The 72,089-nt window shown below is 38.1% G+C and overlaps 1 protein-coding gene and 1 long non-coding RNA gene across 2 annotated transcripts; one reads left to right on the top strand and one right to left on the bottom strand.

Moving 5' to 3' along the window:
- Positions 1 to 35,184: 35,184 nt before the first annotated feature.
- LOC121738057 lies at positions 35,185 to 38,644 on the top strand. Its single transcript, XM_042129874.1, has 5 exons — positions 35,185 to 35,327; positions 35,985 to 36,050; positions 36,761 to 36,889; positions 38,172 to 38,240; positions 38,549 to 38,644. The coding sequence occupies exons 1-5, from the start codon at positions 35,275 to 35,277 to the stop codon at positions 38,616 to 38,618; spliced, it is 387 nt and encodes a 128-aa protein (XP_041985808.1). The 5' UTR covers positions 35,185 to 35,274; the 3' UTR covers positions 38,619 to 38,644.
- Positions 38,645 to 45,350: 6,706 nt separating this feature from the next.
- LOC121738167 lies at positions 45,351 to 63,656 on the bottom strand. The gene is made up of 3 exons (XR_006037254.1): positions 63,594 to 63,656; positions 62,272 to 62,275; positions 45,351 to 45,361 (listed from the first exon to the last, which is right to left on the bottom strand). It is a non-coding gene; the product is annotated as an uncharacterized LOC121738167 (long non-coding RNA).
- Between the last annotated feature and the right edge of the window lie 8,433 nt (positions 63,657 to 72,089).

The following is a 72,089-nucleotide window of genomic DNA, read 5'->3' as shown; positions in this document are numbered from 1 at the left end:
CCCGAATTCAAATATCAGACCTTCACAATAAATCGTCCTTAACAAATATTGCCAAATCCGCCTGACAGGGACCTCTCTTAGATTTGTCGCCTAATTTATTGTCCTGTAAATGTCCTGGAAACGTCAGAGGAGTGGTCACCCTAATTAAGCGCCGGCAGATAGTTAAATGGCCGATCACGTACAATTTGACTAGAAAGACGTTTTGGTACTTTTAGATGAGCATTAAGTTTTGGGAGCGTTTTTAAAGTGAAAAGTGATGTGGCTCTTTAACCCCCGAAAAAGAGGGGTGATATAAGTTTGGCGTTTCTCTCTGTCTGTGTGTTAGTCCCATAAAGTTAATATACCTAGCGGAATAGAGCAACAATCTCGAGCTGTCAAACGAAACCAAAATTGATTTACGTCTGTGTGTAAAAATTTGTTTACGTTTACATTTACACAAGCATCTTTCTAAGAGATTAAATTGTCAACGTGCCGATAGGTGCCGACTGGATGTCAAAAAAAAAGTTCTGCTGTCATGTATCACACGTCTCTTTTTACCACGCAGGCTTTTTATTCCGCTAGGTATATTAACTTTATAGTCTGTCCGTGATATCGGAGCATCTAAACGGATGGATCGATTTTGGTCTAGTTTTTTTTAATTAGTTCATAGTACGCTTAGTCAAAATGCATTCGCTAGTTTCGTTTGCTATGTTAAATGTCAAAAATGTATGGTATTTTACCTCTCATTTCGTTAACGTAAAGATGTAAAGAAGTAATTGACAAACATATTACAATTATTATGGAGCATGACATAAAATGCTCTTTGACATACATTATAGCTTGACCGCTGTAAAGTCGACCCTCGTAGCTCGTAGCATACTCGTAGCATACATTTAGTATGCTACGAGTATGTCAAGCGGTAGCTTTGTCCACACTGTGCCTTTTTCTATTCGTCAAGGGCATGCGTTTAGCGCAATTAATAGCGAACGTGAGGCATACCCGCGACGCAGACCTCTGACCGTATCCAAAAACCGTATCCGCGTTGCGTTCGTTGACGCATTCAATTATTGAATGCGCCAAAACGAAAGTTGAATGAAAGAAGATAACGAATATTGAAGATGAAAGCGCATAGTGTGGACACTGGACATAGCTAATTATTATGTTACATTTTACGTATTCAACGAAAAGTTTTATCAAATTTTCCAACCGAAAACTCACGTTTTGTTGTTTAAACCTTTACAACGTAAAACACAGCTTGCGTTGTTTTAGAAAACAATTCATATTAACGTCTGTTACCTCTTGCCCAAACCGCTAAACCGATTTTACTGACATTTTGTATAATATAATAGCTCCCACATCGGTATTGGTGACGGTGGCCGATTTCATTGAAACCAGGAGGGTGTGCCAAAATCTTTTCATTTTCGCTTCGTTATTGAATCGCCGATGAAAATGTATGGAACTGACATAAGCGTTCGTTAATATGACGTTGACGTTCGACTCGTCTTATGTCAATTCCATACATTTTGATCGGCGATTCTATAACGAAGCGAAAACGAAAAAGTTTCGGCTAAATGGCCAGGCCAGCTATGCAGGAGTAATTTTATATTGCCCAAGTGTGTGTGCAGTACAGAAGAGCACTTCTCTATTCCTTTACTCTCATAACCCAGTGGACGGAAGACCGACACGACTGGCGAGAGATCAGGCGCAGGACCGACTTTTTACAAGCCCATCCGACGCATGGATCATCTTACTTGTCAGACAATCAGGTGATCAGCCTGCATTGTCCTAACCAAACTTGGAAATAACACGTTTCCAACGCGGGTATCGAAACCACGACCTCCGAGTCAAGAGCCGCGCTCTATACCACTAGATCACGGAGGCGTTAGTTTATTTTGTATGGAGATACTTTGAGTCCCGGTAAGCCGAAAGGACATAAGTTTATTCCTATCACGGAAAAATGTATAGGTCAGTGACGATAAAATTTTGACGTCCAGGGACTTGCGGACATTATCTTGTTCATAATAATGGACTTTAGGACTTTCCAGGTGGCTCACGTTTTCTTCCTGCAAAAAGAAGCTTACATTCCCCCCCACTGGTCTACTCAATAAATGCCAAAGGGGTATTTTTTTTTTATGAAAGAAGGGGGCAAACGAGCAAACGGGTCACCTGGTGGAAAGCAACTTCCGTCGCCCATGGACACTCGCAGTATCAGAAGAGCTGCAGGTGCGTTGCCGGCCTTTTAAGAGGGAATAGGGTAATAGGGGAGGGTAGGGATGGGAAGGGAAGGGAATAGAGGAGGGTAGGGAAGGGAAAAGGGTAGGGGATTGGGCCTCCGGTAAACTCACTCACTCAGCGAAACACAGCGCAAGCGCTGTTTCACGCCGGTTTTCTGTGAGAACGTGGTATTTATCCGGTCGAGCCGGCCCATTCGTGCCGAAGCATGGCTCTCCCACGTTTAAACTATTCTAGATCAAGCTTACTAATTTCCATTGTTAAATAACTAAAAATATTTCAATACAGCAAAAACAACACGGCCTAGTTCATATGAACTAACTCGCTAACTATCATAACTGGCCCGTATTGAAAATCAATGCACTATATGGCTTCGTATACTGTACGTAGTCGTTCAACAACTCCTAACGTTGCAATGGCAGACAATTCTAAAGTTACATTTGTCGCAGCCGACTGGTTTAAATAGCCGTTCAATCAAACAGCTAGCCCTTTGACTGAACAACGCCATTCATCAGCCGACTTGTTGACTACAACGTTCAACACTACAGCTAGACGACGCTTAGCCAACTGCTTTAATGGCAAATTAATATAAAAGCTAGACGTGTGATTGAATGGCGTTGTTCAGTCAAAGGGCTAGCTGTTTGATTGAACGGCTATTTAAACCAGGCGGCTGCGACATATACATTAGGTCACATTTAGCAATTCCTCTCAATCAATTCAGCAAATGAATTGTCAAAACTGTCAAACTGACAAATGTCAAATCAGTACAAAAATACAGAAATGAATTGCAAGTAGAATTGCATTTTGCGATTTTAGAAAAATGAATCATATTCATGTCGTAATTCTTCAAAGCGACCATTTAGCCCCGCAGTGATTCTTTAAGTCATGAGGGACCATTTACCAAATGTTTGTCTAGCCGGGTCCACCCGGTTGGTTTACCTAAACTAAGGGTTTTTTGAGAAAGACAATAAGGACAACTTTATAATTAGCACTCATTTTTTGAAGTGAAAACTTCTTTAGCGGCGTTGAGCACTTTTGTGGGATGGGTAAAAACTGTGAAACTCGCGTCAGATTCTCGTGCTGATCGAAAAACCGTGAGACGGTTGGAGAGTAGTGTTGTAACATCGAAATCGATTAATCGAACATTCGATTATTTAATTCGATTGTAGATATTTTTTGATCGATTGTAAGGGTTTCGATTAATTGAAAAAATCGATTTTTTAAAATCGATTTCCATAAAAAATGGGTTAAAAATTTAATCGATTGTAAGGGTTTCGATTAATTAAAAAAATCGATTTTTAAAAATCGATTTTCATAAAAAATGGGTTAAAAAAATAATGCACAACGTTAATAATCAAGTTTTCACTTCTGCCGGCACTCCCGGAGTGCAACCCGTCTTTTTTTTTATTTGGCAAAAATCTAAAAGTTACAGATTTTAATTAAATGTGATTTTTGTGACTGCATAGTCCATACTCTTTACTAACTTCTGAATTCTTACATATTATTACTAGAATGGCTTCGTGGACCAAATGGAATGCCTCCTCCAATGGATTAGGGACCACTAAAGGTCCGCGGACCACCGGTTAAGAACCACTGCATTAGATGTATAATATCGTGGCGTAGCGTCATCTATTTAATAAACTAGATGACGCCTGCAACACCGTTGCGTCTAAATTCGTTTATCGCGTGGGAACCGTACATTTTTCTAAGATAAAAACTAACCTATATCCTTTCCCGGGACACGCAAAATCGGTTCAGCGGTTTGGGCGTGAGGAGGTATTTACAGACAGATACATACGTATAGTCACACTTTTACATATTTATAAATCACTAAGTTGCAAAAAACTTGCATGACATGGATACCCGAATTTTTCAGCATTGAATAGGCTGATGGTGATGAGTTATTGCTATGGACACTCTCGATCATGTCAGCTTTAGCTATGCAGTTCTTGAGACAGACAGACAGATAGGTGGACAGACAGACGGACAGACAACGAAGTATTAGTAATAGGATCAAGGTTTTACCCTTTGGGTTCGGAACCCTAAAAACTAGATCAAAATCGGTCCACGTTCCGTTTGGATGCTACGATGCCACGGACAGATACACAGACAGACAGACACGATAATTTTATAACATCTATATATTTTTTTGACGGGGCAATAAAACACAACGCAGTTAAAGTTTATACTTCAAATATCGCCTGGGCAACTGATCGCATAGCATCAGGTAATACACATGCTCGTTTGTTGGTTCCATTAGCCTGACTAAGAAATAGTTTCAGGTATAAATCGTTGGGTGTTTGATCAGAATTACATAGTTAATGAGTAGGGTGACCATGAGATTGATTTTCATCGGAAATATTATAATAATAAACAGTGAGATAATACTTTAGGGTGTGTACGAGTTCCTTGTAGAGAGTTCACTGTGAAAGTAGCAGCGCTGAAAGACGATTTTTTTTTTCACTTTTGCATGGGCAAGGGCCCGAGCGTCACGACTTTCCCCATACGAAAGTGAAAAAATAAATTTGGTCTTTCAGCGCTGCTACTTTCACAGTGAACTCTCTACAAGGAACACGTACACACCCGTAAGTATTACCACTTATTTAACTTATTTTTGTTACGACCTGTATAAAAATTTAATTAATTTTAATCAACTTGGATCTACACGACAAGAAATCAAATTGGACGGTATTTGATTGACATATAAATTGGTAGCATTATAGCTGTTAATACTCTTTGCTTACATTTCGATGGACATGAATTGACACCATACCGTAAAACTTCTTAGTATTTCACGCAACACAACTTTAGTTGGTCTGTTTTTTTTTGAAATAAAAAGTAGCATTAAAATAATTATATGTATTTGTATTAAAATCCATTATTAAAAAAATCCTTTATAATAGAATATTATAACCGAAATAAAGAGACACAAAATTTTGACGAATTATATAAAATTTTGTGCATCAATTCGTACAAAATTTACCTTTGTAACATTACTACAAATGAAATAAAATATTTTCTAATAATATGACTAAGAAAGAAACTAACCTTTGTAGTCAAAGTCAAAGGATTTCATCTAAAGTTCTGAGTCATCACGTCAGCGTTTCAAGAACTTTGCATTAAAGCGATTGGGTTGGGTTTTTTAATCTTCAAAATGCTTTCAGATGCATTCTGTGTATGATAAGGTAAGTCTCTAAGAATATTCAAAGGATTTTAGCACTTTTCAGATTAAGTTTTACGTGCGTTCCGTCTAGAAATGAATTTTAAATACATTACACAATTAACTTTATAGTAATAGGAGTGTAATAATCCATCCTATATATATATAAAATTCTCGTGTCACAATGTTAGTAACCATACTCCTCCGAAACGGCTTCACTGATTTTAACCAAATTCTAGATGCATATTCAGCAGGTCTGAGAATCAGCTACTGGGTACTTTTTATATTGATAAGTGTATTTGTTGAATAATTAATAATAGTAAATTATTACAACTCGAGACTGACGGCGACCATTGTTTGTGCGACGGGATAGCGATGGACGTTGCCATGGTGACATAATAACATATTTAGACACTTCAATAAAATAATATGGGCGAAAATCGAAATACTTTATACGGCAAAACAACGTTTGCTGGGACAGCTAGTATTAATAATATATTATTATAAAATATGCGATAGTTTCTGTTAACTAGTACGGTTCCCGCGCGATACGAGTTTTTGGGTAACGGAGATGCAGCGAGACGATAGATAGACGACTAGTCTAGTAAAAAATAATGTACTAAAATACTTTGATGTATATTTATCTATAATATAAAAATGAGTCGCTGAAAGTGTTGCTAAGCGCAAAACTCGAGAACGGTTGGACCGATTTCGCTAATTCTTTTTTAAAAATATTCCTTGAAGTACGAGGATGGTTCTTACGAAGAGAAAAAATCTAAAAAAAAAAACATTTAAATTTCCTGAAAAAGTCTAAAAACAACACTTTTTTATACTCCCATACAAAAGATTTGTGATAAAACTTAAAAGTCAAATATATAAAAATGGATTTTCAATTATGTTAGTAACGCTAAAACTCGAAAACGGCTGAACGGGTTGCGCTAATTTTAGTCTTAAAATATTCGTAGAAGTCCAGGGAAGGTTTTAAAGTGACACGAAGTTCACCGGGATAGCTAGTTTTTAATAAAGATTGCACTATCTTGCTTTCTACCTTTGTGTGATTGAAGAAGACATCAAGACATTTTTGTTATATATTATTATTTATTTATATTTTTAAAATAAATTTAAAACACGTCTTTTTAATAAAACGAAAAAAACAAATTCCACAAAAAATCGAAATCATGGTCACTCTTGTTATTCATTGAACTTTGATTAAGTATAGCCAATACGGAATGATCTAGCTATTTACAACTTTAATCGTATTGAAATAGAGTTCAAATTTGTATACTTAGCTAATACGTAATCTGAACTAATGCATGCAGCAATAACTCCAGGTTTAAACTAAACCAACCATGGATATATATTTTAAGAGATCAGCAAATCCGCGGTAGGACGGTCAAATTGATATTGTGAAAGAGGTTTTGAGGAACCAATGTTACTATTTACATGCAAATTTCCATTTAAATTGGCTTAGAGCCTTAAGAGGGCGACTAACCACAAAAATCAAACATCGTCCTTTTCTCTTCACACTCACGCCCGTCTTTCATATGCCAGGTGAAAAAGGACGGCGCGGATTCATCGCCAAATTAGTTTTTTCTCAATAACTCAATAAATATGCAACATTTTAAAAATCCGCTAGGTCGATCTATCAATGATAGAATTTTATACAATGTGTTAAAATATTAACTTATTTCAATGCATGGTTATGGCAATAAATGAAAAATTCGTGAATATTAGATGCATCTCTGTGATTTTTTTCTATCGAGAAAATTTTAAGATATCGTGTTTTCGCTCAGATCGAATTCTCGGAAATATAATGTAGTATCTAATTTTAGAAAATGAAACAATTCGGGGCTTATTTTCAAGTATAAAAATGAATTATAAAATCGTCATTTTAGGGTTAGTGGCCCCCTAAGCACAAAATATGGTAACACAAAAACTTTCACGCCCAAACCACTAAACTGATTTGGCTGAAATGTATGTAGGTACTTGGAGTCCTGAGGAAGGACATAAGATACTTTTTAACCCGGAGAAATGTACGGTTCCCAGCCCTAGTTATTATTTAATCTGGACGTACCTTAATGAAGCCAAAACAGAAGATTCGGACGCACGGATTATGTAACTTAAGGGTAAGTTTGTACACTAAATTGATAACTCCAAAGGGTCTCGGCCCTTTGTAAACAATAATTAGCCCAGGATTAATATAATCCGAGCATTAATCATATAATTAAATGGGATATTTGTTGTTTAGGAAGTTGATGATACGTTCACACTTTACGTGACTTTTTTCGCATTTAAAAATTTAGTATCAGGGAAGTTGATTCTTGGCAGATTGCGGATCTGCGTCGTTTGGTCGGCTTATATCATTTTGACATAGTAGAGGAGACCGTGGGAGATCGACCTTCACCGATCTGATAACCAGATGAGACGTATTTTTTATCAAATATAATTTATAAACAAATATGCCTATAATTACTTACTTATCTAAAAGTGCTCATGGCTATTTTTAATTAAATTAACATTAATCGATTTTTTTTTCATCACTTTCATTCTTTTGATAACCACATGAATTTTATTTCACTGTCAGTTTTTAACACACAGAATATGTCTCAGTAGGCTTGCCTACTCGTTTATGTGTATAGCTACCTGGCAAACCGATGTGAATAGGTAAGTCAATATAGGTGACTCCATCGTTCTGCTAACTTATCAAAAGTTATATAAAATTTTATATTATTTTATTACAAAATCAGTCATATAGACTTGCCTGCAAAAAATCACACTTAAAGTACTGTTGCCTAGCTAAAAAATAGCCATGAGCAGATAGGCAAGTAATTATAGGCATATTTGTTTTAAGTAAATAAATTATATTTGATAAAAAAAAAATTCTCATCTGGTTATCAGATCGGTCAAGGTCGATCTCCCACCGGATCTTAGACCAACATAACTCGACCAAAATACGTAAGTCCCTCATCTGCAGAGGCAGATGGCGGACTTACGTAAGTTGGTGGCATTACGTCGAACCCAGCCGATAGATCCATAAAGTTAATAATATACCTAGCGGAATAGAGCAACAATCTCGAGCTGTCAAACGGAACCGAAATTGAAGACGTGAGTGGAAGAATCGAACAAGTAACATTTCGTAACATACGGACAATAACTTATTTTTTCCCTAATTATTTTAATAAAATTTGTGACTTATCTACTTCATAACCAAGCTAATATATCTGGCTACACATATAATCCATACTTTTTCTATTTCAAATATTTTTCCGGCCCTAAAGCCTCCATTAAAACAAAAAAACGGGAAGTTTTTTCATGTTACTTACCCTATTCATCCACTCACGTCTGGAATTGGTTTCATCTGTGTGTAAAAATATGTGTACGTATACACTTACACAAGCATGATTGAACAATATGATTTCTATGAGATTAAATTGTCAACGTGCGGCACGTGCCGACTGGATGTCAAAGAAGAGTGCTGCTGTCATGTATCACACGTCTCTTTTTACCACGCAGTGTTATTGATAGTGACATTTCTCTTGCTCAGGCCTTTGTTTCTCTATTCCGCTAGGTACATTAACTTTATGAGTTAGACATAACTCGATTTTCTTGCTCCAACCAAAAACAAACCAAGTTGATAAGTGCGGCCTATATACTTTATCTAAGTAAGAGGAATCTTAGAAGCAATAAATAACGTTTATCTTGGTCTAAGCCAATTTAAATCAATTCTCCGATACAATAAAAAACGAAAAGTGGTGACCAAAAGATAGTACAGGGTGTAAAAAAAAGTAATATTACTTTAGGGTGTGTATGTTTTTAAGCTATTTTGCTTTTATAGTGGGCTTTGAGCGCGGCGACTGAATCCTTGATGTGGGAAATTTTGACGTGGGAGAGCCATACTTCGGCACGAATGGGCCGGCTCGACCGGAGAAATAACACGGGCTCACAGAAAACCAGCGTGAAACAGCGCTTGCGCTGTGTTTCGCCAAGTGAGTGAGTTTACCGGAGGCCCAATCCTCTACCCTTTTCCCTTCCCTACCCTCCCCTATTTCCTTCCCTACCCTCCCCTGTTCCCTTCCCTACCCTATCCCTCTTGAAAGGCCAGCGAAGCACCTGCAGCTCTTCTGATGCTGCGAGTGGTCATGGGCGACGGAAGTTGATTTCCATCAGTTGACCCGTTTGCTCGTTTGCCCCTTATTTCATAAAAATAAAAAAAAACCTGAAATTCTGTAAGGAAAATATACCTAATACCCCCCCACTCCGACCAACACAGCGGTGCGGCATTGAAAGCTGTGCGTCGTCTAACGTCGTTTCAGTTGAACAGACTTCGGCACGGTGTTTGTGTGCGTGCGACTAGACGTATACGTGTAGACTAGCTATTTTTATGTAATAGCTTTAGCCCGGCAGTCCCCGAGTGCCACACATATTTTTTAATTTTACGCAGTCTGACAATGCAAGAATGAAAAGTTGTATTTTACTCTTTCTTATAACTCTTATAAGAATCATATTATAATTCTTATAAGAATAATAATATAACATTTTGCCGCGGCAGTGACACACCAATACGCTGTTTATAAGCTCATTAAAAGCTGTAAGAAAACTTAAACAGCTTAAAGTTTGCTATGACAACATACGACACTTAACACAGTGTATACTTGCTTAAGCTGTATAATATTTTGACAGTGATTTCATGGCATAAGATTTAAGAATCGTGTACGATGTTTTAAAATCAACTTATTAAGCTATTGCATAGATTTTATCGCGGGCTTTGGGCACGGCGACCGAATCAAGAAATTCCGTAACGAAAAAAACCTAACAAACCCCACTACGACCGGCTAAGCGGTGCGGCGTTGACAGACTTCAGCACGGTGTATGTGTGCGTGTGTCTAGACGTATGTGAATAACTGTATAAGTTGATAAAAATGCTATGCAATAGATTTACCGCGGCAGTCTCCGAGTATCACGCGCATTTTTTAAAAATAAACTGTCAAAATTCGCTTGCCCCGGGCAATAAAGCGCTAAACGCCGGTTACGACCTTTTTAATGTTATTTGATTATTCGCTTCTCTGAGTATCGGTCTATCACTCCTAATTTTTTTTTTTCATTTTTTTTAAATAATATTTTGGGTAAGTATAATAAATGACAACAGCTTTATTGAATGGAAAATTCTCTTACGACTAAAGCTGTATTCTTGCATTATAGTATGAAACATAACTAAAAAAAAACGAGGACGATTAACTTATAGGACGATACAGCTAAGCTTTCACTGTAAGATTTCCCAAAAGAAGGGAGTAATCGCTTTAGCGAAAAATACGTCGTATTATGTTCTTACAGTCGTATATCTCAGGCGGTTTGGTGTTTTTAAGTCAATAAACAATGTTGCAATTGAAACAATATCGCTTATTATTTGTATTATACATTTTTTCAATTATTTCAATAAATATTTACACTATTATAATGATTTTGATATGGTTAAATTGGTAAAAAAATAGCTTTCATATGACACTTTAAAAGCTTATTTTGGACCACTGTACGCTGCACTATTTAAAAAATAATTATTAGCTTATTTTGTCTCTCCTGTAAAAAAACCGATTTTTGATATTACGCCTTTATTGCCCGGGGCCAGCGAAATGTCAAACATGTTTATGACGTAAAATAAAGTCGCTTTAGTAGGATTATGTTTGATGGTAATAAATAATACGCTCGCGCACACAAGTGATTTATACTTAAGTATTTGTGTTGGGGACTGTACTTGAGATTTATGATTTAATATGCAGAATACACCTATGATATATCCGCTTGAATATGCTTGAAATATGTTCGGAATTTTCCTATTAGTTCTATTAAATATTTCCATCGAATAACCAGTACTTTTAAAATTCTTGGAAATACTTTTCCTTAGTGATGCAGAACTGTCTGGTTTTTTTGTTTCACTTGCTGAATCTATTTTGATGATTATTATTTCGACATAAAATCCGATTCTATCAAAACTTTTTCACCAAAATATTTTTGGAACGTATTTCCAATTATCGCGCGTTGCGCCTTGCAGGGGCTAGACCGAAAAAGTTGTAACGACACTTTTTTATTAGTACATGCATTTACTAATAAAAAGTGTCGGCAGAGGGCGTTGATTGTTTAGTTTTTTTATATTGAATCTTAAATACTGTTAGACAAATAATACACAGCCAGTCTATGTCTAAAAAATAATGAAGTCAATATTTTGACAATAGAATATCAATAGAAAAGCGTTGAAATTTGAAACTTATAATTGTTTTTTTTATTTGAGGTCAAATTTCGACCATTGGGCGATCTCTATTATTGAGAAATATACTACTATTATATTTTACAACTTCGTTCCATCCGGGTGTCCCTTGACACCTCTCAAGCTTTTTTTAATAATATTTTGACCATCTTCTGAAAATATGCACTAAAATTAGGTGATTATTTCTTTACCATAGCTTAATTACATAAGACCGTATAAAGCTATACTTTTAATAACAACTTTTTATTACAAACCCCACATAACGTGATAGTTAAAATATGCAGTCTTATTAAAAATTAATGGTACCACTAAAATATTCATTTAAATAATAATGAAAGTTGCGAAAAACACATTTGAATCTACTTTCATGCTGTGAAATAAATTTTTAACAGCAGTGCTGAAGGTTCGTGCAGACGAGCTACAAAATAGAAGCGATTACACCTCTGCTTAGAAGTCGTTACTAGTATTTTTTTATTAGTATTACTAGCTGTTGCCCGCGATTTCGTCCGCGTCAGTAAATGTGATAACAAAGATAATAAAAAAAGAGAAAAATTTTCCCCTTTTTAATGTTCCTTACCTAAATAGCAAAAATGGGAACTTATTACAAAGACTTTGAAGCCTGTCTGTCTGTCCGTCTCCGGGCTGTATCTCAAGGATTGCGCTAGCTAGATAGTTGGAACAAATAACGTTTTTCTATCGTCGCTATAGCAATAAATACTAAAAACAAAATAAAGAAAGTATTTGAAGGAGGCTCCCATACAACAAATGCCTTAATTTGGCCTTTTGCCGTCAATGTAACCACAAAATACTGAATTGTATTTAAATGTTTACTTAGTTTAGTAAGTCATGGTAAACTCAAAAACCACTGCACGGATTTTTATGCGCTTTTCAATCAATCAATCAAACTGGAATTATAACAAAATACGTATGGCACTCAGGGACTGCCGCGGTAAAGCTATTGCATAGCAATAGCTAGTCTACACGCATACGTCTTGTCGCACGCACACAAACACCGTACCGAAGTCTGCCGAAGCGACGTTAGACTGTTGTGTTATGTTTATTTTTGTTACGGAATTTCTGGATTCAGTCACCGCGCCCAAAGTCCGTGATAAAATTTTTTAGTGGCAAGTCACAAGTCACAGTCGCTCGTCCACGCGAACCTTACAAGAATTATTGTGGTGATTATACAGAGGAATTGTTATAAGTTTTAATGTATAATTCTGAACTTATCATGAAAATATTTCGCGCGAGTAAAACTAATGAGTTAGATTATTTTTAGTGGTAATTTTAAAGCTTTATTTTTATTAGTATAACCACAGAATATATTATATAAGTAAGATGACACCCACAACTCCGTTGCGCCCACAGAGTGTTTTTTTTTTATGAAATAAGGGGGCAAACGAGCAAACGGGTCACCTGATGGAAAGCAACTTCCGTCGCCCATGGACACTCGCAGCATCAGAAGAGCTGCAGATGCGTTGCCGGCCTTCTAAGGGGTAATAGGGAAGGGTAGGGAAGGGAATAGGGGAGGGTACGGAAGGAAATAGGGGAGGGCAGGGAAAGGAAAAGGGTAGGGGATTGGGCCTCCGGTAAACTCACTTACTCGGCGAAACACAGCGGAAGCGCTGTTTCACGCCGGTTTTCTGTGAGGACGTGGTATCTCTCCGGTCGAGCCGGCCCATTCGTGCCGAAGCATGGCTCTTCCACGTCAAAAAATAAGAGTACTTTATTTATAAACTGTCGCGCCAAAATTAGTTTATCGCGCGGGAACCGTACATTTTTCTGGGATAAAAGTATCTATATTCTTTGCCGGGACTCAAAGTATTTCCATAACAAATTTTAGAAAAAAATCGGTTCAGTGATTTGGGCATGAGGTAACATACAGACAAACAAACTTTCGCATATTTTATAATATTAGTATAAATGTCTTGTAAGGACTGTATCTCAAATCTTAAGTTGTTTGTTTCAACTCAACGAACCCCACTTAAGAAACATTCACAACTCAAATATTTTTACAAGATCTTGGCTAAAAGTTTTCTAACAAAATATTAAGGCTGCGGTTGTTTACATTAAAGGAGTGTAAAGGCCCGTATACACGTTGGGCTACGATGGATTACCATTGCCAACATGATTGCGAAGATGAAGTATTATGAACGGACGAAGTATGTGAGGTTTTTTGACAGAAATTGCGTTGCGCAATAACTCGTCTATCGCGCGGGAACCGTACATTTTTCGGAATAAAAAGTATCCTTTGTCCTTACCCGGGACTCAAAATATCTCCTTACCTTTCAGCAAATTCAGTTCAGCGATTTGGGCCTGAAAAGGTAACAGACAGACACAGACTTTTACATTTATAATATTAGTATAGATACGTGTGGCACTCGTGACCGCCACGGTAAAGCTATTGCAGTTAACAGCTAATCTACGCGCATACGTCTAGTCACACACACAAACACTGTGCCAAAGTCTGCCAATCTTAAACGACTTTAGACGAATACTAGCTGTCCTGGCAAACGTTTCTTTGCCATATAAAGTATTTCACCCATATTATTTTATTGAAGTGCCTAAATAAGTATGTCACCATTGCAACGTCCATCGCTATCCCGTCGCACAAACAATGGCCGCCGCCAGTCTCGAGTTGTAATAATTTACTACTATTTACTCAAAAATCCACTTATTAATATAATAAGTACCCAGTAGCCGATTCTCAGACCCACTGAATATGCATATAAAATTTGGTTAAAATCAGTAAAGGCGTTTCGGAGGAGTACGCGGCCTAACATTGTGACACGAGAATTTTATATATAAGAGATTAGGTATTTTTTCGTTACGAAAATTCTCGATTCGATCGCCGCGCTCAAAACCCGCGATAAATGCATTTTCTATAGCGTTGTTGATTGGTCAACGTTTTGAAATTAAACAATTAAACGCGCTTAGTTAAATTAAACCACGAAACTACGTCAATCATGGACAATATTGACGTTAGTAGTCACTGGCCAACATATTGTAGATGGACCATTAGCTATGTCTACACTGTGCTTCAATTCTTCTTCTTGATGTCTTTAATTTTCGTCATCAACTTTAATATTGGCGCGTTCAATAATTGAATGCGTGCAATATTGTCATTTTTGAAGTTTTGGATACGGTCAGAAGGCATGCGTCGCGGGCATGCCTCACGTTCGCTGTAGACTGCGCTATAACGCATGCCCTTGACGAACAGAAAAAGGCACAGTGTGGACAAAGCTATAAACCGTTCCAAAGATACATTGCTCAAATACAAACTATTTCAGTTCTCATCTGGGCTTGTAAAATATTCAGCCGCGTGGTTTTTCTTGAATGGTGTCAGGTGCGTACAAATGAAGTACAAGGAATTTGAGACGAGCCGAGAACACTGTCGGTGTGCGTGTATGAGGACGTATGTGAAAACTTTGATTTGATTGAGTGGTAAAGTAAGCGGGCCCCTAGACGATCAATTTTATTGTGCAATATCACGTATTATGCATAATACGTGATATTGCACAATAAAATTGATTTCAATTCTTCTTCTTGATGTCTTTAATTTTCGTCATCAACTTTAATATTGGCGCGTTCAATAATTGAATGCGTGCAATATTGTCATTTTTGAAGTTTTGGATACGGTCAGAAGGCATGCGTCGCGGGCATGCCTCACGTTCGCTGTAGACTGCGCTATAACGCATGCCCTTGACGAACAGAAAAAGGCACAGTGTGGACAAAGCTATAAACCGTTCCAAAGATACATTGCTCAAATACAAACTATTTCAGTTCTCATCTGGGCTTGTAAAATATTCAGCCGCGTGGTTTTTCTTGAATGGTGTCAGGTGCGTACAAATGAAGTACAAGGAATTTGAGACGAGCCGAGAACACTGTCGGTGTGCGTGTATGAGGACGTATGTGAAAACTTTGATTTGATTGAGTGGTAAAGTAAGCGGGCCCCTAGACGATCAATTTTATTGTGCAATATCACGTATTATGCAATATTATTGACCATCTAGGGATGATATAATATGTTATTTTTCAATAATTTTTCATTTTTGCAATCATGTTTCGAATTTCAATGTGAAACCATCACTTTATATCATTTTACAACAAACATGTGTTACATAGCAAAGTATATCTTTGAAACGACCAATATTTTTCTAAGTCTAAGTACTTTCAAAGTCTTTTCTCAGTTGCGCCGCTCCACATGTTAACCCACAGTCGGACATACACAGGGCCGGGTCGGACAAAGACGGAGGAAATGGAATTTTCAAGTGTTTCTGCTCCAGTTGGTACAGGTATTAATGACTGCTTCCGGTATGTGACGCGTCACACACCGGAAAATAAACCTCCATAATATAATAATATGACATTGAACTAAAATAGAGTGACGAAAAGATTTCATATTTGTATTGCAAAGTGATGATGATAATTATATGTTTCATTATATTTTTAATTAAAAATTTATTTAAAAAAAAAATTAAAAATTTTATAGTAAAACGAAATTTGGTGTCTTTTTTTTATGAAATAAGGGGGCAAACGAGCAAACGGGTCACCTGATGAAAAACAACTTCCGTCGCCCATGGACACTCGCAGCATCAGAAGAGCTGCAGGTGCGTTGCCGGCCTTTTAAGAGGGAATAGGGGAGGGTAGCGAAGGGAAAGGAAGGGAATCCCCTACCCTATTCCCTTCCCTACCCTCCCCAGGGTAGGGAAGGGAATAGGGTAGGGGATTGGGCCTCCGGTAAACTCACTCACTCGGCGAAACACAGCGCAAGCGCTGTTTCACGCCGGTTTTCTGTGAGAACGTGGTATTTCTCCGGTCGAGCCGGCCCATTAGTGCCGAAGCATGTCTCTCCCACGTCTTATACGGATTATGTATGCTTGTGATATGACGTCACGTACACGGCGATACATCGGATCTCACTTTTTGGGATATGTCTCTATTTGAGAATTTTGGGATGGAATTTTCAAATGGTTCTGCTCCAGTTGGTACAGCTGATATTAAGGGCCGCTTCCGGTATGTGACGCGTCACTTACCGGAATATATGAATTTTGATGATTGGCAACTGTTTTGCTACTACTTACGGGTAAGAACGTAATGCCAGCGCAAAAGCAACCTATTTGTTTGAATGCTAGATACCCCGGATTAAATTGAGGGGTTGAGAAGAAATGTGCCCAAAAATGTATGTATGTTTTTATGTTTGTGTTCGCATTTATCTCCGAAACAACAAGTCGGACTTAGTGATAATTTTTTTGTTGTACTAGATATTGTTCAAATTAAGGAATGCAAGCTTCATCCGAATCGGTTCAGTAGTTTTTGAGATAGGAAATTTTATTTTTTTATTATGTTAAATTTTGAAACTTTTTATATATTATTAAAAATACCATTAGGTATTATTAAGCATTTATAATGTATGTACTGTATTCTTCAATTATTTCTATGTACAGCATACGAGTACATTTAATAGGTGGTGGGTGTATGACGACAGAGAAAATTAAACAACTGTTTGCTTTTATTGTGCCAACGATGTAGAAAATATAGAAATGGCATATTATTAACTAGATGACGCCTGCAACTCCGTCTCATCAAAATTTTTATCGCGCGGGAACCGTACAGTTTTTCGGAATATAAAGGATCAGGTCTTTTCCGGGACTCAACGTATATCCATATCAAATTTCAGCAAAATCGGTGCAGCGGTTACATACAGACACACCTTTGAATTTATAATATTAGTATGGATGTAATTTTAAGGATGGTCCATGGGCGAAATGGTAGAAATTCCCAGTCTTTCATATGCCAGGTGAAAAAGGACGACGCGGAATAATCGCCAAGTTAGTTTCACTTGAATAAAAGACGAACTATAATGATTATGAAACAACTATTTTGAGCAGGTTTTATCAATGCCTTTTTAGATATTCAAAAGTAATAAAGGAAAGACAGCAAACTTCGAAGATCCAAGCAAAAATGTGTCTAAAGCAAGGTTTTTTGTAAAAATGAAACTATCGAGCATTTTTTCAGTACTTAATCGTGTTTTCGTCTTGAGCATTTATAAATCTTCATGAACTGAAGTTACTTGTGTAAAAAAATCAGTTTTCTAGACCTTACAGATTTTGAGATCTAGGTTTAAGTATGTAGTCAAGTTAGGGTCAGGTGCATTCTTAATATCTTTCTCTTTTACTCTAATGGGTTTTTAAAAGCTTTTATTTAATTTGTAATGTAAGTATGTATGTTAGTACGGTTGGAATCTATAAACTCAATTTTTAAGTAGATATCTTCAACCGATTGAGCTGTTTTTAATTTTAATTGAAATTTTGTATATACGTTTAGTTTGGATGATACAGAATATTATGGTGTGTGACAACATTCTAAATCCATTATGGCGGACCATCCAAGATGAAGGATTATTGTCATTGATATTTTCGAAGCACATAGCTGTTCTTAGTTAGGCTTTTTGTAGAGGTTCTATGTTGTGTCCTTTCGTGATAGCCACAACTTGTTACATAAATTATATGCTCCTAATTTTTATCATAATCGTATTTTTAGAGCATAAAATATAGCCTATGGCCTATGCGATGGCATAGGCTATATTTTACAATAGGCTTTTGTACAATATATCCTTATGCCTTCTTAATCCCAACAGTACACTGGCAGCATTCCAAAGTGCTAGAGGGAAATTCAAATAAGTTAAAACACTGAAATTAGTTATGAATATAAAATTTTTAAGCTATTTCAGGCTTTGAGCGCGGCGACCGAGTCAAGAAATTCCGTAACGAAAAAACCTAACACGGGGTGTGTAAGTTTTTTTTCGTTGGTGCGGCATTACCAGACTTGATCACGGCGTTTTTTTTTTTTTTTTTTAATGAAATAAGGGGGCAAACGAGCAAACGGGTCACCTTATGGAAAGCAACTTCCGTCCCCCATGGACACTCGCAGCATCAGAAGAGCCGCAAGTGCGTTGCCGACCTTTTAAGAGGGAATAGGGTAATAGGGGAGGGTAGGGAAGGGAAGGGAATAGTTGAGGGTAGGGAAGGGAATAGGGTAGGGGTTAGGGGATTGGGCCTCCGGTAAACTCACTCACTCGGCGAAACACAGCGCAAGCGCTGTTTCACGCCGGTTTTCTGTGAGAACGTGGTATTTATCCGGTCGAGCCGGCCCATTCGTGCCGAAGCATGGCTCTCCCACGTATAAGTGTGTGTGCAACTGTACGCGAATTATAATTGCATAAGGTGATAAAAAATGCTATGTAATAGCTTTACCGCGGCAGTCCCCGAGTTCGGCACGTATTTTTTATTTTATTTTACCATATCTGAAGTATTTCAACAGTTTACCACTTCTGTCTTTCATACATCCACGATTTCGTCAACATTTGTCAAGAAATAGGCGTTGTACGTGATTATGTGGATTCTTCGTTTGTGTTTGCACAGTGTACGATTTGGGAAAATGTATGTTTAGCTGTATGATGTTTAGAATTCGTAGAGATATTATTTACTTTAGTACACTGTCGCTGTGAAACATCAGCGAATTGCAACATCAGTCTTGGAGTAAGGACTTATAAGAGAGAGAGATGTCCGATATTCCGAAAAAAAAGGAATAAGATACGTGGGAGAGCCATGCTTCGGCACGAATGGGCCGGCTCGACCGGAGAAATACCACGTTTTCACAGAAAACCGGCGTGAAACAGCGCTTGCGCTGTGTTTCGCCGAGTGAGTGAGTTTACCGGAGGCCCAATCCCCTACCCTATTCCCTTTCCTACCCTTCCCTATTCCCTTCCCTTCCCATACCTACCCTCTCCTATTACCCTATTCCCTCTAAAAGGCCGGCAACGCACCTGCAGCTCTTCTGATGCTGCGAGTGTCCATAGGCGACGGAAGTTGCTTACCATCAGGTGACCCGTTTGCTCGTTTGCCCCCTTATTTCATAAAAAAAAGAGAGATGTCCGCAATTCCATTGCGCCAAAATTCGTTTATCGTGCGGGAACCGTGCATTTTTCCGGGATCAAAAAGTACCCTATGCCCTTTGCCGGGACTCAAGGTATTCCCGTACCGAATTCCAGCAAAATCGGTTTAGCAGCTTAGGCGTGAAGAGGTAAAAGACAGACAGACAGACAGACACACTTTCGCATTTATAATATTAAGTATAGATGGCATTAAAGGGCGGTCCTCGCGTCCTCACTCCTCAGATATATTGTTATGGACTTGGAGACTCATATTAATTTACTAACTTGTAATTACAAATCTTGAATATCTTAGGAGTTCAGTGACATACAAACGTACAGTAAAATGTATGTATATACATACATGTTACTGTACGTTTGTATATTGTCACTGAACTCCTCCTAAAGTACGGCAGGACCGATTTAAATAAATATTTTTAGGTGGCGCCCTAGATAGTTCAGATTCACAAATCGGCCCGGCATGATACAATCTGTCGGGCCCGCCACTCAAATGAAAATTATACTTTATCTATCAACTTATTGTGAGTTTATTAGGTCGGTTAGAGATCAGAAACGAATGAAACTTTGTAAGTTTGTTAAAGAAACGCTTTCCTAATTACATTATGAATTTAATAATAATTGTAACAGTGTACTAATCTGATCTTGCTCAAAAAAGTCCAAAAAAGTAAACTTAAACAAAATATTTACGATAAAATCAATTGTTTATGAGAATATAATAAATATATTGGAATATAATTTTGGTGTTATTACTTTGGCCTATTGCGAAAAAATGCGTTCCGACTCCCAACAAATGTATGCGCATATATTTGGACGGAGCGCTAAGATGATGCTTGGCACACCGACAGAAATAAAATGACATTAATATTGGATAAAATACGAGTTAATCTGAAAAAAATCTCTGAAAAAAAAGGTGGGAGAGCCATGCTTCGGCATGAATGGGCCGGCTCAACCGGAGAAATACCACGTTTTCACAGAAAACCGGCGTGAAACAGCGCTTGCGCTGTGTTTCGCCGAGTGAGTGAATTTACCGGAGGCCCAATCCCCTACTCTATTCCCTTCCCTACCCTCCCCTATTCCCTTCTCTTCCCTCCCCTATTAGCCTATTCCCTCTTAAAAGGCCGGCAACGCACCTGCAACTCTTCTGATGCTGCGAGTGTCCATGGGCGACGGAAGTTGCTTTCCATCAGGTGACCCGTTTGCTAGTTTGCCCCGTGTGCCCTCGTATTTCATTAAAAATAAATACAACAGCCATAAGATGGACACGAAAAATTCCATAACAATACAAAATATTTTTTCAATAAGCGCCTGCTCTAAATTGCTATTATAATTTAAAATATAAACTAGCTAAAAGCCGAATTTTGTGAGGGCTCGCGCCGTCACACCTTGACTGACTGATGATGATGATAACATATATTATCTACATATACTCAAATAAAAATTACTATGTTAAAGCACAAATCAATAGGCGTGATAGTTTTTTCCAAGTGTTAGTATATCCCAACAATTTTTCCAAATTAATGTTCAGGTTGGGATATATTAGGGCTCGCTTCGCTCGCCCTGATAAAAAAGCAATAAATATCTCAAATAAATTAACTGCAAAATATTAGACCAACCAAATCATTGGGAGTTGTCATAACCTTTGTTAAAAAAAGACTATAAAAATAGGGCCAATTTTGTTCATCATGCTATTTTTTCGTCAGGGATTAAAAAGGCGCCATCTTACCACTCCGCCCTTATGAATACAAGTCACGACAGAACTTCAGCACTTTTATATGCGTAACGAAATTCCTTACAGGTGCAAATCTGTAACACGCACCACAGTATAAATATATACAGTAGTGAGTAGACCAACTTTATATATCAGCCTTTGAATCCTCCAGTAGTTTGTGAGATTGGCGCGTTCAAACGAACAAACTATACAGCTTTACAACATTAGTTTAGATCAATTATATTGTTTTACACAGTCAATTCGATTGTTAATAAAGTTTTAATGAAGACTGATCATGATAAATTCCAAATGTGGCCCTTAAAAACATTTCCATAAATTGTAATAAACAAAGCAAATCTGCATATGACGTTATTTGTAAAAAGGAAATAAGTGAACGGCCCGAGTATAGAGCCCTGCGGTACGCTGTAAATCATCCCATACGTGCGCGTACGGACAACGCGACGTGTGCTTCCGTACGAATGAGTTGATCGGAGAATAACTTATACGAGTATTTTGTTAAGAGTGCCTATGATTTGATTTCTTAAATTTCCAAGCACTTTCAACCTTTCTGGTGTTGTGGTCATCAAAGGTAAATTGCTTGTAAGCAAGCAATACTTTTTAACTTTCAAACGTGAAGGACTTTAAGTCCCGGAAAAGAAAACAGGATAGCTTCTATTAAAGATTACAAAAAAATACTAATAATTCACGAAAAAATCTGACGCTTTCTAAAGTGATTTGTTAAATCAAACGCATCTTACAGGTCTTTAGTTGTCTCCTAGTATGCAGTCGCATTAATACCGTTTTGTTGACCAAGCAAACAATTTAATTGTTTGGAACCATTTTCCAATACATTATTCAAAGAAACCCCCGCCCTCAATGATATTTACAACAGATCTGTCCTTTGAATAAAATTATAGGGGTGTTTTTAATGTGCTCATGTTTTGGGTACATTTTCTATTATCATTAGGCTTAAAGTGATATTTTATTTTTAACCCCCGACAAAAAAGAGAGGTGTTATAAGTTTGACGTGTCTGTCTGTCTGTCTGTCTGTCTGTCTGTGGCATCGTAGCATCCAAACGGGTGGACCGATTTTGATCTAGTTTTTTTTATTTGAAAGCTGACTTAATCGAGAGTGTTCTTAGCTATAGGTCATCATCATCAGCCTGCTCCGTGCTGAAAAATCGCGTTTGGTTCGTGAAGGGCCGATTAGCAACTTGTAGTCGTTTGGTGGGCCTTATATTTTGCATTCTAGTTCGTGACATTTATGAATATTTGCACATTAATGGAAAGTTGACCTGGTGCTGCAGCATCACCTGGTAATCATTAGGATACCCAACTCCTCACCAACTTAGAGCAATGGTTTCGTGTTTGGGCTCATTTTAATTACGACAACTAGTAAAACGTAGATAAACAGTAAATTTTTGCATGCTGCTGCTGCAGCATCACCTGGATTCTATAGGAGCCTTGCTCCATATGAACCCAAAATAGCGGTTTCATATTTGGACTCATATATTGACGGCCTCATCCAAAAGGACATTCCTAGATGGTATTTATTGGGATATAATATGATCCTGTTGAAAGGAATTATTCTGCACTATAATGAACACAAGTTAAATTAAAAAGCATGAAATAAAATTAAATTAAGAAATTAAAAAAAAACTCCGCCAAACAACTTTAAAAAGTAATGAAATAATATAATTTACTGACTTTAAGTTTAAATAATTCCTAAGTGTAAAGTGATATTTTAGTCCATAATTTTTGTCAAGGTGTGTCGGGGGACCGCTAATGTAGATGTTTGATTTGACATAACATTAGCACGGGGCCAGACTGACGTGGTGTGAAGCGTCCATAGATATATTTTTTTTAATATTTATTTATTTAGAAATCATAGTAGGTACTTTGTAATAAATGTATCATGAAAACTAAACAATTTCACGAATTGATAACCTTTACATGCCATGGATTATTTTTATTAGATAATAATAAATAATATTATTATTAAGAAATCGGGGCATATCTATCAATCGAAATTCTTCAATCTTTGTCCTCTTTTAAAATGGCCATGTTCTAACAATTATCGAATTTGTATCAAAAGGAAGTTAAAGAACTTTTCATTTTTCCCTAATTGCTCTTTTATCTTTTACTTGCTAATTTTAAAACCAATTTTATTTAACGACAAGAAGCTTAAATTGTCATGGGTTTTGCATATTAAACAGCTGTCACTCAAAATTACACCAGCAATGTGAATGACTGTCTGTCTGTCTGTTACCTCTTAACTCCTAATGCACTGAACCGATTTTCCTGAAATTTGGTATTGAGATACCTTATAAGAGCTGGAAAAGAACAGGATTTTTTATCCTGAAAAAATGTACGGTTCCCGCCCGATAAACTATGCCTAGGCATAGTTTATGTTGATGACATATATTATCTAGACGAGCTTTTGCCCGCGGCTTCGCTCGCGTTAAGAAGTATTATTATATACAAACTTTCATCCCCTATTTGAACCCCTTGGGGTTGGAATTTATCAAAATCCTTTCTTAGCGGATGCCTACGTCATAACATCTACCTGCATGCCAAATTTCAGCCCGATCCGTCCTGTGGTTTGGGCTGTGCGTTGATAGATCACATGTCAATCAGTCAGCCAGTCACCTTTGAGTTTTATATATAGATATATAGATATTATATTATGTCATCTAGATAAATCATAAAGTAAGGTGCAACTAAATTACCAAGGATCGAAAACTGCTATTATCACTGCCATAAAAAGCTCTTGAAGTATAGTCGATAGTTTTGGACTTGGCTCGAAGCCAAGTCTATAGATTACCGTGTTTTGGCATTGTCTTATGATAGCTGTTGAAATTCCATTCTAAAATAGTTGGCCGAATGTTTTGAAGTGAAAACTTCTTTATCACTTTAGTGGTATGGAAAAAATATTGAATTCGAGTCAGGGTCATGTGACACTGACGTACTCGTAAGACGGAGGGAGCTCTTAAATTAAACGTTGAGAAATTTTGCAAAAGTTGATATTGATGATGATGATGATGATGATGATGATGATGATGATGATTGTGATGTGATGATGATAATTATGATGATGATAATAGTAACGATAAACAGTCAGACAAACACACGAATCTTATGACACTCCTCTTTTTCGTCGGAGCTTAAAAATACTACTAGAATAACTTGTGTTAAGACACCTAAAGGGCGGCATTCACGAGCGATCCATCGATCTATTTGGCATACTGTCGGTCCAAATGGATCGGCTTGACGCGATGGAACTCCAACTGCGTCGAGCCAATTGGCGCGGCGCGCTTGTGAATGTTACTCGCGGGCTAAATACTCCATTTTGATTTTAGTTTGCGTTTAAAACACGTCTGGTGCTGTAAACGCTTACACTCAAAATGATCAAATGGAACGGCTCGCTGGCGCGTTCGTGAATGCCATGAATCTGTCTCGACGCGATATCGATTATCGAGCCAATGGCGCGAGAGCCATCTGGATCGCCTACCCTAACATATAACTCACAAGATGTGCAAAGTTCTAGAATCTAGATTATCGCAACACACATAGATAGACAAACAGACACCTCAAACTTGTATCACCTCTCTCGTTTCGTCCGAGTTAAAAATAGAACTTAAATAATTGTATTTTAATCGAATCGTGATTCGAATCAACCTTTGATTCGAATAGACTGTTGATTCGAATCAAATCTTTAATTCGAATAGATTGTTGATTCAAGTCAAATCCTTATTCGAATCACGATTTAAATCAATAATCATACAGAAATACATAACTACGAAATGAAGCTTTATCGCGATTTATTATTCTGTCTGTGTCTTTCGCTTTGCGCTTTCACGCATAAACCACTGAATCGTTTTCGATAGGAGTTAGTATAGACCTTTGGAAAGGACATAAGCTACTTCTTTTATTCCACTACTGGGAACTATATCACGTGTAGCCAACGAGTGCGGAAAGCTAGCACCTTACGGCCGTTTTCAATAACGTATCTACAGTTAAAGATAGATAGCTATCCTCGATCAACAGTAAGCTGCTATCTATCCGTAATTTGCGTTTCACAATCAACGATAGGCGCAATGAGAGCTCGCGTCTCTATAATCGCACTGAATTATAAATAAATGTAATTATCAATTTAATAAGTACCCAGTAGCCGATTCTCAGACCCACTGAATGTGCATATAAAATTTGGTTAAAATTGGTAGAGCCGTTTCGGAGGAGTACGCGGCCTAACATTGTGACATGAGAATTTAATATATAATATAAGATATAAGTAGTGTGCTAAGACACCTTACATTTAACTTACAAGATGTGCAAACTTCTAGATTATCGTACATATCAACGGACCGTGTCCAAAAGTTTTTGAATATTTCGGCATCATTAGGGTCGGGGGGTGAAATTTTGTGTAAAATTCACCCAAGTCCGTAAAAGGCACTAATTCAACTCGTGTAGTTTTGGAGTTGCGGTGCGGAGTTCGGGAGTTGTTTCGGCGAAGAGTGAAGTGGGTGTAGATACTACTGTAATTATACTAATCAACGATTATAATAATATCTCTAACCATACGGACATTTTAAATTTCGTTCCTGGCGATATTTTGAGGATAGGTTACTTTGCTCTGAAAAATGCATAAATCATCCACAAAGGCCTTGTTATATTATATCTCTAAAAATAATTGCTGTTTTTTTTTTAAATATAACCTCTGTAATTGGTGGCAATAAAGATTTATTAATTTATTATTGGATGACGTCCGCAACTCCGTTGCGCCAAAACTCGTATATTTTTTCGGGATAAAAAATATCCTATGTCCTTCCCCAGGACTCATAGTATCTCCATACCAAATTTCAGCAAAATCGCTTCAGCGGCTTAAGCGTAAAGAGGCAACATACAGACAGACACACTTTCGCATATTTTATAATATTCAGTATGGATTAAAATGAAACTAATTGAAATTTCAAGGTCGCGTCATGAAATAAAGGGTTGAATTATTAACATTGGGCCATTGCCTTACTGCAACTGCGATGCTCGATGCACAAACATGACAATTTATAATTACGCTCAAATGAAACAGCTGGTCAGGCATATAGTTTCACAGGCGGTAGAAATAATAATATTGTTATTATTGCCGCTCCTACGTCGCGCCAGCGATCCTGATTCGAGTTACCCATCCAAAAATAATGCACAATTCTACTAAAAAACACTTAAAAAAGAACAAAAATTATTACTTCAATGCCATCTCTATACGTGCTTAAATCTGTGGTGAACACTGAAATTACTACAGAGAGTTGTGTCGATTTGTGTATTGTAGTGATAAATGTTAAGGCATATGTGGTGTAAGTTTGTTCGCGTGTTTCAGCCATGTAGCTGAATTAGCCAGCTAACTAAACGACTACGCTTAGCATAATAATTTTGTGGGTTATGAGTGCACACAGATGCTAAATAGCGACAAGGGCTTCGTCCACATTTGTATCATTTGCGCGATCAAATCTCCGATCAGATCTCCGTCGCGTATCATCGAAGCGAATCAAAATGATACGCGTATCATGATACGCCCCGATCGCTATTAACCGCGTATCTGATACGTGTCGTATCAAATACGCGCATGACCGGCAGAATGATCTAATAGGCGTCCACACTATGATACGCATACTTGATACGGCGCGATGATTGCGACGGAGATCCTCCTGATCGGAGATCTGAACGCGCAAATGAAATGTGGACGCACCTTAATGAGACTTAGAATTTTACATTTTATATTATGTGGCGTAAGTTTGTGCAGTTTTGTTCGTGTTTTAGCCATATAGCTGGATTGGCCAGCTAGCTAGATACCTAAGCCACTTAACCATTATAATAGAACTGACTAGGTACTTTTTAAGTGGAGCTGTGTATTTTTTATGAATGGGTAAAAGGTGAAACTAGCGTCAGATGACCTGATTGAAAATTCGTAAGACGAAGAGGGAGAAGACTACCGGCGCGGCGTAAGATAGAAAGTAATTTCCTTTCTTTCTACCGCGTGGCGAAAGTATATGCTGGCTGTTTTTTACCTCAGCAGACACTCCCGGAGTGCTGATTTTTTTTTAGAGCAAACTAGGTTTTCCAGACTTTAAGCCCAGGAAAACCAATATTACCATAAGGTGCCTCGCCGCTCGTTTGCACGTGACCCGTCTCACAATGGCGGACTACAAAAAGTCACGCGCGGAAAACTACGCAAAATAAATTCCAAATAGTTTCTTGTTAGGTGACGTAGATGTACCATAGTATGGATCATAGAAATAAATCAAGATAGAACGGCGACGTGCGTTGCTAAGGAATCGCTCGTGTCAATTTTTGCTTTGCTTTTAGTTAGAACAAATAACTTACCCGTGGAAAGAAATACCTCCTTTTGACCGATTCACTTTCGTACTTCTGTTTTTACAATTAGACACTGCACAATGAGGCATTTTTGCACAACCGCTCCGGTGTAATCAAGTCGAGACGTACACGCTGACTGAATGAACGTTTAACGAATCTTGTTCACTTGTGCAAGATTGAAACACGCGTACTCCACCCGCTTAGCCGTTCTATCTTGATTTATTTCTGTGGTATGGATATTGTCATCGTGGTCCGATGATCTCGATCGAAAGCCATGGGTTTGATTTCCACGGAATTTTGGAAACATGTAATTCTAGTATGGAAAAAGATATCGTAGCCATGGTCCAGTGGCTTAGGGGTTGACTCTTGTTTCGATGGTCATGGATTTGATTCCCGCGTTGGAAACATGTTATTTCCAAGTTTGGTTAGGACAATGCAGGCTGATCACCTGATTGTCTGACAAGATGATTCATGAGTCGAATGGGCATGTAAAATTCTGTGTCTAAATCGGATGACATCATGATGTCATCCATCCCACCACGGCAAGTGAAGATGTGAAGATATTCAATATTCATCCGTGTTTTTGCTATATTTGTGCCAAATCACATAAAAATTGGTCTAGCAATTTATATGATTAGCGTATTCAAAAAAACCTTCCTTCTTATATTTAAAGTCATAAAAAAGTAGATTAAGTTAATTTACGAGTAGTATGCCAATAAAAAAATCGCAAATATTATAGTGTCCAAAAAAGTTTAGTTCATAATATCGCTTGAGAGATAAATGTCACATAATTAAATATGTGGGTGACTGTAACACGATAACTAACATAACTAACAACAATTTTCCCTTATAATTTAAACAAACCTTGTAACTTATTTACTTACGGCCGTTCCCAATATTCAATCTATCTCTGGTTTGACATACAACCGATCGCAGCTAACATTGAATTGACATAAAATATATTATGTCTCTAATGTCTAATGTGAGCTATTCTTATCTCTAGTAGGGCAAAACCAGAGATAGATCCATGATAGATCAAATATTGGGAACGGCCGTAAATCAGCTGACTACACATAAAATGCAGTTTCTTTAATTCAAATCATTTTTACAGCCCCATAGCCGCAATTTGTACAAAAAGCGGCAAGTTTTACTGTTAGTTGATGTGTTCTTCCACTCACGTCTTCAATAATAACTTCTGTCACTGTCATCAGCTCTTTTCAGCGAATCCAGTCGATTGGAAGTGCGGTATCCATGTACATCGTACATGGTACGTCGATGGTGCCGTAGTTATTTATTCAGTAAACATACGTTCTCTAGGGAGTATTGGCCCTAATGTTATAAATGTGCGTTTGTTACTATATCATGCAAAAGTTAAAGTTACTCTGGGTGTGCAGGGATGGTTCATGGCAATCTGTGAAAATTTCAGAAGTCTAGCTATATCGGTTCTTGAGATACAGCCCGATGACGACATACAAACGGACAGACGTCGAAGTCTCAGTAATATAAGGGTCCCGTTATACCCTTTCGGTACGGAACTCTATAAAACACATTTTCGCATTTATAATAAAAGTATATTGGTAGCAACTTGCTCTACAATGTAACACTAGTACCACAATGTACATAATATACAGTAGACCATATTCATACAATACACCTTATCGGGCGAACGCACATACACGCCTGACATAAAATAACTTGAAATAGTAAAATTATTACGTCGGGCGCCTAAAGCATAATTTTAGGCGCCCGACGTAATATTTCGTCCCCACGTCAGTCTGGCCCCGCGCTAAGATCTTGAAAACTTGTGTTACGGAAATGAATTTATTAGCTATTTTTATAGAATAACCTATTAAATTTTTTAGGTTTTGTATTCATATTATGCACATAATTTTGTGGATCAATCCACTTACATAAAATTGAAATCTCTTTATCCCTTGGCAGAATTTAAAAAACCAAAGACTCCGACCCGTCTAAAAGACTAAGCTGCAGCTGTAGTGGTCTGATTTGATAACAAAGACTTAAATTACTCTACTGTATGACATTATACTGTGTTATTACCACGAGCTTCAGGGAACAATATACCTGATATGTAGCTGTGTCGTCAAGTTTGAGGGAGACAATGATTCTTTGCTATGAAGGACAATCCCAATTTTTTTGGGATTTGGGAAAACATGTTAAAGTGGCATCAGTAGCTCTACCATGAGTTTAAAGCTATATTATTTATCTATATTTGACACCAACTACGTAAATATTTAGTATGGCGATTTTAGTTACGCAAGTGTCCGCTAGAGGCGCGGTAAAATTTGCCATACTAAAAATTTACGGTAGTCGGTATCGAGTATCGAAAAATACTATAGCTTTAAACTCATGGTAGAGCTACTGGAGATGTGAACTTATCGAAAATTCGTAAGATGGAAGATGGACTACAACCACGGTTTTAGGGAGATGCACTTCGCAGGGTCAGTTTTAAAAACAAAACAGCAGCAAAATTATCGTTGCCTTACAGTGCCGTAAATAGCTTTTTTTGCGCCCTGTGCGAGCTTCTATATAACTGCACCTTTGTTTTTAACCGACTTCCAAAAAGGAGGAGGTTATATGTTCGGCTGTGGATATTTTTTTACTACATTGGGAAACATCTCTGAGGCGCAGCGGGAACTTATCGGGAGCAATTCGATAACACTTCGCTCTGAAAAATACTGTATAAATCATCATCATCAATCATCACAACGGATGTAAAGGCCTAGTTTTTTTTTGCCTTACAACTGGGCCCATTTTTGAGCTGTCAAATAAATAATAATACCATTAATTTTTCCTCCACAACAATCATCTTATGTCTCTTCTAGTCTCTTACAGCTGAGTCTCTTACACCGTTAAGAGGTAGCAGACAGACAAGCCTTCAATACGTATAATATATGTTCTTAATTTAAACTTCGGATGTTTGCGTATCCTGTCGGCCCACCCTGCCCCGAGGCAGTTCAGATGCCGAAAACGATATATTATAGTCTGTCAAGAAAGTCATGACAAGCGGGATTTTTTTTTAATTAAATAAAAAATATGAGAACTTTATTAATTCGAGATAAAAATGTGCAAGGTGACAATATTTAAAATGTAATAAGCGTTCTCTGTGAAAATATAAAAAAAAAATACACCTTATAAGCGTGAAATACGTTTAGAAAATTTTCCCGCCTGTCATGACTTTCTTGACGGACTATAAGAATATTATAAATGCCACCTTCACATTTTAATATTAGTATGGACGATGTCCCACATTTCTCTCACAGTATGGTCACCTAACTCAAGTGTCTCGGCGCATGGAAGTGGCCTCTAGTACTACTTTGTCTTTGAGCAGACGCTCCAAAGAAAATTTTTACCTTAAGCGACAAAAGACCTGCCTATAGGACCATTTTATAGCGAAACGAAAGGAGAGGCGCGGTAAAGCTATATAGTATATACTCATGGGCGTACCGAGGGGGGGGGGCAGGGGTGACAGCTGCCCCCCCCTGGATCATGTTGACGTCCCTACTAAGTATATTATCTAGTACTTTTATCTATAAAAATTAAAAATTAAGAAACCGAATTTTTGCCTATTGTTTGCAATACAATATTTTTACAACTAAAAATTATTAATTTTTTATTCTTTTTAAACACCTAGGTTATGAAAAATCTGATTTGCCCCCCCCCCCTGGCCTAGAACCTGGGTAATTTGCCCTCCCCCCCCCTGGCACCAGAACCTGGGTAATTTGCCCCCCCCTGGCCCAGAACCTGGGTACGCCCATGTGTATACTGCATGACTGGTGAGACATTTGCAATACTTTTGGGGCGACTAACCCTAAAGTGTCGATTTTATAATTCATTTTTATACTTGAAAATAAGCCCCGAATCGTTTCATTTTCTAAAATTAGATACTAAATTATATTTCTGAGAATTCGATCTGAGCAAAAACACGATATCTTAAAATTTTCTCGATAGAAAAAAATCACAAAGATGCATCTAATTTTCACGAATTTTTCATTTATTGCCGTGCATTGAACTATCAACTAAGTTAATATTTTAACACATTGTATAAAATTCTATCATTGAGAGATCGACCTAGCGGATTTTTAAAATGTTGTAGGTATATTTATCGAGTTATTGAGAAAAAACTAATTTGGCGATGAATCCGCGCCGTCCTTTTTCACCTGGCATATGAAAGACGGGCGTGAGTGTGAAGAGAGAAGGACGATGTTCGATTTTTTGGGTTAGTCGCCCTCTTAAGGAGTGTACTCGGTACTCGATTCTCATTATAATTATGTAATAAAATTAGGTAAGTACTTAATTTTTTACCAAATTTCCCTTTAAATAAATTAATCATGGATCCTGAGTGAATTACGCGGCTAGGCAAGTAGGCATACTATGCGGCCGGCGCGGCGGCGTGCGCCACCAAAGAAACACCGCGCCGCTACCCTTCCCGCGCGCGGTTTCCATGCGTTTGGTAAATAATTATTTAACTTTAAGCTACATTTACTCAGTAATCAATTGATATTATTTTTTTATATTTTTTTTCATCTAATATAATAGCCAAATACCATGTCGTCGAGTATTGAAAATGTCTCACCTGCCCCCGTAGACGAGGGCGCTAAGCGCTACAAAATGTATGGATTTGACATTAGTATTCGCTAGCGAAGCGACGACTTATGTCTAATCGCATACATTTTGTAGCGTTAGCGTTAGCGTTAGCGTTTGCGCTTTGCCACTTGTCTACAGGCCCAGTCATGTTGTATAGCATAGAACTTTTTATATTTTGTACTATGATAATGTCACCCAAGTGAAACAAGATCCTTGCAGGTCTGTGATAAAGTGTAGGTAGATTGTCAAAGTCACCATGATCGATCAAGTCATATTATCAAGACGTAAGAGATACCGTAGAGTAAGTCACAGAGGCGACACAGCTTATGGTTTTATGCCTACAAACCTATTTGAGTAGAAACTGCTGCTTAAACCATTTTCGGGGGTTTTTGTATGTTTTTATGTTTGTGTTCGCATATCTCTCGAACTACTATTCCGATTTCAGTAATTCTTTTTTTGTTAAACTTTAGTTGTACTAGATATTGTTCTACTTAGGGAATAGTGCAAGTTTCGTCAAAATCGGTTCAGTAGTTCAGTAGTTTTGGAGATAGGGAGTTTTAATTCTCAAATACTTACAATTTTGAAGTCGGTTTTATCTTTTTAAAATACAATTATTTGTATGTATTTAATTTAACTGAAGGTCTCATCAATAAATTACTTCTGTGTCTAGATAGTCTTTGTGAAGGACGCGCGATATAATTACGGTACAAGATAGAAGCGGAAAGCGGCAGATTTTTTGAAGTAACGAAAATAAAAAATAATAGCTTTTTTTAAAAAAGAAGGGAGCCTATTTATTATAGGTACTTATTATGTCCGTAATACTCTAGTTCATTATCATATTTTTCCCTATTTTTATCCCAGTTTAAAGAGAAGAAATGGAGATCTATAATGAATTTGTGATGCTTTCCATAAAAAAAGTTATCATAACTACTTCATTGATAACTCATTTGTCAAAATCGGATCAGCTAGTTTATCCACTGCGAGGGCTCATACATACATAAACCGGCAAAATCATAACCCTCCCTTGCCACGCCTCGGCTAAAACCATCCTTGTACCGCAGTGTTTGTTGTATCGCTCACTATTATTATTATTATTGCTTTCCGCTTCAACTTGGACCACCACCTTTTTTAACATGGTTAAATGCTTTACGCATCCCCGACAAATTAGGGATATCGGCCGGTGTATGTGGGACTCCTGTCTACCCACTAAAACCCCATGGTGCTCCAAGAGTTGCGGGCACGATATAAGTTAGAACCTATCGCAACAACCACCATTTTTCAAACGGACTTCGAAATTTCAAATACATGCAAAATTATTACTGACTGAGAAGGGTAACTTGGCAAAAGAGTCTTGTACAAACACAGCGGTGTTCATTGTATCGCTTTCCGCTTCAACTTGGGCCACCACCTAGCGTGCGGGGTTCGAATCCATCATTTTTACAGGTGACAACAGACAGAGATGTCCCAAGTTCGAAGTTGACTGATTGCTTCTATATGATATTGTTGTTGACACACCCTAAGGGAAAATTTGTCGCTATTTTTAGCTCATGGTTTCGCGATACTTAGAACTTTCTAAATACTAGCTAAAAGCCGAGCTTTGCGAGGGCCATAAAGTTATAGATCGGGAGATGGTAACACGAAATTCTTGGTCATTTGTACCAGTATGACGGTTCTTCAGGAATCAGTTCAAATAGAAATGTTGTCAGTCAATCTCAGTTTAAATGAAAGGTTCTCTTTTACTCCAACTAGCGAGAGACCAATTCGCTCCTGCACACTTAAGAGGCCACTAGCTATTCCTCATTGTAACATCTTCTATGAGGGCTCATTTTCGTGTAAGGCGGCACAACTATGGAACAGTTTTCCAGATCACATTCGTGATGCACCTACTGTTTCCACATTCAAATTAAGATTAAAACGATAATATTTGTCACAGGTTTAATTTTCTTCCAATATATCATTAGTAACAAAACTGCTTTTTCGTATCACATACCTATCTGTGATTTTCACTATGTTCAAATTACGTTCATTTATATAGTATGTAAGTATGTATATTAATATATTATGAATTTAGTTATAGGTTTATAGTGTTAGTATTATGTATTTATTGTACTAGTTAAAATGTTGTGTCTTTAGCCTGCCCTGCCTTTTTAGCATTGCCCTGTTTCACCCCATTTTATGTCTACTACTGTTTATGGTTTGCTGGAAGAGATCTCTTAAAGAGATAAGTACGCCAATGTTATATTGTCACTTTTATAAATATGTCATAATTTTGTACATAAAGAGAATAAATAAATAAAAAATAAATAGAAATCTTCGAATAAGACCCCTGAAGAACCGCCATACTGGTACAAATGACCAAGAATTTTGTGTCACCATCTCCCGGTCTATTAATATACCTAGCGGAATAGAGCAACAATCTCGAGCTGTCAAACGAAGCCGAAATTGGCTTACATCTTTTTTTTTATGAAATAAGGAGGCAAACGAACAAACGGGTCACCTGATGGAAAGAAACTTCCGTCGCCCATGGACACTCGCAGCATCAGAAGAGCTGCAGGTGCGTTGCCTGCCTTTTAAGAGGTAATAGGGGAGTTTAGGGTAGGAAAGGGAATAGGGTAGGGGATTGGGCCTCCGGTAAACTCACTCACTCGGCGAAACACAGCGCAAGCGCTGTTTCACGCCGGTTTTCTGTGAGAACGTGGTATTTCTCCGGTCGAGCCGGCCCATTCGTGCCAAAGCATCGCTCTCCCACGATTATTTTTTTGCTTACGACATTATTATACAAAAACACAAAAATCCTTTTTGAACACGTTTGATGTTTTGTCTATTGAATTTAAAAAGATAATTTGACATAATATTATATATTATGTCATTGTCAAAGTGACATGATTGACGAATTATGAAAAATCAGCAATAAGAAATATCAATAATACAATGAAATAAACTAAAATTAAATAAAATGTAATAGATGTTAAAATACCTTGAAATAATATGAAAAACACAAAACACTACAAATGGGTTTATTTGGTAAACAGCGAAAAATCGACGAATGCACGAGTAATTCCAGGTAATAAATAGTTACAAACGACCAAATTTTCAACTGATTTTGTCACTTCATACATTGTAGCTTATAAACAGAAAAAAAAACATTTATCCAAGAAAATTGTATGGTTCCTGCAGGATAAAGGAATTAGGGCGCAAAGTTGTAGTGGCGGGTTACATTCATGACGTCGCAAATACTTTTTTTTTTTTTTTTTTTTTATATATGAAATAAGGGGGCAAGCGAGCAAACGGGTCACCTGATGGAAAGCAACTTCCGTCGCCCATGGACACTCGCAGCATCAGAAGAGCTGCAGGTGCGTTGCCGGCCTTCTAAGGGGTAATAGGGGAGGGTAGGGAAGGGAATAGGGGAGGGTACGGAAGGGAATAGGGGAGGGTACGGAAGGGAATAGGGGAGGGTACGGAAGGAAATAGGGGAGGGTAGGGAAAGGAAAAGGGTAGGGGATTGGGCCTCCGGTAAACTCACTTACTCGGCGAAACACAGCGGAAGCGCTGTTTCACGCCGGTTTACTTGTTAAACTTACCAAAGTTTGTCAGTCTATCTGTTACTTCTGAATAATATGACGTAATATGGTTTTATCACGGAAAAAATCAGTTTCCGCGCGAACTTATGGGCAAATTCAATTAGTATCCTATGAGATGTTAAATTTTTATTGTTTTTCAGCTTATACAATCTACGATATGTTGCAATAGAAAAGCCAAAATGGAGGAACTTATTTCGAAAAAGAAGGTAATTCAAAATCCTTACACAATTTAAAAATATTACATAGGGGTATAAAATTGAAGGCAGATTTTACAATTCCACCATATTATATTTTGTCAAAATATCCAATTAAGTTCGTAATTTTGTGACCGACACGATTGGCGAGAGATCAGGCGCAGGACTTTTATATGCCCATCCGACGCATGGATCATCTTACTTGTCAGACAATCAAGTCTGACAAGCCTGCATCGTCCAACACGCATGCAACATTTTTTGCGAATCAAACCCACGGACTTAGGGAAATCGCAGACGGCACACTTTTTGTGTAATCGAGTCTGCGGCGCACATACAGTGGGCATGGCGCGGCGGCGATGCAAATTGTATATGCGCCGCAGACTCGATCACACAAAAAGTGTGCCGTCTGCGATTTCCCTTAAGGTTACACTAAATTATTCCACGGATAGCAAAAGAATTGGTTTCTTATATTATTTGGTTTCTAAGAAACCAGTTCATATAAGTTCAACCAGTTTCAACCAGTTCAATAATGAGGCCAGGATCCAGGATGTCAGGGAGCCCGAGGGACATGCTAAAGTCTTGGGACCCGCAACGAACTTAATCAGAAGAAGATAGAAGATGACTCCTCCAATATTCTTCTGATCTTTCTGATAACTGCAATAGATTTACCGCGGCAGTCCCCGAGTGTCGCCGTTTTATTCCTTTTCTTCTTCTCGTTCCAGTGCAGTACAAATACCAACCTACCACGCCACCAACATACAACCTATGAAGGGCTGTCCCTGTGGCAGTGACGCGCCCTGCAAGAAGAAGGTGACCACACCAGGAGGAGTCACCATACATTATCCACAGAAGTAAGTAGCGTAGCATTTATTTTTACAAAATAAGTGGGCAAACGAGCAAACGGTTCACCTGATGGAAAGCAACTTCCTTCGCCCATGGACACTCGCAACATCAGAAGAGCTGCAGGTGCGTTGCCGGCCTTTACTTACAGGTTTAAAAAATGGTCACTATCCTTACGTCTTTCGATTTGTCCATCTGTCAGTCTGCCTGTTATCTCTTAATGCCCAAACAGCTTAACTGATTTTGCTCAAATTTGGTATAGAGATACTTTGAATCCTCAAAAAGGAAAAGAATACTTTTTATCCCTTAAAAGCGTACGGTTCCAGCATAAAGTTAATATACCTAGCGGAATAGAGAAACAAAGGCCTGAGCAAGCGAGATGTCACTATCAGTAACACTGCGTGGTAAAAAGAGACGTGTGATACATGACAGCAGCACTCTTTTTTTGACGTCCAGTCGGCACGTGCCGCACTTTGACAATTTAATCTCATAGAACTCATGTTCAATCATGCTTGTGTAAGTGTATACATACACATATTTTCACACAGATGAAACCAATTTCGGTTACGTTTGACAGCTCGAGATTGTTGCTCTATTCCGCTAGGTATATTAACTTTATGGGTTCCAGCGCGTTAAATGAGTTTTGGCCTACGAATAATAAAAAACTAAGGAAAAGTAACTCTGTCAAAAACATGCTCCACAATACTTGTCAAAAAAGGGTAACACATTTCAATACATTTGCAATATTTAGGTGACCTTGAGCGGTACTAGGCTGACGTTACATGACAGATCAAAAGGAACCAAATTTAAAACGGTAATAGCACAATAGACATAAGGACCAGTAGTTCGACTGCAAAGAGACGGACAGGTTTCAATATCTGCCAAATTCGTCGGGTTTCACTAGGATTATAAGCGGAATGTGCCTCGCGCTGGCTGATATAATTTATTTTTAAATATTTAAAATAAAGATTTCAAAATTGGATTCTGACAATTTTAATCGCATGTGCCAAAACACAAACAACAATACGACCAAAGAGGAACACGTCCATCGAATATGTCATAGTTTTAAATTCGTAGGTGACAAGTTAACAACCCTAGCGACGATTTTCGTCATAATACGTCAAATTTAAAAATTTCAACATCAGTTCTAAGTCGGCATACTCTATCATTCTGTCTACTCTGGTATGGGAGTTATGATTCCTTGGTTTTTATTATTCGTAGGTTTTGGCTCAATGAAGTTGCAGACGTTATCTAGTATTACATAAGTTTAATATTATTTCAATTACTCTACAGAAAGAAGAAACTAGGAAAACTCAGCGCTTCAAAGTCGCAGCCACAGAGACCAAAGGGAGTCGTGAAACTGTATGTTACTCTTATAAAATCAAGTAAAATTATTCCATACTAACATTAGTAATGCGAAAGTGTGTCTGTCTGTGTCTCACATCTTTCATCATTGCCGACTTGTTTGCATGTCGACGCTTGAGCCACTGAACTGATTTGAAAGTTTTATTTCGGCTAATGTATGGTTGTAGTAGACCGTCCACTTAAATCAATCGTTCTATAATTATAAACTTCATCAAATTTTACATTGATAGTTTTAGAGATCTAAGCATAATAGTACTGCCTTTGTTTTATACTATGTTGGTGAAAGATATTCAATTTTTTTCCAGTGTCCCCACCAAGCCAAAAATCCAGATTGTAAAAGCAAGAAAGTTGCCAGCGTGGCTTGACAAGCTATAAATAATAAATACTCTACTAACCCAAAATATCAGCTTTTATTTTTCATTTATTAAGGTAACTATAACATTAACATTAAGGCTTTAGTCTCGAAATTAGCGGGCAGTGGGGCGGGAGCGGCGCGTGCTTCCGCCCCGCTGCTCGCTGATTTCGAGAGTGGAGCCTAAGAGCCCTAGACGTATACGACAACTTTGTGGCGACAATATGACGCTTTTGCGTTGATACAATCGCGAAGCGGCCGCTAGCTATAGGGTACAGCTAGCGGGACGCAGGACGCATATTCAGTCGCTATGCAAGCGCGATTTAGTAACGGCACAAAATACCTAGGAAAACCTCGCGCTGTTATCTTATACGGTCGCGTGTTTGCATCGTTACAGTCGTGCGTTTGCATCGTTACTATCGCGTGTTTTCATCGCTACTGTTGCGCATTTGCATCGCTACAATTGCGCGTTTGCATCGCTACAATAGTGGGTTCGCATTGCAACATTCACGCGTTTTTTGCATTACTAGAGACGCGAGTTGCGAAAGCAACTAACAAGCTCAAGTCAGTTACCTGAAGTCGCTGTGTGCTAGGGCCCTAAGGCTGAAGTCTCGAAACCAGCGGGCAGCGAGGCGAAAGCGGTGCGGCGCGTGACAATGTATAGATTTATATGGATAAGCCGTCGCCGCTTGGTTTTTGGGGCCTGTCCATATAAATCTATACATTGTCATTTGTCACGCGCCGCGCCGCCGCCACGCCGCTCCCGCTGCCCGCTGGTTTCGTAAAGGTATTTACAATTTCACGTTGATATAACATTTTCACAACTTTTCTTGAAGATTCCATTTGTAATTGTAATCGTTTATCATCAAACAAGAGATTACAGGCTTACAAAGTTGAAGAGACGCTTAGCGAGTTATCGAAAATGTGTCAAACAAAAACAATTCTACCCTCATTTTCACGTTGAAATTATAATACCTCCCACACCGAATTTGGTGACGGTTTCATTGAAACCAGGTCAATTACGCAAGAGAAATGTCAATAGTGCCCAAGTATGTGCGCAGTACATAAGCACTTTCTATTCCTTTTACTCTCATACCCCAGTAGGACGGATGCGGGACGACCGACACGACTGGCGTGAGATCAGCTGCAGGACCGACTATTTACATGGCATCCGATATAATGGCTGATCTTACTTGTGAGACAATCAGGTGATCAGCCTGCATTCTCATAACGTTTCCAACGTGGGTATCGAATCCACGACCTTCAAGTCAAGAGCCACGCGCTTAACCATTTTACCACGTAGGACTCTCTCAAAATGAAATGCAAAATCTAAAGTCTGACAAGCTGTATTTTTTGTGACCGGACTTAACTTTTAGCCAAACTATGCAGGTGAACATCACTCGTCTTTTTGGCCAGTAGTGTAATTAAAACCGCCGCTAGACTTTTTGGCGGCCATTTTTTGCACCTGCGAGCTCTCGGTGATAGCTGATCGATATGGTGAATTAATATCCAACCAATATGGGCTATCTAGTTTTTCCTTTGAAACTACTTTTGACATTTTTGTACGGCTTTTTTAAAATCTAACTAATAGTAGGGGAGGGGAAGGTGCTAATTTTGTAGTCACTCGAGCGTCATGGAGACCTAGTAGGTTTTTTACATTAGGTAAAACTGATCTAATAAGATCGTTTTATGTTTTAGCGGTGGGTTCAGAAACTGCAGCCATTTTAAAGTTTTGAAAAAGAAAATATATCCAGAAAATTGCTTATTTAGGTATATTATATAATATATATTTTAGCGCCTCCGTGGTCTAGTGGTATAGAGCGCGGCTCTTGACTCGGAGGTCGTGGGTTCGATTCCCGCGTTGGAAACATGTTATTTCCAAGTTTGGTTAGGACAATGCAGGCTGATCACCTGATTGTCTGACAAGTAAGATGATCCATGCGTCGGATGGGCATGTAAAAAGTCGGTCCTGCGCCTGATCTCTCGCCGGTCGTGTCGGTCTTCCGTCCCACTGGGTTATGAGAGTAAAGGAATAGAGAGTGCTCTTGTGTACTGCGCACATACTTGGGCACTATAAAATTACTCCTGCGTAGCTGGCCTGGTTTCAATGAAACCGGTCACCGTCACCGAAACCGGTGTGGGAGCTATTATTATTATATTTTAGACAACAAGTACTAAATCATTTAGTTTTGTGCAAAATAAAATATCTGCGAAGCTTAGTTACGAAAATACGAAGCTTTATTTTTTAATATTTTAAAATGTCCCTACAGGCTTACCTAACCTTTGAATAGTCAGTGCTTTATATGGAAGCTTCTTTGGTGTATACTAAACATCCCCTACCTTAATCTGACAGATCCGATGACATTTCAATGTAAAAAAATAATTACCCACGATGTGAGAAATCTGATTTCTATACCATGATAACTAGACACATGTCGGAAGCCTATGCAAGCTTAATCTGACACGCTCGAGCTTATCCCGAAATCCCCTCTTCCCCTCCCCAACTATAATAGAGTACTAGTAATAACTGAGGAAATGTGACTGTCTGACTGTCTGTTATCTCTTCCAGCTTATTGCTGAACGGATTTTAATGGAGTTGGAGATGATTTGTCCTCCGGAAAATACATATGATAGTGAGATAAAAGCTCCTTATATCCCTAACTTTACATTCTCAATTGCGTAAGTTTTCAAATACTAAGTTCAATCAAAATCGGTTTATCCGTTTTAAAGCTAGGATGCCATAAATACACGGCCATCGTGATACTTCACACATTGGTATTTTTATAAAAATAAGGGGGCAAACGAGCAAACGGGTCCCCTGATGGAAAGCAACTACTTCCAACATCTTTCTCGCAGATACGTTATTGGCCTTTTGAGAAGGAACGCGCTCTCTTCTTGAAGATTTGCAGGTCGTAATGTCTGTACTTGGTACTGTGCGCGGCAGAAAGTTTTTTTTATTTTTATGAAATAAGGGGGCAAACGAGCAAACGGGTCACCTGATGGAAAGCAACTTCCGTCGCCCATGGACACTCGCAGCATCAGAAGAGCTGCAGGTGCGTTGCCGGCCTTCTAAGGGGTAATAGGGGAGGGTAGGGAAGGGAATAGGGGATGGTACGGAAGGGAATAGGGGTGGGTACGGAAGGGAATAGGGGAGGGTACGGAAGGAAATAGGGGAATAGTTACGCAAAAAACGCTCGGTGGAAGACTGCCACACATCAAGATGATGAGGATGGTATATTTTTCACCTGGAACGATGGCAACAAGGTACAGGTGGTTTAATTCTGAACAATTCCTCTGAGCGTTCTTATTGTTACGTTATCATTGCTATATTCATAGGCATAGCTGGGCACCGTTAATCAAATAGTTAACTTCGTTAATCGTTAATCCGTTAAAAAAAATGTTAGCTTCGTTAAACGTTAAAGCGTTACATTTCGGACGAATTAACGCAAGTTAACGTTAATCGTTAATCCGTTAATATGTGTAATATGGCCTTGTTGTAACTTATATCACTGCGTTAGTACTCAGTGTACATACAAAACCTGTTAGTTTAAGGTTTTGGAAGTTCACGTGTTAGGGACAAAACAAAATACTTTTATAATTATTGATTTCTACGTAACTAAATTATACTGCACTCTTCTTTATCAACATGCAAATGATTTATAATAACAATAAACAAATTACTCTCTCTTTAAGCACCGGCGCTGAGTAATGAAATGATAAAACGAAACAAAATATCTCTCCTCACTCGCATGCGCCTGAAAATGTATCTAATATATTTTTTTAAATTTTAAATTTTTATTTTATTTTAATATTATAATAAAATATTAAAGTACACATAATATAATGAAGGACTTTGTGAAAAATTCAAGTACCTACTTGTTGCCATTATTGATATAGAGCAGAAAAGGGCGGAAAATTCACGCTTATTATATGGGAACCCCCCTTAATTTTTTTAAATGAAATAAGGGGGCAAACGAGCAAACGGGTCACCCGATGGAAAGCAACTTCCGTCACCCATGGACACTCGCAGCATCATAAGAGCTGCAGGTGCGTTGCCGGCCTTTTAAGAGGGAATAGGGTAACAGGGGAGGGTAGGGATGGGAAGGGAAGAGAATAGGGGAGGGTAGGGAAGGGACTAGGGTAGGGGATTGGGCCCCCGGTAAACTCACTCACTCGGCAGCACAAGCGCTGTTTCACGCCGGTTTTCTGTGAGAACGTGGTATTTTTTCAGTCGAGCCGGCCCATTCGTGCCGAAGCATGGCTTCTCCCACGTATATAATATATTATCCCACGTATTATTTTTGTTTCACTGCTGCCGTGCCGCGGCGCCGCGCTGCCCGCCCGCCCGGCACTTGTCGTTTCATACTAATTGTCTGAACCTGTGTTCGCGCCGCACCGCGGTGCCGTGCGGTAAATAGTAGGCATTGGATTAACGATTAACGGACTTCTGCATGTTAACGGAAGTTAACGAGTCCGTTAATATTAAAAAAAGTTAACTTAAAAGTTAATCCGTTAATCAAAATGTTAACTTCGTTAATTAACGATTAACGGATTAACGAGTTAATGCCCACCTATGTTCATAGGTTAAAATTTAAAACCGACTGAAGTAAAAACGCTATAATAAGAGAATTTCGATTCCATAGCATCATATTTCGATGGTCGAGGGTTAAAAAATAAATGACCACCACGCCGAGTTAAGAACATGATAAATGTGGGAACGTTTAAAAGTTTTTTCATCTGACATTTGTAATTACTCGTAATTTTAAAGGGTAACATCCCTTTAGCTTTTGTTTTTGAGGTAAAAATGTATTTTTGGATTTTTCATCAACTGTATTGAAATGACTCAGATGAAGGAATACATAGAGGGAATCCATACTTCCATACGATTTACGAATATTATAAACTAGATGACGCCCGCAACTCCGTTGCGTCAAAACTCGTTTATCGCGCGGGAACCGTACATTTTTCCGGGACAAAAAGTATCGAATGTCCTTTCCCGGAACTCAAAGTATCTGCCGTGCCGTGCCGTGCCAAATTTCAGCAAAGTCGGTTCAGCGGTTTGGACGTGAAGAGAGAACGGACAGACAGACAAACTTTCGCATTTATAATATTAGTATTAGTATGGATAAGGAAGTGCGTGTGTCTGTTACCTCTTCACGTTTACCCACTGAACCGATTTTGATGAAATTTGGTGTTGAGATACTTTGGGACCCGCGAAAGGACACAGGATACTTTTTATTTTGGAAAAATTAAATTAAGTACAGGAAGTAGCCTAGTTTTTTTTTTTTTTTTTATGAAATAAGGGGGGCAAACGAGCAAACGGGTCACCTGATGGAAAGCAACTTCCGTCGCCCATGGACACTCGCAGCATCAGAAGAGCTGCATGTGCGTTGCCGGCCTTTTAAGAGGGAATAGGGTAGTAGGGGAGGGTAGGGAAGGGAAGGGAATAGGGTAGGGGATTGGGCCTCCGGTAAACTCACTCACTCGGCGAAACACAGCGCAAGCGCTGTTTCACGCCGGTTTTCTGTGAGAACGTGGTATTTTATCCGGTCGAGCCGGCCCATTCGTGCCGAAGCATGGCTCTCCCACGTATGAATTGATTTAGCAAAAACCTGTAGGAGTGAAAGAGAAACCCTATTCTCTTTTTGTTTGTCCCCGTTTTGGAGACCAACACCAACTAACCTGAATTTGAACTAGATGACGTCAACAACTCCGTTGAACCAAAATTCGTTTGTCGCACTCGAACCGTACATTTCCGGGATATAAAATATCCTATGTCCTTTCTCGGGACTCCAAGTCTCCATACCCAGCAAAATCGGTTCAGCGGTTTGGGCATGAAGAGGACAGACAGACACACTTTCGTATTTATAAAATTTAGGGTCTATTTCACCACTTCCTGATAAGGCTATCCACCAATTAACTTGACAGATCAAGTATGGAGAATCTGTCAAAAAAGTTGTGAATAGCCTATTAGGCACTTTATCAGAAAGTGGTGAAACAGGGCCTAAAGATACACCAGTATTTAAGAAACCATTGTATCAAGGCATGCTGTAACATGACTACCCTGATGATATTATGATGATGGAGAGTCCAAGGTTGGCCAAAGGTTCTGTTTCATCAGCTGGGCGCGGCGTTGATGGTAAAGGAGAGGCTTTAAAGGTTAGTGCTAGGGCAGACGCACACAATTCTAAAACTCTAACAAAAGTGTAAACAATTTAGTTACGAAGCTTTCGTAATATGACGTCATTTTCCGGCACTGAGCGGGCTGATGATGCTGAACTTTGGCTAAGAAACACTTTCGATCATATCAGACTTCAAACTCCACTTGTGGCATCATAACATCCACTTGGATGTTATGATGCCACAAACCCTAAAACCCATAACCTTCTTTTTTGGTCGGGGTTCAAAAATATCAATTTTATGTGCTAGTTACCGCACCAAAGATATTTAACAAAACATCAATATTATAAGATGCATCGCAGACGACAGACTATCCGTGACGCACTTTTTAGTCCGTGGAAATAGAACCTATGCAATTATATGCAGTAACGCACACGTCTGCGCTGCGCGTCGTGTGCGTTACGGCATATTAATAATACCGTTTGAAACACAAGAATGACTTATCACTTAGGCTACATTTATCACGAGCTAATGCAAAGTCCCAGCGAGTATATACGTGGGAGAGCCATGCTTCGGCACGAATGGGCCGGCTCGACTGGAGAAATACCACGCTCTCACAGAAAACCGGCGTGAAACAGCGCTTGCGCTGTGTTTCGCTGAGTGAGTGAATTTACCGGAGGCCCAATCCCCTACCCTATTCCCTTCTCTTCCCTTCCCTACCTTCCCCTATTCCCTTCCCTACCCTCCCCTATTACCCTATTCCCTCTTAAAAGGCCGGCAACGCACTTGCAGCTCTTCTGATGCTGCAAGTGTCCATGGGCGACGGATGTTGCTTTCCATCAGGTGACCCGTTTGCTCGTTTGCCCCCTATTTCATAAAAAAAAAGAGTTAATCGTCAATAAAAATCGTAGGAAACATGTAAATATCCTTAATGAAATCGATAAGAAAACTCGACGTCAGCAACTCCGTTTATCGCGAGAGAACCGTACATTTTTACGAGATAAAAAGTCACATTCCATGCCAAAATTCAGCAAAATCGGTTCAGCGGTTTGAGCGTGAAGAGATACCATACAGTGAAGACATACCATACTTTCGTGTTCATAATAATTATAGACACTGTCCGTGTGGTAGTTATTAAAATCCTCCGAAACAACTAAGCCACAAATATTATTATGTCTTCTCACTTGTAGTGCATAAATGTGTGCCCAGACTAAGACCTTTATCCCACGCCTGTGTCTTCTACCTAGGTGTGGCTGTGCGCTAGCCAACAATGACACTGCCTTTCACTATTACCTAGACTAGATCTGCTAAAGGCTACTAGGTCAGGGACGACCTAGCTTTTACTTACATGAAGGCTTCTATACAACACTAAAAACTAGGCATTGAAATCCGTTGTGGATGATTTATACAGTATTTTCAGAGCGAAATACCCACTCCTCAAATACTGTAGTGCCTGGGACAACATTTTTAAATGTCCGTATGGTTGCCCAAGCACATACGGCATTCTCATAGTCGGCCTAGTCCAGAGGAAAGAACTAGTCAATACATCTGGGACCAACTATGTGCGGGCTCCCTCACGATAGTTTCCTTCACCGTACAAGCGTCCGTATTATGTACTTGAGATCAGAAAATGTCTCATAGGTACACGCCTCCACCCGGGTTCGAACCTGCGTCCTGCACCCTCAAGGAGTGCGAACCGAAGGTCTACCCATTAGGCCACGGACGCTCTGTGTAACAGTTAAAAAATAAAGTTTAAAAAATCGCCCTCGTATACTAAAAATTCGTTGTCTGTCCGTCTGTCTGTATAGCTATAGACATCTGAAATTTTCGCAGATTGTGTATTTCTGTTGCCGCTATAATAATTAACAACAAATACTAAAAACAAAATAAAATTAATATTTAGGAGGGCTTCCATACAACAAACGCAATTTTTTGGCCTTTATTGCTCTTTAGTGAGGTACTTGAAATTTTCATAAAATCCTCAATTGTATGTGTACTATTATGTACTATTAATGATAAAATCAAAATAAAATAAGTGGGGCTCCCATATAAAAACAATTTATGGCCTATTTTCCTCTTTAATGGTACGGAACCCTTCATGTGCGAGTCCGACTCGCACTTGGCCGATTATTATCACTGAATAAAGTACGGTATCCGTCAGATTTTATTTACTTTGCATCTTACCAGCTTACAGAGCGCCTCTTTAATGACATTGATATGAAACGTAAAAAGATATTCTCAAGACGCTCTAGGTATCGCGTTAAATCTAGATTTAGCGTTTGTGGCGTGCCCACTACACTTCCATTTCCTAGACTTGAGGGCTAAATCTACGTTTAAACCTTTTCTGCCAACTTGACCCACTTTTTAGGAGCTGGTGGGAGACATAAGCGGTAGCGATTACTTAAGATGGCGTTTTAGAAGGAGGCTCTTTGTTCGGAAGTCGGAACTATAACTAGCTAAAAGCCGAGCTTTGTGAGGGCTCGCGTCGTCACACCTTGACTGACTTAATGATAACTCATCGACATAATGTAAATAAAATTACTATGTTAAAGCACAAATCAATAGGCGTGATAGTTTTTCTGTTAAGTGTACCACAAAATGTAGGTTGTGTGATGTACTAGTGATAATATTACATTACACTCTCTATCATCTATATTTCTCGTTCTTCGTATGAATGATAATATTATTATTATTAAAGAGATGCTACGTTATTTCAGGTACGGCGTCAGCTCCTTCAAACAAAATAATTATGATCAGCGAAACCTTTGTCAAAGTGAAACACTGAACTTGTAAGGATAGCAAACATTCTAAGAATAATGAAAATTTTCGAACCATCTAAATAAAATATTGTAAATTGCATCTAATATTGAAAAACTCTCAGAGGTTTAAAAATTTCGGTCTTGCTTCGATCGAAGATTGCGTTGATAGAAGATTGATTAAAATTTATTTCGTCTTAAAATCGACCTTCGGTGGAACAATAAATATTAATAATTGGCTAGTACTTTTTGTTGAATAAGAACTAACCGCTAAATAGTTGTAAGTGTTAGTTTGCTATTTTTTACTTAAACATATTGTATCTCGCTAATCGCTATCGCTTATACTTTGTGCCATCTCAAGAGTGGTAAAATCCAAAACTTGGTAAGGTTGACTGTAAAACTTTGCTTTTACTTTAGATTTATTAGTAAACTTTAGAGTTGCTATAAAAAATTAACTAATGTAGATTTCGTTAAAGAAACTAGATATATTCTCTTAGGGTCAATGCCCACTGCGGCGTTGATGCCATGAGATGCATTTCTAAAAGACTTTGATAGCGAGTTAAACGAATTTTGGCGCAACGGAGTTACAGGCGTTATAATATAAAGTCAAAATGAAATAAGATGGCTCCAGCGGTCATTGACCTTTCCTTTCTGTTTTGTTTTCTTTTTTTCTGTTTTCTGTTCTTTTAAATTAGAAAAAAACACCTCTTATAAAGACACACCCATATAGATTCATCGGAAAACATCATAGTAACTCTAAGATTGATTATTTGTAATTTTTTATGAGTTAAGAGCAAAATTTTAACTGAGTACGCAAATTACGATATCACTCGGACTAGAAACATCTGTCACTTTATATTTTTCAATCACATGTATAGAAAACGATTAAATATGACAACATTTTGACAAGGGGTCAATGACCGGTACCGCCTGGTTACGGCATTACGAAAACTGTATTTTTTTCGAATTTCGAGTGGGAAATCGAGTTCAGACTTCAGAGCGAGTTTCTTAAGTTTTGCTAAACTACAGAATCGTAAAATATATCTCGATTTATAGAGTTTCGAGTGAGTGTCCCTAGTAGTGTCGGGCACTAAGCTGCGAGACGTTGTCACAAGTGTCCGAGCTACAGGATTTGTCTCGAGATTGTGTATTATCGAGTTGTCGTCGTGAAATATTATTAATCCGTTTGTTTTGGCGCTGTCTTTGCTGTCTTTTAGATAACATTATGATCAGCTTTTATCTTAGTTGACTTTCAAACTTAAAATTCTATTTATTTCACTAATATTGTAAATTCAAACGCTTGCACCTGGTGTTTCTTTTCTTTTACAAGTTTAACGATGCTGTGATGCCAGTAGCATCAGAATGGGTAGATTTGTTAGGTAAGGTAGGTTTTTTTTGTTAGAATTCTGAAGTATTTTGATTCAAGTTTATCATCATCAGCCCGCTTAGTGCTGGAAGTGATTTGATTGGTTCAATATACATATTATAGTTTTCTGTTTCTTGACAATTATTACAGTTCTATAATTATCAATTTTTTTATCTTTATTTAATTTGTTATTATTAACTACATCTAGTTGTGAATAAGCAGCTTTCGTGCCCCATTTCATGTAATAAGTGGTTGCGTATCGGAGTTTTAACTAAACAACTAAATACTGTAATTATAGTTCGCAACCCACTTTAGCGGATATAGACCTAGGTTTCGTAGATGTGGCGTTGAAGCTAGTCCAACTAATCCAAAGTAAGGGCCGGACACATAAACACGACACGACGTCGTGTCGTACCACGATGCGGCATCGTTTCACGATGCGACGTCGCGTCGTCGGAATCTACGACGAGCGTCGTAAAAAACTACGTCACGACATCGTAACGTGCCACGATACACGGCACGACGTCGCGTCATGTTTATGTGTCCTGGCCCAATTCATAAAATATTTTAAGTGCGTAAATCGGTCTGTGTTTCTGCCTAGTTATTTTTACGCACGTCTGTACCTCATCAAGCTACCTAATAAAACAGCTAAACCGATATTAATTAAGTCCTAGAAAGGACATTTGAATGAAGTGACAGATGTTTTTAGTCCAAGGGCGAAATCGTATATTTTGCATACTTGGTTATAATTTAAAACTACTAAGTATGAACTTATAGAAAGTTGGGGCTTATCACCCTGACAGAAACCTTCCTATAAATCAATAATAGTCTGTGGCTTAATAAGGAATATGGTGCAAGCATTTTTCTTAATACTCCCAGACTAGAAAGGTCAACGACCGCTTGTGCCATCTTTTTTAATTTTGACTATAGATGTTGACGTTTTTTGATTTCTCGTCGAAACATCCGTATAGGTTTAAATCGACCAACATTATAGGTATATTGTTTTTTTTTTTTGCCAAATCATTTGAAAATTTCTTCTTGCAATTTTTTTCGGATGTCTATTTCTTCTTATGTCTGTAGCTTTTGATCGATCGACTCTACATAAACACCGTATTTGTAAACACTGCCGTGCGTTAGGCTTTTCTATTATAAACCTAGATTACCTGGATCAGAACTTACTTCATAAATCGAGACTTAACAAGTTTGGCTAGGCATAAAAGCCTGCTTTGTGAAATGTTTACAATTTATTTCAATGTTTATAAGTTCTTTAAGCGGTGACGCCATTGCAATCGTTGGTGTATACGCTATTTTCTAAGCATTGATGTCATTGCAACGTATGTACTAACCATAAAGTTAATATACCTAGCGGAATAGAGCAACAATCTCGAGCTGTCAAACGAAACCGAAATTGGTTTCATCTGTGTGTAAAAATATGTGTACGTATACACTTACACAAGCATGATTGAACATGATTTCTATGAGATTAAATTGTCAACGTGCGGCACGTGCCGACTGGACTTTTTTTTTGGAAAGAAGGGGGCAAAAGAGCAAACGGGTCACCTGATGGAAAGCAACTTCCGTCGCCCATGGACACTCGCAGCATCAGAAGAGCTGCAGGTGCGTTGCCGGCCTTTTAAGAGGGAATAGGGTAATAGGGAAGGGTAGGGATGGGAAGGGAAGGGAATAGGGGAGGATAGGGAAGGGAATTGGGCCTCCGGTAAACTCACTCACTCGGCGAGACACAGCGCAAGCGCTGTTTCACGCCGGTTTTCTGTGAGAACGTGGTATTCCTCCGGTCGAGCCGGCCCATGGTCATGTCCCCTGTGACCCCTTCAGTCAGTTTACCGGAGGCCAATCCCCTAACCTATTTCCTTCCCTACCCTTCCCTTTTCCCTTCCTCACCTTCACCTATTCCCTCGCAACGCACCTGCAGCTCTTCTGATGCTGCGAGTGTCCACGGGCGACGGAAGTTGCTTCCCATCAGGTGACCCGTTTGCTCATTTGCCCCCTTATTTCATTAAAAAAAAACTACTCACGTAGGTCACACACTATTGTTTCCTTTTTCGGGTCTCAAACTATCTTAATATCAAATTTCATCAAAATCGGTTCAGTGGTTTAAGCGTGAACAGGTAATAGACAGATATAATACACTTTCGCATTTATAATATTAAAATGGAAATTTATATCTGAATTCTAAGGTCTAAGTGTCATGCTTCAGCACGAATGGGTGGGATCGAAAACCGCTTGAGTAGCTTGTTTTGTCACAGGTGGATTAACTTTTGTCTTTTCTTGGAGTTGTAGAGTTCTTCTCTATTTGCTCGTCGTACAACTTGGGAAATAAGTTTCTTTGCCACACTGTGTTCTCTCAGGCGTAGCATTAGCAATTTATCACTAGATCAGGACACTTAGACAACTTGTGTTCGATAATTTTAACATCGAAGTTACAATAAATGGGAATAGCTATGTCCACACTATGCTATTTCATCTTCAATTTTCGTCATTATCTTTTTATTCAACTTTCGTTTGGCATATTCAATAATTGAATGCGTCAAAATCCAGCCGCGTTGGAAAGAAAAGTGTCATAGTCGCGGGCATGCCTCACGTGCGCTGTTGACTGCGCTATAACGCATGCCCTTGATGAACAAGGCTATTGGGAAAGTATCGTAAGCGCCATGACAGTTTTTAACCGAGTACCATACAAAAGTTTAGTTCGTGTGCAAGTTCGATTCCTGCTTGGCCGATTCTTACGCAGGCGAGTCAAAGTTTAAACTTATTGCTTGTTTATAAATAAACTTAGCTTATTTTAGGTTACATTATCTTGCATAATAGTTACTTTATGTGCAGGCGTGTAAAGGACAGAGTATTCACAGCGGCTCGCTGCATCGATAGTTAAATCATTATCGACCTAAGTTTAACTAACTACGGTATAGTCGTGAGCATAAGTGGTAATAATAAAAATAATAATATTATAATATAATATGTATCTATGGACGCTTCACACCACGTCAGTCTGGCCCCGTGCTAAGTACCTAAAGGACTTGTATTACAGGTACCAGGCAACGGAAATATATTTAATAATTTTATACTATACATATATTTAAGATTTTCATTGTATCATACACATTACACATATTTAATACACATCCAGATCCGGGAACATTGAAAACTTTTTGTTCCATCGGCGGGATTCGAACCCGCGACCCCCGGTTTGAGCTACCAACGCGCTCACCACTGAGCCACAGAGGTCGTCAAAATAAAAAAAAAATATTTATGTGCACACACAAAAAAGAAAACACATAAAAACACATAGAAGAGACAAAAACAAAAGAAATAACAACAAAAAAATTATAAAAATTACAAAATTGTGCAAAAAGGCGGTCTTGCTAAGCAGTTTTTTCCAGACTTTTCAGTGGAAATGCAGCTGATCCGGCAAACGTTGTCTTGCCATGCGCCGTGAGAAGAAGATCTTCTGAGTTCTGACTGAGCTAGAAGTTATATTTTCAAAATTATAAAACAAGATTAATATATTTCATTTCAAACCTTTGTAGCGACGCTTTTTTGGGATATGTAAAACATGATTAACTCGCGTCAGGACACTGATCGAAAGTTCCTAAGAAGAATGGACCCTCGGCGCGGCGAAAGAGAAGGTAATCTCTCTTTCTACATGCGGCGAAAATTATTGTTCGTATTTTTCACTACGAATTGCGTCAAAAGTCCAAACAAAACTTCATTTAAAATATCAAATCCATACTTGCATACTTAGTATTATAAATGCGTAATATTATAGATGTGATTGTGTCTGTCTGTCTATCTGTATGTCTGTCTGTCTGTCCTCTTCACGCCTAAGTCGCTGAACCAATTTTCCTAAAATTTGGTATTGTTGAACTTTGAGTCCAGACCGTACATTTTTCCCGGATATACTCTATATGTCCTTTACATAGCATATTTTTTAGCCGGGAAAAATTTACGGTTCCCGTACGATAAACGAATTTCGGCGCATTTCTTTATAATTCATTGCCGCGTTACTTTGTTTATGATACAGATTTTTGGCAACAAAATTAACTATTGTATTGTTTCATGAAGCCCTAAGCGGCCGCATCCGGCCGCGATAACAATAGATAAGCTATTGTGTCTCGTTATTCCACGATCGACGGGTTAAAATGTAAATTAGCTAAATTGTATTGTACAAACTGTCAACAAAGCCATGAAATTAACAAAGTAAAGGGATACATCAGTCAAAAGGTGGGAGCGAAAAGTTGTGAAGTTTGTTAACAAACTAATCTAAGGGGTGAGTAGGATATTGTGAGAGTTTCTGAGTTATAATTGAGGTACTGTGGCGAGATGAAATGAACAATGTGGCGAAATCGGCTGAACTGATTTGGATAAAATTGTAAAGTGGCAGAACTTGTATACTTAGGAGTTTTTATTTCTTTAAAACTAGTTGCTCCGTCTTTACGCGCGAAATAAAACACCGCAAGAACTATGCATTTTTCCGAATTACGAGAAAATTTTATTTCGTCCACCATTAATGACTTTAAGAGGATACACCAGGGGCTAGAGAAATGAAAAAAAAAGTACGTGTAATATCTATAGCTGTCTCCCTTACCCCAAAACTATACCGCAGAACGCGATAGAGACAACTGCAGAAAATCCAGAAAATCAACGATTCGTTGCCCCTGATTCCTTCTCCAAAACTTAACCGATTTAAGTACTTTTTTCATTAAACCTTTTTTTAAAGGCTTGAGCTGTGTTCCTATGTTTTGCTTTTTTTTGTATAATCTAGCCAAATCTGTTTTCTGGACGTTTGAACACAGCGGAAAATCTGGCCATTTTTTTGGGTTTTTGAACGTTCATATCTTATTTAATAATTAAATTATGAATAAAAAGAAAACATAGGGACATTGTATTAGTGGCCGTAGATATTCAGGAAAAAAATTATAACTCTACTAGCATTATCTAGGGAGGAAACAGGGGACAACGTTTGTATGGAAAAAAGGGCGGTGTGGACTCCTCTTAACGACTGTCGCCTTGATTCACCACTTAAACTATAGTCTCGGGCCTAAAACCTTGGTAACTTTTTGATAGGTCAATGACCTGCGCCTCGAACCAACGCTTAAACTATAGCATAAAATTTATTCTAAGCACTTTAGTTAGCGACTGCACATTACATTATAAGCAAATTTGTATTCCGGACTCTGCTTGAGATTAGTATGTGCTGTGTGTATGTGTGTTCGTCTGCGTGTGTAGTCGCTAACAACAGTTGTTACTTGAACTTGCCGGATTAGGTTAGTCGTTGTTTTAAATCCGTTTAGTCCTGAGTTTAGTCGTAGTCAAATAAACGGGACTGAGTATTATCCCACAACCTGTGCACTTTTCTGGTACACTTTATGGTAACTATGACGCTTATTGAATTGTGCTTTAACATACAATACAATACAATACAATAACACTTTATTGCACACCAAAAAAATACAAAATAAAATCATTTTACATATGACAGCATATACTGATGATGCACAAAAGGCGAACTTATTGCTAACAAGCAATCTCTTCCAGTCAACCTTTTGTTTATCGGATTGTCTAAAAGAGATTGCAAACATCGTGTAGGTGTACAAAACTAATAAACAGAGAAAAGTTTACTTAATTAACAATTAACTTGAAAAACAATAATAATAATAAAAGTAGCAACAAATTTATGTCTTATTTAAGAAATGGTGTCTTATTTTTAAAAATATTAATCGTATCAGCGCGACGAATTTCCAGTGGCAGTGAGTTCCAAAGTTCCATAGTAATTTTTATTTGTATGTAGATGTGTTATCATCAGTCAGTCAAGGTTTTGTTACTATTAAAATATAAAAAAAACTGCCTTAAAGATTATTACCACGCAGAAAAACGTCGCGAGCCCTCACAAAGCTCGGATTTTTGCTAGTTGTATTACTAGATGACTATTTTGGACCAAAACTCGTTTACCGCGGGAGCCGTACATTTCCCCGGGATAAAAAGTATCCTATGTCCTTTCTCGGGATTCAAAGTATTTTCATACCAAGTCCACGCCTCCGTGGTCTAGTGGTATAGAGCGCGGCTCTTGACTCGGAGGTCGTGGGTTCGATTCCCGCGTTGGAAACATGTTATTTCCAAGTTTGGTTAGGACAATGCAGGCTGATCATCTGATTGTCTGACAAGTAAGATGATCCATGCGTCGGATGGGCATGTAAAAAGTCGGTCCTGCGCCTGATCTCTCGCCGGTCGCGTCGGTCTTCCGTCCCAAATCCCAATGGGTTATGAGAGTGAAAGGAATAGAGAGTGCTCTAATTGTGTACTGCGCACACATTTGGGCACTATAAAATTACTCCTGCGTGGCTGGCCTGGTTTCAATGAAACCGGCCACCGTCACAGAAACCGGGAACTATTATACCAAATCCCATACAAATCAGTTTAATAAAACATTCTAAAACAAAAAATACGATTTAAAATTTTAATTAAAAAACAAAAATTCCATATACTTACTTAATTTATTCTTTCATCACCAAAATCCATATAGACTAAACAAAACAATGACAAAAACATTACCAAACAAAGATTAATCGAATAGAATATCGATTTATCAGATTTTATCGAGTTTTAATATCGATTCCCTTATCGGGGCTTATGGTGTAAGATTACCAATGATTTAGGAGACCAATGGGAATGACACAAAATAAATATTGCCTTTGTTTGTTTTGCCTCTGTCTCTAAGTTTAACGATTACTTTTTTATGAAATAAGGGGGCAAACGAGCAAACGGGTCACCTGATGGAAAGCAACTTCCGTCGCCCATGGACACTCGCAGCATCAGAAGAGTTGCAGGTGCGTTGCCGGCCTTTTAAGAGGGAATAGGGTAATAGGGGAGGGTGAGGAAGGGAATAGGGTAGGGGATTGGGCCTCCGGTAAACTCACTCACTCGGCGAAACATAGAGCAAGCGATGTTTCACGCCGGTTTTCTGTGAGAACGTAGTATTTCTCCGGTCAAGCCGGCCCATTCGTGCCGAAGCATGGCTCTACCACGTTATGTTATCACGAAGGAACCGTACATTTTTTCAGGATCATATGTCCTTTCTCGGTACTGAAGAGTCTCCATACCAAATTTTAGCTAAATCGGTTAAAGCAAAGAGAGATCAGGCACATACAGTCCGACGCATGGAGCATCTTACTTGTCAGACAAGCAGGTGATCAGCGGGGCTAAAATGGTCGCTTTGGAGAATCATATTATGAATCATAATATGATTCATTTTTTAAAAATCGCAAAATGCAAGTCTGCTTGCTATTTGTCACATTTGTCAGTTTGACAGTTTTGCCAATTCATTTGCTGCATTTTTTGAGAGGAATTGCTAAATGTGATCATTTTAGACTACTTAGTCCTAACCAGTCTTAGATATATATTACTTTCCAACGCGGGAATCGAACCCATGGCATTCGAGTCGAGAGCCACGCTCTAAACCACTGGACCACGAATGCGTTAAAAGCAGAAACGAAAGATGACACAATAAAACTTTGGTATCACATTTTATGAGGCAATATTAGGCGATATAGGCCATAATATAGATTGTATCAGTGTTACATATAGACGAATAAAGGGTTATGATGCATAGAAATTAGGTTTATTGGTTCCTTAGAAAGCTCGAACCGGACATACCGAAAACCAAATTTATATGTTAAATCGAGACATATTAAAAGGTGTTTACAAGATTCTTATTCAAATTAAACTTTGGTAAATTTTTTATAAGTTAAAACGTTCCTTAGCGGCATTGGTAATATTACGGAGAGTAAGGACTATAAGGGCCCTAGTACACGGTGGCTTTTTGTAGCGACGCATTCGCGATATTGTCGCGCGTTTACATTGTTACAATCGCGAAGCGGTCGCTAGGTGTACACGGGGCGCTCATTCAGTCGCAATGAAAACGCGATACAATCATGATGCAAACGCGATAAGAACGCGTAAGTTTTCTCCCCGCGCGTTGTCAGCTGAAACGGTCGCGCATTTTTAACCGACTTCCAAAAAACGAGGAGGTTATATATTCGGCTGTGGATATATTTTTTATTTTTTTTTACCGCTACAGTCGCGCGTTTCTAATGCAACTATTACAATCGTGCAGTGGCTAAACGCGCGATTGCATCGCTACAAAAAGTCGCCATGTGCTAGGACCCTAAAGTGCATTTGACCGAAACAGATAATAATAGCATTTTAAAAAGTCAAAAGATAAAACCGACTTCAAAATTGTACGTAACCGAGAATTAAAATTACGTTTACATTACAAACATAAAAACATACATACATACATACATAAATATACATACTTACACTTTTGAAACTTGGCCCATTTGATCAGACACTGATCTAGACTTAAATATACAAAAACTGGGCAGTAAAAGATTTGTAATGTTATTGTACTGTACTCGGCGAAGCATGGCGGTAGCGGTCACGGACTCCCTGTCTAAAACTTGTCATTTTCTATATAAACCGCGATTGACAATGAAGTGTCAGATGTTGTCAATCGCGGCTTTGTATAGAAAATGACAAGTTTTTGACAGGGAGTCAATGACCGCTATCGCCATGTTTCGCCGAGTACAGTATAGTATACAAAGATTAATCTTACTTGAATAATCGCCTACTTAACATAAAATGCTTTGGCAAACGAAACCTTACTTAATCTCGGCTAATTATTGCCAAAAGTTAAGCCAAACGTACTTAGGGTATTAAATGTAAATGAGGTTAAACACGTATTTAACATAAATCAGGCGATACATACGCTTGTTTTGTAGTAATATGTATTAAGTACTATAACGCCCGCAACTATCTTGCGCCAAAATTCGGTTATCGCGTGGAAACCGTACGTTTTTAGAGTTCCGTATCCAAAAGGATAAAAGACTTCGATGTCTGTCCATCTGTCCGTCTGCATCCAGGCTGTAACTCAAGAACCGCTATAGCTAGACTTATGAAATGTTCACAGATTATGTATTTCTGCTGCCGCTATAACAACAAATACTAAAAATAAAATAAATATTTTAAAAGGGTTTATTCCCATACAACAATGAACAAACGTACCTAATGTTCTTGGCCTTTTTTGTTCGTCAATAATGGTAGCAGGTAGGCACTTGCAATACTCACAAAATTCTTAAATATAATATTTGTTAATTATTAATAATTAATTAAAAAAATGAATATTTAATGTGGGCTCCCATACAAAAAACACAATTTTTTGCCAACTTTCGCTCAATAACGGTACGGAACCCTTCATGCGCGAGTCCGACTCGCATTTGGCCGATTTTTTTCTCGCTTCATCTCCATTTCAGCGAAATTTATTCATCAGATTTGGCGTGAAAGCAGACAGAGAGACAGACAGTCACACCTTTGCATAATATTATGTATAAGTATGGATGTGATGATTACATTCTAAAAAAAACTGTACATTTTACTGTAATAAAAGAGTGGCAGAAAAGAGAAAGTCAACATTTTGTGTACTGTACGGTCAAGGCTCCTTAAAATTGTCTGACGTAACGCGTGGACGGCCCCGTTATTCTTGAAAAGGCTGATAGTAATCGTGGAATATAAAATTATTTTGCAAATGGATAAGAGTATTTTTATTTCTTAGGATTCCAGAGATTTAGAGGAATAGTACAATCATAACAGGATGATAAACGTTTTGTCCCTGGAGGTCGTGTGGTGCAAGCGATCAGCGGAAAGCGGAGGAGCATGAGCGGAAACGATTTGTTATATAATGGGTCCATAACGGTTTCGGTGTTAGTGACCAGTTTCATTGAAAGAGGCAGGTACGCAACAATGACTTTATAGAGTCCGAGTGTGTGTACACAAGATCATTATTTTCTTTTACTCTCATAACCCAGTGGGACGACTGATCGACACGACTGGCGAGAGATAATGCGCAGGACTTTTTATAGGCCCATCTGATGTATGAATCGACTTGCTTTTCAGTCTGTGTTACGGACAGCTTATTTTTCTTTACTAAATTTGAAAATATCATCATACCAAGTATATGCGTACATAGTTTTGTGATGATCGCTTGAGTATTTTTCGCGTAAAAGCGTAACTATCAAACTTTCATTCAAATTGATAATATTTAATTGTTATTGACAGCTGCCATTAATTCTCCTGTATGTGATTTGTCAATGTAATTATTTCAATCCAAGTATAATTTCATATTCCAACTAAAATGCCCTTTAATTTAAATCGCTGTAAGTTTTAGTTTGTACCACACAAAAAGTATTCAAAGAAAAACACGTTCCTAAGAAACTTGGAATGGTTTGTGACATTATTATTATTGTTACCTAAATATATCTTATTCTGTTTCAAACCTTGTTTGAAATCACGTAATAAAAATCTTGATTACTTTGATATAAGGCTAAAATAAAAAAGATTTTTATTACTCAATTTGATAATAAACAATTATACTCCGATTTACTTAAATATATACTCTGGAAGTGCCAGCAGAAGTGAAAACGAAACAACAGAATCAGGCTGATTACTTGATTGTCTACCGATATTATTATTATGATCTATGCATTGGAATTTGGATGGGCATACAGAATCTATACTATAATATTATTATAAAGCGAAAAGTTTGTTTGTTTCTTTGAACGTGCTAATCTCAGGAACTACTGGTCCGATTTGAAAAATTATTTCAGTGTTAGAAAGCGCATTTATCGAGGAAGGTTTTAAGTTCTACTTTATCACGCTAAGACTAATAGGAGCGAAGAAGTGAAGGAAAATGTGGAAAAAGCGGGGGGAAATTATTTGAAATGGCTTATCTCACGAACTATTGGAGCAATTTTTCAGTTATTTGGCACAGATAAGAAATAGACCACGTGATGGATCATAGGCTATTTTTTGTCGACTATTTTGTCGGTGAAATTAATTTACGCGGGCGAAAGCGCGCAGGACGTCTAGTCTAATAATTATTATGCGAGAAAAGGAAGAGAATTTCTTGTGTATTACGCACACACTTGGGCACTACAATATAACGTCTGCTGATCTTGTTGAACCGGCCACCGTCACCGAAACCGACCTTACACCTACCGAAATTGGTAATAATATTAAGGATGATTATTGTATACTACGCGCACACTTGGACACTATAATACAACGCCTGACGATCTTGTTTCAATGAAACCGGTCACTGTCACCGAAACCGGCGCCGATTATGATGATTCTTTCTTGTTTCAATTAAAACGGTCATCATCACCGCAATTGATAATGATACTAATGATGATGATGATGATTGCTCGAGCAAATACTCAACTTCTCAACATATAAATGAAAATGAGCCACATTTAAACATATTTCACGTATCTCGTAAACTGGCCAAATTACCAAAGTAGTTCCACATCCAAATTCACCCTTAAGTCCTCCCTATAAGGGTTACATGAGAGGCAAAATAAGTAAGAACGGTGGAAGTTTGCAGGGCCGTCCCTACGGCATCGTGAACCCTTTGCTATCGTGCCCTAAGGGACTGCCTAGTTTAGATGATAAATATCTTTGTTTATATGTTACATGAAGAGTTTTATGATGGAATTTTTTCTTGTCTATCTTCGGTGTCTGAAGAAAAATCGTATTTATACGCCAGAAATCATTTTTCTACGTGCTATCTACTAGATAAAAGCTGAGCTTCGTGAGGGCTCGCGTCGTTTTTCTGCGTGGCAATAATCTTTAGGGCACTTTTTTATATTTTAAATTTTAAAAGTAACCAAACCTTGACTGACCGATAATAACACATATAGTATATACATAATACATAAATAAAAATTACTATATTAAAGCAGAAATCAATATAGACGTGATAGTAATTCCGTCAAGTGTACCACAAAAGTTTTTTTTTTTTTTTTTTAATGAAATAAGGGGACATACGAGCAAACGGGTCACCTGATGGAAATCAACTTCCGTCGCCCATGGACACTCGCAGCATCAGAAGAGCTGCAGGTGCGTTGCCGGCCTTTTAAGAGGGAATAGGGTAATAGAAGAGGGTAGGGATTGCGAGGACCCCATAAGGCTGCGTTTCCACCAGATATGTGTTGCGAGGAATGTGTTTTGAGAACCAATAGAATCGCTTCAATGACGTGAGCTTGCCATGACATCGTTCAGCGCGGCGATGCTATTGGATCTTAATAACACTCGCAACACATCTCAGGTGGAAACGCAGCCTTACACACTGTATTAAAGTGCGGCGGTATAATTCTACAGTGGAATTCGGGCTGGCCGATACCACCTCACTCGGTCCCGAAGATGCTAAAAAAGTTAAGGCGACACCATTTTTTAGATCCCCAATCAGCCTCAATTCCAAAACTCTAAAAGCCATTGCACCAGTTTTCTAATAAATCACAATTTTATGGATTATCACCCATTAAATCCATAGTTTTATAATAGCTCGTCAGTTTCATAATGATCTGATAGCCCGTCAATATCGTAATTTTCTGACAGCTCGTCAAATTCATAATTTAGTCCGCAGACAAAATCTCCGGCTGCACTGAGTCAGCTATATAGCGTTCGTGTTCAGACAAAATGAAGCTTATTATATCTACATACGCGGAGTAAGCAAAAATTACTGCTCTTCGGAAAATGGATGGTATTTTTAATAAACTGGGTGAGATGAATATAGGTGTAGTATTTTGACATTTTTTTTTTTTGGAAATAAACACTGTAGTTATTTGCAATTTGAAAACTTTAAAAAAATGTTTTATTTCTGAATTTTCAAATAAATGTTGTAAAAATTGTCCTACTTGTTAACTAACCATCGGTTAGTTTATTTAATATAATTGTATCTATCGATTGAAGTAAGCGTAGATTTAAAAAAAAGCGTAAGCTATGTATAATGTAATAAAAGTTTGAAAATAATGGTGATGAAAAATGTACAATGAAAGTGATCACGATAGCTGTGGCGAATTGTAATAAAAGTGAAAGTTATAGTAATCCTGATAATAATATTAAATATTATAATAATTGGCTCTGATAATGTTTAAAATAATAAAAATGATGATCATAATGCTAAAGATCATAATAATTTTGACACAAAAGATATAATGCAGCAAAGCGGCACTGATACAACATTTTTCCTATCTTTTGATGTTATCCTTTATCCTATAAGCCCCGCTCTCACAAAGAGAAACCGGCTATAGATCAAGTCATAAGAGGTAGCGGAATATTTTGAATTCCTATACTAATTATTTAGCTGACTAAAGACTTAAACTTCTTAAAACCTATCGCATCGTTATTACGACATTATAGTGACTTAATGACTATTTAATTAATATTCAGGTGTTGTAGGAGTAATTAAAATAAATATTATAATGTAAAACAAAATTAAAATATTATTTAAACGTGCAAAAAAAGTTAGTAATTGACATTTACAATTACCAGCTTTTTATCAAGGCTATGTGTTTTTCGCACTTTACTTAGATTTTTTCACTCACTCGGCGCTCCGCGCTAACGGCAGAAAGGTGAACTCCTATCAAAGAACCTTACAAATTGTGCATGACTCGTTTCTATTCCCTTCAAACAGGTGCCACATTTTAATAATTTCAAAACATTTTGCCGCTACCCGCTCGTCGCTCGCACCACACGTAATGAAGTGGGGGTAGCTATTATGGAAATTGGGAATGGGCCTCGTTTGGCATACGACGATTCCGATGTTTCCCGAATTTTTCAATTCCTTCCCAATGAATTGGCGATTTAAGCGCCGTGTCGCTTTGTGACTATAGATTTGGGAAATTTTTAGATATGATAGTGTATTGAGTAAGTTTTGGTAAAAACATTGTGATTTTTAAAGTTTAGAGTGTAAAGCAAAGTGATAAACGTCTCACGTGATACAGCAGTGTTTTTAACCGACTTCAAAAAAGGAGGTTATCAATTCGACGCGTATGTATGTAATATTCCCTAATCTATAGCAGCATCTGAACAAATGTGCCAAATTTCAAAATTGTATGTATGTATCACGTTGAAGTCAGATTTAAGTGATTCTCTTTTGTTGTACTAGGTATTGTTCAACTTAGGGAATACTGCAAGTTTCATCAAAATCGGTTCAGTAGTTTTTGAGATAGGGAATTTTAATTCTTAATTAAGTACGTGCAATTTGAAGTCGGTTTTATCTTTTTAAAATGCTACTGAAGACATAGTTTTGAGTATAATATTTTGACTATAATATTATAATAATTTTATGGGAACATCTAAAAGGTGCCTTTCAGATCATTGCGGCGCGACCGACAAAAGTTCAAATTAACATGCCACTCTATGACCTAGGTTTAATTTTACGTGGGAGAGCTTCGGCACGAATGGGCCGGCTCGACCGGAGAAATACCACGGGCTCACGGAAAACCGGCGTGAAACAGCGCTTGCGCTGTGTTTCGCCTAGTGAGTGAGTTTACCGGAGGCCCAATCCTCTACCCTTTTCCCTTCCCTACCCTCCCATATTTCCTTCCCTAACCTCCCCTATTCCCTTGACTACCCTCCCCTATTACCCTGTTCCCTCTTAAAAGGCCGGCAACGCACCTGCAGCTCTTCTGATGCTGCGAGTGTCCATGGGCGACTATATTTATCATATTTAAGTTGTATTAGTTTAAGACACTGTTCTTTATCCATGACGCGTCTAACATGCAACGAATAAGCGAGGCAAAACATTCCCATCTTGAGTGAGTGCGGTAAACGTACCGAGACGCCTTTGAGCATCGACAAAAACCGACAACGCTCGGCCAGCTCGGCTCGGACCGCGGCACGCTCGGGCGAGGCACGTCCTGACTGACTGAGCAACTGCCTCGCGAGGCTGCTCGCTTGGTCAGTACGCGTGTATTCGCGTTTGTATCGTGTTTGCGTCGCGACTGTATTAGCGCCTCGTGTGTTATAACTTATACACATAGCTAGCGACCGCTTCGCAATAGGGATGATGACAAGGTCAAAGATTCGCGAATTTTGTTAATAAAATAAAGAAATCACGGTAAAAAATAAGTGTTCCCAAATTTCAGCTTGATACCAGTTGTATTTTTTTTGTTATGCGCCTTCAAAGTTCGATATTTTAGTCGAATTTTTTTTCAATTAAATTTCTTAATATTTGTATACAATTCGATAACTTATGCAATTAAAACAACTTTTGTTATGAAATCACTTTCATAAACGCAATATTTAATATACCTGTCGAACAAAGTTGTCTCCCGATGCGTACAAACTACGAAAGACTGACGTCATTCTTTCGTAGCACTTTGTATGGAGCGTTTCGGGCCGGTCTTTTTTATGAGATATTTGAATTGTCATATCTTGGTGATTTTTTAAGCTATCAGAGTCATTCTTTCAACGATGTTTCTATTTTTTAAGTGTCCTTCAATTACCGATAAGAAAAAAAAATAGTCATCATGCCTATTGTATCAATGCTTACGCGCGATAGTAATGCGATTGCATCGTTACATCGCCGCGTTCTAGGGCTCTTATCGTTCTTATTTTATTCTCTTCTGTTCTAATTAATTACTAATACAGTATAAACCGATCAAGTCAATAACCAATCTACCGCAGCCTAAAGGGTCCAACCCCGGAATTCTCCGGTACATTTAACATAATCCAAGTGTCGAACACAATATTAACAAGCTGTTAACCGACTGTGACAAAAGATTTTAGCGTGTGTAGTTCATTATAAAGAATTGGGATCGTAGTTCTTATTCTTTCACTTGGTAGAGTATAAAAAGGACAGTATAAGAAATAATAGTGCTTCTCAATTAGAATAAGAGGAAAGGAAGCCCGTTGCGCCAAAATTCGTTTGTCGCGAGGGAACTGTACAAATTTTCGGGATAAAAAGTATCCTACGTCCTTTCCCAGGACTCAAAGTATATCCATGGCAAATTTCAGCAAAATAGGTTCAGCGGTTTTGGCGTGAATAGGTAACAAACAGACACACTTTCGCATTTATAATAATATTTAACTTAGCTGAGAAAATAATCAAATTAGTCTTTGGTAATAAGACACTTTTACTGCCAAACCTCTTAGTGTGTACGCAGCCTAAAACCAAAATTTTAAAACGAATTAACCCTAAAGTGTTTACGTTTTCTATAAATCAAATTTTCAATTTCCCATATCCCACAAGTGGGTCATTTATACCCCTAACTATCGGGCCTGGTATAAATCAATTCTTTATGACTCTCTACGACACGGGTCTTTTAGACCCCTACAAGGTTTGGGGTCTAAAAGATCGTTATGTTATCTTATCATTTTACATTCATCAGCATTGACGGGTTAAGGTTTTTTTTATTCAATTTTTGTTGACAAATATTATAAATGCAAAAGTGTATGTATATCTGTATGTTGCCTCTTTACGCTTAAACGACTGAACCGATTTAAATGAAAATTTGATGGACGGAATAGACAGGACAGTTTTTCGCGGAAAATGTACGGTACCTTAGTGATAAAGGAATTTCGGAATTGTGTGATGACTAGATGTAGTAGACAACGAACAAATAAAAAATAATCGGCCAAGTGCGAGTCGGACTCGAGCACGAAGGGTTCCGTACCGTTATAGAGGAAAAATAGGCGAAAAATTCTGTTTTTGTCTGGGAGCCCAACTTCATTTTTTATTTTATTTTAATATTATTCCTAAATATTGAAGTAGACATATAATTAAGGCCTTTGTGAAAAAATATATCAAGTGCCTACCTGATGCCATTATTGATATCGAGCAAAAAAGGCCAAAAAATCACGTTTATTGCATGGGAGCCCCTTTAAATATTAATTTTATTATGTTTTTAGTATTTGTTGTTATAGCGGCAACAGATATACACAATCTGTAAAAATTTCAGAACTCCAGCTATAGCGGTTCTTGAGATACAGCCTGGTAACAGACAGACGGACGGACAGACGGACAGACAGACTTCGAAGTCTCATGAATAGGGTCCCGTTTTCACCCTTTGGGTACGGAACCCTAAAAATTTACACTATTTTGAGGCAGGTCCTCAAAATTCCACCAGCGGGGCTAAAATGGTCACATTTAGCAATTCCTCTCAATCAATCCATCGAAATATGAATTGTCAAAACTGACAAATGTCAAATTACGTAATAGACGTGGGAGAGCCATGCTTCGGCACGAATGGGCCGGCTCAACCGGATAAATACCACGTTCTCACAGAAAACCGGCGTGAAACAGCACTTGCGCTGTGTTTCGCCGAGTGAGTGAGTTTACCGGAGGCCCAATCCCCTAACCCCTACCCTATTTCCTTCCCTACCCTCAACTATTCCCTTCCCTACCCTCCCGTATTACCCTATTCCCTCTTAAAAGGCCGGCAACGCACCTGCAGCTCTGCTGATGCTGCGAGTGTCCATGGGCGACGGAAGTTGCTTTCCATCAGGTGACCCGTTTGCTCGTTTGCCCCCTTATTTCATTAAAAAAAATAATCAGAGTGACCATTTTGCGATAAAAAAAATTAATAATATTATTATGATTCATAATATTATGATTTTCCAAAGCGACCATTTTAGCCCCGCACATTTTTCAATGGAAAGTTTGAATTGATTATGGTATAATTTTGGGCAGGCAAAGTCGCTGGCGAAATCTAGTATATCAATAAACATTAAACCTTATAATATTATTTACGAAAATCTATCTTTAAGATTTATTCTAGATCTAAGTCTAAATCGAAAACGTATACTGAATTGTATTGTTACATCCGTATAGATTTACTAGCGTTCCTTAATAAATTCTTCAATTGATTTTGAAATAACACAACCTTAGAACATCGAAACCGATTTCTTTTTGTAATAAAATTTAATCGAAATCGACCAAGTCATTTCGGATCTAGTTCAATGTAAGCAAACAATTAATATGACCGCTAAGATAGAACGATTTGTTTTTATATTTCAGTTGATTTAATGAAAGTTAAATTAAGGTTTACCATTTATGACGTGTAAAAAACTACTGGCTAGATCTCGTTCGAACCAATTTTCGATGGTAGTTTTTGTAGTACCTAAGTACCTAATCAAAGAGAATATAATCACTAATGTACATCATATATTTTTTTTGACTTAACGTGCCCCTACTTTAGAAGTTAGAGGGGGAGAGACACACATTTTACCACTTTGGAAGAGTCTCTCTCGCAAACTATTCAGGTTAGAAAAAAATGATAGTAGAAACCTCATTATGATTTTTGAAGACCTATCCATAGATACCCCACACGCATAGGTTAGAGGATTTTTTTTTTGTTTCAGTTGTATTTATCCTTTTTTGTATCAAAATCTCAAAGCGGTTTACAGACTGCATCTACTTACCAAGTTTCACCCTGCTCTTATAGTTTCGGAGAAAAGTGGCTGTGACATACGGACGGATAGACAGACATGACGAATCTATAAGGGTTCCATTTTTGCCATTTGGCTACGGAACCCTAAAAAGGACTGTATTATCTTGTGACTATTTTAGTAGAATGCAGTGTTTTACGGGATAAAATGTAGCCTTTGCTCAAACTACAACCCTGCTGATAAAAATTCGTGCATTAGTTTTTATTGCATAGCTTTAATATCGCGGGTGCGGCGATCGAATCAAGGGATTCCGTAACGAAAAAACCTAACGCACCCCACGCCAGCGTTGCCAGACTTTGGCAGGATGTGAATTACAATAATAAAATATAATAATATCTATGGACGCTTCACACCATGTCAGTCTGGCCCCGTGCTAGTACTTGTGCTACGGGTACCAGACAACGGAAATACTTATATTTAATACTTTTGTGGGATATTGTGTGGTGGGCTGGTGGCCAAAGGAAGATCTTCCGACCGAGCGAGATGTTATGCTCGGTCAGGCCGAAGCCCACGTGATACATCTCAGCTGTCGTATATATACCGACGCGCTCAGAAAACTTCGATAGCGCGATGCAGGAATGTTAGGCGAATTGTGGGTACCGTCACACTTTTATACTATACAATGTACATAATATTACATAACATATACTTACTTTACATATTTAAGATTTTTATTATAATATTTTGATACACATCCATGACCCAGGAACTTTGAAAACTTTTTGTTCCGTCGGCAGAATTCGAACCCGCGATCCCCAGCTTGAGCTACCAACGCGCTCATCCACTGAGCCATAGAGTACGTCAAAATTATAATTGCATAAGTTGTCAAAAAAAGGTATGCTGCATACTAATAGGTTTACCGGGGCACTCCCCGAGTACCATAGAATTTTGTATGAAGACGTTACATATTCTACACTCATAAACTTACGCCTTTAAAATATTACTTTTGTGATAAAAAATAAATAAATATTTTGAAGTGAAAAGACTTTGCCATCCATAAAAAACTCATAATATTTGCTCATAAAAATAATAATTGAGCAGTGCAGAAGTATAAATAATTTTCCTTAAGAAATAAATCATATTTTCTTAACAAAGAGACGTTAAGACATACAAACTCCATTGCTCGGAAGGCATTTTATATTCGCGGGCTAATCGCAAAACAACCTCCCCTTTTTTGGGGAAAACGTCTTGAGATAAAAGAAATTTATTGCCAAGATTAAAGCGACTGTTTGGCCGTGTCAATCTGTGGCAGAAAATGTGGGGAATGTCGCCCTAAGGTTGGCTGAAAACACGGGCACGTATTTTTATGTGGACGACGCGTTTTGTGGTGAATTTGGGTAAAATAATGTGGTCGGTCGTGGCTTAACGTTTTACTCTCTTACTAATAAAAAGTTACACAGGGTAACCGCGCACTGTAAAACTCTGCAATGAACTGTCACCAGCAGTATTTCCGGACCGATACGACCTGCAAACCTTCAAGAAAAGAGCGTATTCCCTCTTAAAAAGCCGGCAACGCACCTGCAGCTCTTCTGATGTTGCGAGTGTCCATGGGCGACGGTGGTTGCTTACCATCAGGTGACCCGTTTGCTAGTTTGCCCCCTTATTTAATAAAAAAAAAAAAACAGGATGCATAAGATTTTTTCTACTAATAATCATTTTTGGACATAAGGCCTGTATAACGATGCTGTCATTTCCATACTAATTTCTCTGTATAGACTCTGTGTAACGTATGTGTAACTTAAAAACTCCTGTATAACTATTAAGTATTAACACGTTGAACGCATGTTTAAGAAGTTTTTATTAGTAAGAGCACTTTAGTGTGTGACTCCTTGAGGTCATAAGTTAAATTTCTGCATTGGAGTAATGTTGTTTCTTTGGAAACAACAATTTCGTTTAGGTTAGGACAAAATAGGCTGATCACGTGATTGTAACAAAAAGTATGACAAGAGCATTATTTGTCCTGGAGTTATTACTTACTCTCATATTGCTGTGGTCCATTCTCTTCCATTTTACAAATTTTAGATCAGTCACAATATGTTTTGTCGCGGGTTTAACAATTTTTGCCAATCCCGCCAAAAAACGCCGCTAAAGTTTTCACTTCAAAAACACTCCTTCAATCACAATATGTTGAATATACTCACGGCCGCACTCATTTACATTGAATAATTATTATTTTTTAGGTTTAATTTCATCAAGGCTTTCATAGATAAACTTTATATCAAAATCTTCATTAAATTAAACAATAAACATTTAATCACTTTAATTACGGCTGCGTTTTTCACGCAAATCTAAACCCGTATGCTCTCATCGTAGGTTTGTGTAACACAAGTTCGGCAGGCGATTGTTCGCAGACCTCCACGTTTGCGACGCTTCAGTGGACCATATTGGTGGAATGACTCCGTGGACTGTTTCACTACAAGTTTTTGAAATTGGAAATGTTTTTTAAGATCGGGAGCTTGGAAGATTGAAAGTGTTTACCAGAGATGTTTTAAAGATTAGAACAATCTAAGACGTGTTTTCCACTACTCTACCTAGCAGATTAAGTTAATGTAAAATTACTTATTAGTCTTAGTTAGGCTAGATGGTAATATTATAAAATACTTATAATGGTATTTTATGTAAAAAAAAAACTTAATTTCAATTTTATTAAGAGCGACCGAAAATTCTTCTCTGTCAAAAAATGTGTATCTTTATGTCAAAAATTTTATTAAATTCAAAGTAATCATAAAAACACTCTGAATGTAGCTTGGTTTCGAAATGATGATGAGGGTCTATCTCCTGGATGATACGCAAATATCTCACGGTGGAATTTATGTCGATGTCGCGTCGCCGATGTGTGCCTACTGCGGACGTGGGGCGAATGAAAAACCGTGTGCGTACACATTTGGTTACTACCTGTACAGTGTAATATAAGTTAATAATTTAAATACTTTAGAGTTTGTATACAAGCTGCAACAAAACTAGGCTATAATACTTTAGGGTGTGTATGTGTCCCTTACGAGGGCTGCTATTTATGTATCCGGAACTGGCCACTTACAAGAACAATATTTAAAAAGTAATTACAACATTTGAAAATAGAACTCTTTGGTTGAAGAATACATTTTGTTTCATGTGACGTGTCAATTATTTTTCCATTGTGGCGTCATTTTGAAAATTGCGTGTCTTCATTTGCCATGGATTTAACGCGTGAACATTTTCGTGCAATGATTTACTACGATTTTCGGCGTGGGCTAAATCAACAACAGTGCTTTATTCAACTCACCGCAACTTTTGGAGATGAAGCACCATCAAAAACCACTGTTTATCACTGGTACAGTGAGTTTAATCGTGGGCGGTCTATGCTCACGGATGAAAATAAAGAAGGTCGCCCAAAAACAGCTGTTGTCCCACAAAATATAGATGCTGTGCGGGAACTAATAATGCGTGATCGTCATGTTACATATCGCAAGATAGAGGCGTCCTTAGGCATAAGTATGACGAGCATACATAAGATATTACACGAACATTTGGCTGTAAAAAAAATATGTTCGCGTTGGATTCCGCACAACTTGACAATCGATCAAAAACGGGCTCGTGTCGATTGGTGCAAAAAAATGATAAAAAAATACAACCGTGGTACGTCAAAAACCGTTTATAATATCTACACAGGTGATGAATCTTGGATCTATGCATATGACCCCGAAACTAAACAACAGTCAACGGTGTGGGTGTTCCAAGATGAGCCAAAACCAACAAAAGTTACTCGTGCAAAAAGTACTTTGAAGCAAATGGTCGCCTGTTTTTTTGGAATTAATGGACATGTGGCTACAGTGCCATTAGAGAATCGTAAAACGGTTAATTCTGAATGGTATACGACCATTTGTTTACCAGAAGTCTTTGAAGAAATAAGAAAGGACAACCGACAACGCAGAATCATATTACATCACGACAATGCTAGCTGTCACACCTCAGCTGAAACAACTCAGTTTTTGGAGGGTCAAAAGATCGAATTGACTGGTCATCCGCCGTACAGCCCTGATTTGGCACCTAACGATTTCTTTTTATTTCCATACGCGAAGAACAAATTACGTGGTCAACGTTTTTCGAGCCGCGAAGAGGCTGTTGATGCGTTCAAAATGCACGTTTTGGAGATACCTCAATCAGAATGGAAAAAGTGCTATGAAAATTGGTTCCAGCGTAAGCGTGTGTCGATCATCGCGGCGAATATTTTGAAAAGCAATAAAACCATATTAAATGATATATGTTTGTTTCTTTTTTTAATTCCGGATACATAAATAGCAGCCCTCGTATACAGAGTTCACTGTGAAAGTAGCAGCGCTGGAAGGTCATTTTTTTGTGATTTGTATCGGTAAGCGCCTGAGTGTCATGCATTTTTCCATACAAAGGTGAAAAAAAGTTACTCTTTCAGCGCTGCTGCTTTCACAGTGAACTCTATTATAACTCTATCATACACACCCTATAGTATTGTTACGACTACGGACACACAGAGCCATCTAGCGTCAAAGACCAGTGCAATTTATCGAAGAAACGCAGACGAAGTTAGGCTTCTAGAAATATTCCACACTTGTTTACGCGAATCTTGTACATCCGAGAAAGGAATGTTCTCGTACAGTCTACGGCTCGACTCGGTCCATATAAATAGTTGCAGGGAGACGGGCCGACAATTCAGTTCAGTTCGAACGATCGTCAAGGTGACTTCGGAGTGAACCAGTGAAACCTACGACTTGGCTACGACCTAGGACGGTGATAGTGCTTACTGTTTTGGACCTAGTGCTTAGTGTTAGTGAATAAAGTCTTCAAGAGAGTCAGCAGGTCTTTCTCTCCAAACCCTTCGATATACACGTAACAGTCACTTAGTTATGTTACACCCTGTATTTTATTATATGTCTATCATAGAATTTACTGTTAACAATAGTTCAGCATGATTAGATCGCTGAATGATAGAA

This window comes from Aricia agestis, chromosome 22, assembly GCF_905147365.1.
Source record: "Aricia agestis chromosome 22, ilAriAges1.1, whole genome shotgun sequence".
NCBI lineage: Eukaryota > Metazoa > Arthropoda > Insecta > Lepidoptera > Lycaenidae > Aricia > Aricia agestis.
Note: the sequence above shows the minus strand (reverse complement) of the source record. Positions and strands in the feature narration are given on the sequence as shown.

Coding starts and splice junctions, on each gene's coding strand:
- LOC121738057 (XM_042129874.1), top strand. CDS start 35,275: ATGGGTTTATTTGGTAAACAGCGAAAAATCGACGAATGCACGAGTAAT. Junction 36,051..36,760: donor AACTTATTTCGAAAAAGAAG/GTAATTCAAAAT, acceptor TTCTCGTTCCAG/TGCAGTACAAATACCAACCT. Junction 36,890..38,171: donor ACCATACATTATCCACAGAA/GTAAGTAGCGTA, acceptor ATTACTCTACAG/AAAGAAGAAACTAGGAAAAC.